This window comes from Spermophilus citellus, assembly GCF_964194105.1.
Source record: "Spermophilus citellus genome assembly, chromosome: 10".
NCBI lineage: Eukaryota > Metazoa > Chordata > Mammalia > Rodentia > Sciuridae > Spermophilus > Spermophilus citellus.
The window spans coordinates 112,691,980-112,764,068 of NC_138197.1; the positions used below are offsets into that span (position 1 = coordinate 112,691,980).

General features: G+C 39.9%; 3 protein-coding genes across 3 annotated transcripts in view; 2 read left to right on the top strand and 1 right to left on the bottom strand.

Moving 5' to 3' along the window:
- Positions 1-10,029: 10,029 nt before the first annotated feature.
- Positions 10,030-16,658, top strand: SNRPF (small nuclear ribonucleoprotein polypeptide F). Its single transcript, XM_081311598.1, has 4 exons — positions 10,030-10,188; positions 11,812-11,937; positions 15,904-15,968; positions 16,529-16,658. Exons 1-4 carry the CDS (start codon positions 10,186-10,188, stop codon positions 16,593-16,595), a joined length of 261 nt encoding a protein of 86 aa, XP_081167724.1. The 5' UTR covers positions 10,030-10,185; the 3' UTR covers positions 16,596-16,658.
- A 975-nt stretch (positions 16,659-17,633) lies between these two features.
- Positions 17,634-54,456, bottom strand: CCDC38 (coiled-coil domain containing 38; the record flags this gene model as incomplete). The annotated part of the gene is made up of 14 exons (XM_081310855.1): positions 17,634-17,747; positions 18,327-18,420; positions 20,484-20,689; positions 23,558-23,693; positions 24,762-24,913; positions 26,730-26,799; positions 32,190-32,310; positions 34,351-34,496; positions 37,227-37,307; positions 37,416-37,579; positions 41,214-41,278; positions 46,276-46,441; positions 47,881-47,981; positions 54,417-54,456. The coding sequence occupies 14 exons, from the start codon at positions 54,454-54,456 to the stop codon at positions 17,634-17,636; spliced, it is 1,656 nt and encodes a 551-aa protein (XP_081166981.1).
- A 7,535-nt stretch (positions 54,457-61,991) lies between these two features.
- AMDHD1 (amidohydrolase domain containing 1) overlaps positions 61,992-72,089 on the top strand; it is a gene marked incomplete at its 5' end in the record, with an annotated part of 19,971 nt that continues 9,873 nt past the window's right edge. The window contains 5 exons of the mRNA XM_081309377.1: positions 61,992-62,128; positions 66,473-66,579; positions 67,886-67,950; positions 70,551-70,828; positions 71,773-71,998. Coding sequence (XP_081165503.1) covers positions 61,992-62,128; positions 66,473-66,579; positions 67,886-67,950; positions 70,551-70,828; positions 71,773-71,998 — 813 coding nt within the window. The remainder of the gene's footprint in view (positions 62,129-66,472; positions 66,580-67,885; positions 67,951-70,550; positions 70,829-71,772; positions 71,999-72,089) is intronic.

Below are 72,089 nucleotides of genomic sequence, written 5' to 3' on the forward strand. Positions count from 1 at the left end.
GTCAACACACTTGTTCACTCACCGTTGATGAGGTTTTCGTTGTCCAAGAGCATCATGAACATCTGCATTGAGACTAGAAAGAGCAGGGGATATGTTATGCTCAACAAAGGTAGCATCTTCAATTAAGCTTCGGTTTAGAAGAGATTACTAAGCATTAAAACTGCAGTTTCAAACCTTTACTGGTTTCCTCACCTGTAATTCTATTGTATAGCATGCCTATATAACAGTCTAGATCAGAGCTGAGTCTGCTCATTTTCTTCAATTTGTTTATTCATCCATCCCATATTAGCAAGGTGAAACACTCGCTACCTGAGACACCACCCAACTGAGTGAAGGTCTACACAGGCAGGAATCTGCATTCAGAAGGGTCAGCAGCTGCATAGCATCCCAGGGACATGATTTCCTGGGCTTGGCATGGCTAGATACCTTCAGAGATTGTGCTCCAGAAGAGCAGCCTTACCCTCCTACCCCCTGGAGAAGAGCCTTGCATGTGAAGGAAAAAGTTCTCACTTGGGTGCCCAGTGCCCAGCAGAGCCCCATACCAGTGCTGGGGACACAGCTTCCCAGAACTGGTTCAATTGCTAAGTTGCTCAGGCACTTGGAACACTTGGAGAGGCAAGAGGGAGCCACCAAGCCCCGCTGGTTCATTGCCAAGCCACCCAGAGAAAGGCACAGGTCATCCAGCAGCCACCCTTGTGCATCTCACCACACTCTGCCAACATTTACCAGTAAACACGGAATGAACTTTTATGCATCTTACATTTTAGGACCTGAGTGTAGATATCAAATACATGTAGTCATGTATTGCCACAAAGGATAGTATGTAGAAAATACTGCATTAGTGGTGCAAGTATTGCCATTAAAGACATCTTTTATGTCTTCCCTTGTTTGTAGACTCAGATTAAACATCACTTCTTCAGGAATCCTTCTCTGACTTCTGGAGGGCACCGATTTACTAATCACACATTTGCTGAAGTTTGGATCTCCTTGGAAATTTTCATTACATGGCAACTTCACCACAGAAATTTTGCTACAGCTGTTTTCCTGCAAGGATTTATCAGTTCAGCTAAGCTGAATAGCAACTTGGAGAGTATTTCATATTAGGATACCTTACACTCTGCTGGTAGACTTTCCATTACAAGGCATTCATTATCCTCTCTGTCTGTGAAAATTAGAGCCGGCCTCTACCTTTGCGGCTGAGTGAACTCACTGTGGTAAACAGCCCCCAAACCTGCTTTAGATATTGGCAGTTTGGGGTCTATTTGACATTTGGCAAATTGGTGGCAAATTTAGGTAAATTAGATCTCCCTGACATGAGTTGGTTTTGATCTCCACCCCTCCATCTCTCCATACATTTTCCCAGTTCATTACCTTACAGCACATCATAGCTGAATATTTCTTTGTTTCCTGAGATTTTTTTCTACTAAATTATACCTTCCTTTTGGAAATGTTGTGTCCATGGCCCATAAAATCATGACTGACAGATAGGGTAAAGCCAAAATCAAGAGGAAGCAAAGTGTTCATAGGTTTTACTTGAAAGAGTAGAATAAACAAAGTATTGAAAATAGAATTATTTGCTTTTATGGGGCAGGGTGGTATAGCAAAGTCTATACTTTTATCTATAATAAATTTACTAAGTATCTTGTATTTTATTATGTGTCTTTTGAAACTTTTTTTTAAAAAAAGTTTTGTTTTGGTACCAGGGATTGAACCCAGGGGCCCTTAACCACTGAGCCACAACCCCAAGCCCTTTTTATTTTTTATTTTGAGACAGGGTCTTGCTAAGTTGCTTAGGTCCTCACTTGAGTTGCTGGGTCTGGCTCTGAACTTGCAATCCTCCTGCCTTAGCCTCCAGAGTCTCTGGGATTACAGGCATGTGCCACCTCACCCAGCCTGTGTCTTTTGAAATTTTACTAGCTCTAACCATGTATATTCACAGAAATTTGAAATGAAATTGATAATTTCCATTTTATCTCTCATCTAGCTAACCAACCCCCTTGTTATTGAATTGGCCACTTTATCTCAGTTTATTATTATTTTTTTCTTATGGCAAAGGGATTCTGATTGCTTAAGTAGTATTTATTGTCTGCACCATTAATTTAGTACTTATTATCTACAACTCTGAGGACTGATACCTTCATTGTGAATATAATACTCCTCCGAATTTACCATAAGAATTCTGAAGGTGGTGAACATTTTCAGATATATCTGTAGTAATCCAGCTATGGTCTTACACATTTGTTGCTTACTTATTTTGCTCTTTTACGTTCTATCAGAGACTGTGGTGTAATATAAAATCCCTATAGCTGTATACAAATAGACATTAATTGTTCACTTATAAAAGGTACAGAAAGAGTATTTCCATTCAGTTCGAAGCTCTCCTCCAAATGGTGACCCAAGGACCAAGTTTCTTTCTTCAGCACATAAGTTCTAGGCCATCTTGCTCATCTGCATCAAGTTAGGAGGGAAAAGGGCACAGAGGGTCATTCATGGAAGCTTTTGATGGTTCAAGTCTAATAGAGAACACATCATTTTTCACATTCTATTATCTGGACTACAGTAGCAGCTGGGAAATATAGTCCAGCTGGGCCCAGCAAGAAAAGCAAGTGTGACCAGGGGTCTCTGCCACACTTGGAAAAAAATACTCTAATAATTAGGTTACTTTTTATTATTTTACTTGCTCTCTTATATGCTATTTTTACTCATTCTATTTTCAGCTATATGTTGATACTGTCATCAATTTTTATTAATCATCTCTTTTCTTTATCATTTATAAGCCATACTATACTAATATAACCACTGTTAACATTTTTATCTCTACTTTTTGTGTGCACAAGTTTATATGCATTTTAATATTCTTGAAATAGTATATAATATTATTGTATATAATATTGCTTACTTAATATTATAGCATAGACATTTGCTCAATCTTTGGAATGTTTCAGCAGTAATATTTTTAAAGGCTGCATCATTTAGCTATCTATATCATATACTTAGATATTATACCACGATTGTTGGACATTTAAATAGTTTTTTGATGTTTCACTATTTTAAATATCCATTAGGAATATCATATATATTTATTCACTAAGAAATTCACTAATATATTCTAGGAGTTCTGTTATGTGCTAGGGAACGTCTAATAGTAGTAACACAGAAGTTAATGAGTTAAAACATGGTAGCTGGTGTAGTGCCTGTTGCCTGTGTAACAGAACAACTAATGACCTACAGAAGACCCTAAAGCTTCAGACAGAAAATGCCCATTTGAGCTGGACCATCGAAGTAAGATGAGGAGAAATTTTTCAGGGAAAGTAAATAGGGAAAGAGATTTCTCCATAGAGAATATCTTTTCTAAGTACATGGAATTGTGAAAAGACCATGGCCCATTGTTCAGGGCCAGGCTTTGTGATCTATGGGACAATGTTATGGTTTAGATATGAAGTGTCCCCCAAAAGCTCATGTGTGCAACAATTCAAGAAAGCTTAGAGGTGAAATGATTTGGTTATGAGAGCCTTAACCTAATCAGTGCATTAATGCTCTGATAGGAATCAACTCTATGCACATAGGGTGGCTGGAGGAGGTGGGTCACTGGGGGTGTGACTTGGGGTTTATATTTTATCCCTGATAAGCTCTGCTTCCTGATTGCCAGGTCCTGAGTGCTTTCCTCCTCCACACCCTTTTACTATGGTGTTCTGCCTCATCTCAGACCCAGAGCCAGAGAGTCAGTGGTCTATGAACTGAGACTTCGGAAGCACGAGTCCCCAAATAAACTTTTCCTGCTCTAAAAATGTTCTTGTCAGATCTTTTGGTTACAGTGATAGAAAAGCTGATTAAATAGGACCAAGAGTGGGTCTGCTGGTAATGGCAACCAACAACTGTTGGTGAGCACCCACTAATACATCCAGATCCCTATTTTGTTTTGCAGGAGGAGAAGTGGGAGATACCGCTGGCAACTGTAACATGAAGAAGTAGAATAATGAGTTTTATTTTATTTATTTATTTTTTTATATCTTTATTTATTTTTATGAGGTGCTGAGGATCGAACCCAGGGCCTCACACGTGCAAGGTAGGCGCTCCACCACTGAGCTACAGCCCCAGCACCATGAGTTTTATTTTTAAAAATCTGATTAATTGGATACATTTGAGGGATGAGGGAAGTGGAAGTTATACTGTGTAGGAGACTATGGGAAAAAATCCATGGGGTTTGTTTTGTGTGTTAGATCAGTGAAATCCTCAGTTATACCAATTAATTTTCAAGTGCTCATGTGTCAATCTGAAATTTTACTCAAAATTCACTACTGCCACCCTGTGGAAACATGGCAAAGAACTGAACCAAGTTTAAATTCAACAATGCTGGTCAGTAATGTTCATTTTTACCCCCAAAGGTTTCTTTTATTATCTACCCTGTCATGGAGCTGTCTGTGGGCTGTGTGTGGACTATGTGGCACATAGTAGGAACTCCCTGGGGCACTCCCCACAGGGACTGACTGCAATGAAAGTGAACTTCCCCCTCAAGCCCTGCCTAAGACCCCACATAGCATCTGAGATGGGTGTAACTTGCCAAGATATCAATCAACCTGCTGACTGCAAGACATCAGGACTCCACCCTTGAAACACTTGAAACCCATTTTCTTTTTGTCTAGTTCAAGAATCCTTGTGGATTAGATCTATCAGGTGCTTTGCTGTCTGTAAATATATTTCTGAGTGTTTGTGTTTTATTATTTGTTAATTATTTGAGATATTAAGATTTTAGGGTGCCTTGGACTCCTCTGGGCAGAAGAACCCTCAATGAGACGCTGGCCGTCTTCCATCCCAAAACTACCCTTTGAATTTATAATTTTAAAGAGTTAAATACAATTTATTAATAAATTAATCTCTTAATTTTATAAATCATATATAAATTCTAATCAGGGTTTCAGATCTAATTCATGATAATCAACCAGTATTTGTATTTTGAACTGATTTCATCTAATAAAAAGGAAAAAGCATGAAGTTTCAATTGAAGTTTTAATCAGTCTATACAATCTATATTAAAATAAATGTACAATTCGTTAGTTGTTTGTTTTTTAATAAAGTAACTTGCAAAGCCTCAATTCCTGCTAAGTGAACCAGGTCTGGGGGTTTATTTATAAACAATTGATCTTCAGTAGACAACTGTATCCCCTATGGGACATTTGTTATTTTGGGTTGTCATAACTTTGAGGGAAAGGGGTTGCAACTGATAGCTAGTAGGTATAGACCAGAGATGCTGCCAAGCAGGCTCCAATCCACATGACTACTCACATCATGAGTTATTTTTACCAAAAGTAGTACTGAAATTGAAAACTCTGATCTAGGCGAACCACAGCAAGTGAAATGACTTTTCTTTTTTAAAATGTTTAGTTTAATTTTTAATTAGGGAGTATATCCAAGTGTTCTAAAAATAGAATATATAAACATGTATGCAGGATTGGAATGGATATTTCTCCAAAGAAAATATAGTACTAATGGCCAACAAATACATGGAAAGATATTTAACATCATTACACCTTTGAGAAATGCAAATCAAACCACAAGATATCTAGCAGGTACACCTGCTAGGATGGCTCTAATTAATACTAATACACACTTACCCATATCTCTAAGTTTTTCTATACCAATACTTTGGGTTAATTCCAATATCTTCAATCCCCATCCAACATCACATCATTTTTCTAGTTTTCTCTTTTTCCATGTTTGCAATCCCTTCTCTGGTATTTAGATGCTTGGTTCTAATTCTCTCTCTCTCTCTATATATATATATATACACACACACACACACACACACACACACACACACACACACATATATATATATTTTTCCCTTTGATTAGTGTCCCTGTAACAAATTTCCCATCCTGCCACTGCCCTTCTCCTGCATGCCCTACTCACCCCAATTGGATGAGCCAGGTCATCCTTCTGCATAGGCATCCTCCTCACTTCCCGTAAGCACCACAGGGGCCACACCCTTCACCCTGCTGTGGACACCCTTTCTGCCCCACTCAGGCTCCAACAGTCTATGTCAGATCCCCGTCTGGGGGATGCTTCACCCTGCTTGGTCTCTAATGCTGGGAGTGAGGCTGCCCCTTGACCTGTTTGGATATGACGTGTCCCTCCAAAGCTTCTATGTTAAAGTAAGACTATTCAGAGGTGAAATGATTGGATTAGGAGAGGATGTGAGGAAAAAGGTACACTCATACATTCCTGGTGGGACTGCAAATTGGTGCAACCACTTTGAAAAGCAGTATGGGAGATTCCTCAGAAAACTTGTAATGGAACCACAATTTGACCCAGTTATCCCACTCCTCAGTATATACCCAAAGGACTTAAAATCAGCATACTGCAGTGATGCAGCCACATCAATATTTATAGCAGCTCAATTCACAATAGCTAAGCTAAGGAACCAACCTAGGTGCCCTTCAACAGATGAATGGATAAACAAAATGTGATATGTATACACAATGAAATATTACTCAGCCACAAAAAAGAATGGCTTTATGATTTTGCTGGTAAATGGATGGATCTGGAGAATATTATACTAAATGAAATAAGCCAATTCCCAATGGACAAATGTTATCTCTAATATGCAGATGCTAACACAAAATAAGTTGGGCCGGGGTGGGGTAGAATAGAAATTAGAAAAAGGGGAATGAAGGGAACGGGAGATGGGAATAGGAAAGACAGTAGAATGGATTGGGCACAGCTTTCTCATATTCATATATGAATACGTGACCAGTGAAACTCCACATTAGTTACCACCACAAGATTGGAATCCTAACTAGAGTAAGTTATGTATGGAGTCATGTATGCATAATATGTCAAAATGCACTCTACTATCGTGTGTATCTAAAAAGAAGAACAACAACAAAAGAAAAAACTGACTAAAACAAACATTCATTGCAGTTTTGCTTTGCTGATTAAATCCTATATGACAATGTTTTATAAAATACATGATGTAATTTTAAAAAAAGAAAAAGCTGATTAAAACAAAATCCTTTGTAGAATAAATTGGATGATAAAAAGGTAACTTGGTATAATGAGAAATGCATGAATTCTAGGACCTAGGAAGGTCCTAGGTCTAATTCACGCCATTTCATTATCTACAAAACCAGATGTTTAGACTAGGTGTCTCTAGGGTTCTAAGTTTAACATTCACTGATTGATCAATGCTGACTTAATCATTGGAGCACACTTAAAGGCCAGGACTGGCAATGGTTCTGTTTCCATGGAAAATTCTGGACTAAGGAGATTACTTTTTAATACTTTTCCTTTAGTTCCATTTTATAGAGATCTAAAATAAATAAATAAAAAAGGTGCTATTTTTATACAGGTTTCACATTACTTACATCAGAGTTTTGGGGGGATTGTGGTTAGATTCTGATTGAATATAAATGTAGGAGGGAACAAAGATTTATTAAGCACCAACTCCAACCAGATAGTGTACTAAATGCTTTGTATATATTATGTAATGTTTTTCATTTCATGTCAATCCTACGAAAAAGAGCCAGGAACTTTAAGTGGCAAGGAATAAACCCCTCTACAGGTGCCAAAAATAGATGCTGAGATTCATTGAGTCAGAGCAAGGCAGTTTGTAACATAGCACAACAAAGGACAGGGGCATTATCATTCTTATGTTGGTTCTCCTGCCCCCAAGTGCCCTGAGTAAAGTGATGAGCCCAGAAGGATGTTACCCAGATAGAGGTTCCACCAGAGCTGGGAACCAGAGCCAAGGACCCAGAACTTTTTGAACAACAAACAGAAAGTAAGCAGGTCCCTCTTCCCGTGGGAATGCAGCAGTCCCCCTGGTTACGCTGTGGTGGTCCATGGACCTGCTTGCTTGCCCATGCCTGAAACTGCTCAGCATCAGGAGACACAGCACTACAAATACTGCATGCTACCCAGCAGCCCTGTAAGATAGGTGCCACCATTATTATGTCTACTAATGAGGAAACTGGAGCAGAGACAACTCACACATGGCCAGGATTTAATTTCAGACAGTCTTGGCTTCTAACCATAACACCAGGTTTCCTTTAAGGCATGATTGTCTCTATACAGTGGTGCAGTGGGTTTTAAACAGCAAAAAGACTTGAATTCTAATCTAGGGCTAGTGGCTATATGATCTGCAGAAGAAAATGTATTTCTGAGTCTTAATTTTTTGAATAAAAAAATACTACCATCGTTCGGGTTTGACATAATATGCACAAAACTTCTACCAGACAGAAAACACTCAAATCTTGAGTTTTTCTCCCCTTAAGCCTACTCTGATTAATTCTGACCATAATCATAGAACAATAAGATGCTGAGATTATGAGAATAAATAAAAGGAAGATGATGAATTCAAAAAGAAAACTCTAAACTCTATCCTTACCATTCTATATTAACATTTGTATTTCTCTACATTTGTTCTCAAACATCTTTGGGGGTGAGACAACATTGGTGTAAGGAAAAGTTGTAGGTATTGGAGCTATTTTACCTTCTAGTTCTTTCAGCAAGAATATGTAACCTCTCTAAACCTGTCTCACCTACAAAATGGGGATAATAATACCTACCTTGAAATACTGTAAGCGTTTTTGTTGTTGTTTTGTTTTCTTTTTAGTGGTGCAGAATTGAACCCAGGGCCTCATACACACTAGGCAAACACTCTACCACTGAACCACGTCACTGGTCCTTTTTGTTTCATTTTGAGAAGGGGTCTTGCTAAGTAGTCCAGGTTGGCCTTGAACTCGACATCCTCCTACCACAGCCCTCAGCTTCCCAGATTGCTGGAATTATAGGCATGCATCACTGTGCCTGTCTACCATGAGGATTTAAATACGATAAATTACATGAAATATCCTAACAGAACATGGGAGGTACTCAATACGTTTTGGTTCCCTTTTCCTCAGAAAGGTTTCCAAACTGTTGGGAAAGAGTAGGCACTAAAATCCATAAAAAGGCTGAAGATTTATGAATGACTGACACTAAGAGAAAAATCCAATGAACCTTAGGGTAAACATTTTCAAAAACTGGTGTACACTAAAAATTACTGTGTCTTGTCAGTCTTCTCCAAAATTTATACGGACAATATTAAAATAACAACACCTACTGAGCCCTTAGCCGAGCAGTTTTAATCGCCTTTACATTATTTAATTTTCACAACACTTTGAGGATGGCGTTACTTTTTAGAGCCAGGATACAGCTGAGGAACAAAACCTCAGGGGGTTAGGACACTACCCAACACGTCGCCTCCAAACTCTTTCTGCTCTGTAATGCCTCCAGAAAAAAACACTGATGGCTCACTGCTCAATCTATCTCCTTAAAGGTGCAAAAAAGCGATATTCCCCCAAGGCAGCGTTCTCGAAGAATGGCACTGCATTTCAGATCAAGTGAGTCAATTGCCCGAAACCCTAAGATTATGGGAAAGACAAGCGTAATTGATACCTTACTCCTGGTAGTGCAATATTCCCAGGTCCTTAATTACAAACGCAGGTCCACAGACCGCGCCGGCTCTCAGCTGGCGAAGCAAAAGAACCACCCGGAGCCCGTCACACGGCGTTCTAGACTCGTCTGCAACCAAGTCTGTGCCCGACCCTCCTCGGCACGTCTCACCTCCCCTTGTCTAGTCTTGCTCCTCCCACCTTAAAAATGGCCAAGTGGGCATTCTAGTGTGGAGAACTTTCGGGGAGACGGAGGGCCGTGGTAGAGGCGCCCCCCAACACACGGATTCTGGGGGAGATAAGTAGGAACTCGCGAGCCCGGAACTAGCTCTCGGTTGTAAGAGGACAGAGTAAGCCGTCATTAGCTCAGCTGACGAGAGATCACGTCCGCTCCACGGGGAGCACAGCACCTCCCAGCCGCCCACGCCAGGCAGGGTCGCCAACGCGAACGCCCAGCGGTCTCCCGGACTCAGCCCTGCAGAATTCCACGCCGCCCTCCGCCGGCCACCCACGCCTCGCCGCAGGTTGCTAGGAGACACTGCCGCCACCTCCTCCAATCAGCACGCATTTCTTTTCGTCCAATCAGAGCAGCCGGAGGACCGTGGTGAGAGGTGAAAGGTTGCGATGCTATTTGGCGGCCATTTCTCCCGGAGCTCGGTGGTTCGGGCCCTCGGTTAGGTGCTCCAGTCACGAGGGACGGGTTACAGCTGGGTCGGCGGCGAGTAGCCAGCAGCATTCGCCGGTATTCGCGATGGTAAGGAGCAAGAGAACTGCCCGAGAGGGAGGGCGATCAGCCTCGCCGGGCCCGGTGGTGTTTCGCGCGCTTTCCATTCATCCGCGTGATGCTCCGCACACCGGGTTGCCCGCTTTTTCTCCCTGCTCTTGGGGTGCAGATGCACGCCCTCCTTCCTATGCCCTTCCCCAACGAGATCCCCTGCTTCCTCCTGCCCCTTTGCATCCCGGTGTGAGCTATTCTGGTTGGTTGGGATTACAGGGTCCTGGTAAAACGGAAGCGGGTGTTTACTTCTCACCTGCAGTACCCCGGAATCCGCTTTCATTCCTTGATACTGGGAATCCCAGTCTGTGCAGAAAAATATCGTTGCGATTAAAGTAAGCGCTAAGAAGGAAGCAGACAGAATGCTTTGAGTGGTTACATTGGCTGGTCAGGAGTGGCCTCCTTAGAAGGTGAAATTTAACCTGGGTAGCAAGAGGAAGAGTGTGCCAAGCACAGGGAAAAGGAGCATAGGCACTACGGCCTGAAAGCAAGCTTGACCAAGTAGAAGAACTGACAGAAAGCTACCATTGCCTACAAGAATAAGAGTTATGAGGACCTCTTGGATCATATTAAGAGGTTTGATTCCACTCCGAGAGCAAGTGGAAGTCATTGAAGCATTTAAAACAGAGATACATTATTTGATATATACTTTTAAAATACTGGCTTCATGAATATTAAATTGGAGACCCTTTAGTAGGTTACTGCGCAGGTCCTCTGAGATCACGCTGAACATGAGGGTTTAGTAGCTAGGTTTTATGGAGATGATGGATAAAATTATGAGAGGCTGTCTGAGTTCACTGGGAGTACTAGTGATTTGTAGAATAAGTGAACTTTAAAGCGATTGCATTAAGAAACACTACTAAAGATAGAAAGTCAAATTAGCTCCCAGAATTAAAGTGAAAGGCTATCAAGCACAATCTGCCCCCTCGCTTTCTTCTGAAGTCTTGTATTGGAAGCTTTCACTGACAATACCATATTCTTATGTCTTCTTGAGATTAGCTTGTTTGACTTCCCTACTTTTACAAAGGTGGCCTTCCTTGTCTGGAACAGGACTTTTCCCCCCTGGAAATAACCTCATAACTTATTCTGGGTACCCTTTACATTTCTTTTCATCCCTGGATTGGTACCCTTGTGCACAACATTGCAGTATTGCTATATATATATATATATATATATATATATATATATATATATATATATATATGTGATTTATGTATATGTACGGCACATTGCAATATGCAATATAACTGTTTATCTTTATCACCACCACCCCCCCAAGAGGGCAAGGACTCTGTCTTTGTGTGTGTTTAGTGCTGTTGCTTTGTTTCCTTAGAGCTTGGAACAGGAATATTGCAGGTATTCATTGTTTCTTAAGCACCTAATGAATATTTTTATTTGATGATTTGAAGGTGAAATTGGCTAACTGGATATTTAAATTTTCCTGATGCTTTTCAATAAATACAAATGAAAATAGGAATTCAAGAGTCTGCTTCATGTGGATATATGAAATACCGATAATTTGTAGAGTAGATGATGGAAGCTGAGCTAAGGGAAAAGAATCAGTTAAATCCTTTTTTTTTTTTTTTTTTGTTCTTTGCACAGAGTTTACCCCTCAATCCCAAACCTTTCCTCAATGGATTAACAGGAAAGCCAGTGATGGTGAAACTCAAGTGGGGAATGGAATACAAGGGCTACCTGGTATCTGTAGATGGCTATATGAACATGCAGGTAAGCTAAAGAGTTATAAAGTTCATAAAATTTTATTTATAATTTTCTTTGCCTTATTTCTCAAGAAGTTTCTAAATTTCTTTGCCTTATTTCTGATGTGACTAATAAGAGTACTTAGAATTAAATCGACAAACATAAGCAAAATTCAAGAATAAAGTAAAGGTTAGGGAGAATGTCTGTGATATACTAGGTGAAAGACATGGGATTAAATCAAAATTCAGCCACAGATTTTACTCTTATTAGTTACAAAGTGAGAAGCACTTTGACATTTGAATCAGTACTATTAGGGAAGCACACTAGTTTACTGGAGGAAGCAAAATTTCTCTTAGCTCTGAAATAAAATTTTAAAGTGAAATTCTTCAAACTTTTAATAAGGGCTAAAGGCACAACACCAAAGTAAACCAATAAAAGCACTTCTTCATGGAAAATATGGATCAGCCAGGGGAATTGATAACCTGAATACTTGTCTGTTAAATTATTTTCCATAAATGATTCAGCCAGGGTTTTTTTTTTTTTTTGTAATTTAATTTTTTTAAAATATTTTTTTAGATGATGGACCATTATTTTATTCATTTATTTGTACCTAGTGCTTCTCACATGCTAAGCAAGTACTCTACCACTGAGCCACAACCTCAATTAATTTTTTAATTGCAGTAAAATATATATTAAAAATTAGCCACTTTAAGCATTTTCAAATATATAATCAAGTGGCATTAAATACATTCATTGTTATATAGCTATCACCATCATCTATATCTAGGACTTTTTCATCTATACCCGTTAAAAAATAACCCTTCATTCCTCTGTCCCCCTACCCAGCCCCTGCTAACCACTGTCTTTATACAGTTTAGTCAGCCCTCTGTATCTCTGGGTTTCATTATCTATGTTTGCAGATTCAGTCAACTGCAGATTGAAAATATTTGGGGGGAAAATTGAGTCTGTACTGATTATGTACAAACATTTTTCCTTGTCATTATTCCACAAACAACAGAGTATAATAACTATTTACATAGCATTTACATTGTGTGAGGTGTTATAAGTAATCTAGAGGTGACTTAAGGTATATGTAAGATATGCAGAATATATGGAGGATATGCCTGTTATATGCAAATACTAAGCTTATGTATGGGACTTAGGCATCCTCAGATCTGTGGCAGGTGGATTCTGGAACCACCTCTGTAGATTCCAAGGGACAAATGTATGTGTCATTTTCTGTTTGGCTTGTTTCATTTAGCATAATACATTCAGGGTCCGTCCATTTTTTGTGACTAATAGTCCACTGTATGGATATATCACATTTTAATTCTCTGACCTATTGATGGATACCTCGGATATTTTCACCTTTGGCTGTTTTGAACTGTGAACTGGATGTATAAATATCTATTTAAGTCTTGTTTTTTTTGGGTACACATCCAGAAATGGAATTTATGTTTAATTTCTAGAGGAATTACCATATTGTTTGCCACAGCAGCTGCATGCATGGTTTTGCATTCTTATCAGCTCTCTATAGGGGTTTGAGTTTATCCATATCCTTGCCACCTATTAATTTTATGAGGTTTATTTTGTGTGTGTGTGTGTGTGTGTGTGTACACTGATATGCATATCTGTATAAGTACATTTATATGTATATATATATATATGTTCGTCTATAGCTATCTTAATGGATATAAAATGATTTCTCATTATGATTTGCATTTCTTTTGGGGCACTTTTTCATGTGTTTATTGGCCATTAGTTTATCTTTGGAGAAATGCCTAATTGTGTCTTTTTTATTTTTTGTCATATGTTATTTAGCTGTAGTTTCCAACCAGGTTTTTGAATGTGTCTTAGATGTGGTGAGTCTAAGTACTAAGCCACATCCCTAACCCTAAGTATTCTATTCTTGTAAATAGTCCTAGCAGGAGTACTTAGGTAGGCAGAGCTAAGGTTTTCCTTAAACGTATACCATCTGAATAGGTGATGGTAAGAGCCTCAGAGTTCTTATAGAGCATGATTTGGTCTGGAAAACTCTTGAAACGGGAGTCATTTACCAAAGCTATAAAAAAGTCCAAAAAGCATACCCATTATGATGAAACATTCTGGAATTAGTGATGTTTGTTGCACAACTTTGTGAATATACTGAAAACAACTGAGTTGTACAGTTTAAAAGAGTGTTTTATGTTACGGAAACTATACTCATTAGAAAAGAAGAATAAATAATATCATCATTTAATATTTGGTCTTGGACTTAATGTAGCTTCCTAGTGAGCCTGCTAGAAACATGAATTTGAACCATGTTGATATCAGCTTTTGGTTTATTCACTCACTAAAAATTTTATTGAATACCCATTATTTTTCTGATATTGTAAATGTACCAATAAATAAAACAAGTCCCTATTCTCAAAAGTTTGTTTTAGTGGTGAGAGATGATAATGTAATATGATATAATATCAGGTATTATAGACACTATAAAGAAAAAGCAGAAAAAGGGTGACAGAGCATGCAGTGTTAGATAGGATAGTGTCTCTGGGGAAGTGAAAGAAGCCAAGATCAGAATTGGCAACTCAAATAGCTAGGGAAAGAGCATCCCAGTTTGAGCCAAGAGCAAATCTCCTGTGGGCAAGGGTGTGTTTGTTGTATTCAAAGTACAGTAATAATGTCAGAGCAGAGAAAGAAAGTTAGGTTGGAATAGTAGCAGTGGATAGCCTTGTAAGCAGCGGTAAGGGCTTTGAATTTACTAAATGATGGAAAGCCTTTGGAGCATTGTTGTGTAATATAGAAACTAAATGTTGGAGAATACGCTAAAAATAATCATCTTTTTAAAAAATTGCTCTCAATATTTTTGGGGGAGGGTACCAGGGATTGAACTCAGGGGCACTCGACCACTGAACCACATCCCCAACCCTATTTTATAGTTTATTTAGAGACAGCATCTCACTAAGTTGCTTAGCACCGTGCTTTTGTTGAGGCTGGCTTTGAACTCACGATCCTCCTGCTTCCCCAGCCTCTGAGATTACAGGCAGGTGCCACCATACCCAGAGCTCTTAATTATTTCTGATAACTGTTATGTATAAATGAATTGTCTCAACAGCCATATGGTTCAAATGAAACCATATTCTCTGAGTACAGGGGGTTATTTGTTGCTTTTTGTTTCTACAAGAGAGGCAGTAATATCTAGCAATAGGATTAATTCATTAAAATGTCTTAAATCCCTTGCTACACATTCTCTTAAAACCCTATTTTTCTTTCCCTTGGCCACTTGTAGAGGAAACTTCTTCTCTCTGTTCTTATTCCTTTTGTGAGCTTTAGTTGGCCCTGGTGGTGATTTTTTTTCTTTTTTAATTACAAGTAAAGTATATAACCTATAAGTAGAAAAAAAAATCTAAAAATTTTGATTTAAAATTAGAAATAAGAGTTCCCCGAAATAACTGCAAAGGTCATTCCTAACTCAACTCTTTAATGTCAACAACTTGTTTTTCCCTGTTTACTAGTAAATAAAAATATTTTCAAAATTCTTACTCAATTCTTTGGTTGTATTAACCACAGCATTTGTATACCCATTTGAACATCTCAGTATGATTTATAATGTTATTACTCTGAGAAAAGTTAATGTCTGCTACTTTAGAACTAAATTTTCTGAAAACTTTTAAATTACAACTTATAAATTGGAGAGTGCCTTCTTTGATTATACTCTTGATATTTAATAGAAAGAAATACTACATAACTTGAAAGTTTTAACAACTTCTGTTGAAACAAGCTTTATTACATATTAGTTCCACATTCATGAATGTTAATTTTATTGACTGTTTATAGAGAAACCAAAAAGTACAGTAGTGATAAAAAAGGCCATCTTCTGATTATTAATTATAGGTAAATTTGAGTTGTTGGCATAGAAAGGTCTCAGTTAATAAGTTCTCTCACCAGTATTAGGTGTGTTACAGTTTTCCTCCTATGCAACTAAACTAATATATTTCTTTTTATTTAAAGCTTGCAAATACAGAAGAGTACATAGATGGAGCATTGTCTGGACATCTTGGTGAAGTTTTAATAAGGTAATAAACAGCAGTAGTATATGTAAGGAGTTAGTGGTGAGCATTAGAATTAGCACCTCAATTTGAATTACTTTGTTTTAATCACTTAATTTAACATAATATTCTACAACTAGACTTTGATATTGTTAAAATTTGTCAAAGGTAAGATTTAAATACTTCGGAGCTATTCATCCTTTTTTTCTAGTGTTAATTACATTTACTGGCTCATAGATGTAATCTTTTTCATTGACTTTAGTTGCAGGAACTTAGTTTTGAATTTTAGTTAAGTCTGGTTGCTAAAAGATTTTTGGTGTACTCATTTTCTAGTACTAGCAAGCCTCCAAATTCTAGTAATTATTTTATGAAAATGTCATTAAGACAAACACATGGTAAAAAATATAAGTACCATAATTAAGCAGGCTTTTTAACAAATCTAAGTGAATTTTTTTTTTTTTAAAGAGCAAGAATCATAGTAAGTAAATTTAGCATGTAGTATTTTCATAATGAAAAAATCTAGCAACAGTATTTCAGATCATACAATTTTGGGTTGAAACGACTAAATGAACTGTTTCTATTTACAGGTGTAATAATGTCCTTTATATCAGAGGTGTTGAAGAAGAGGAAGAAGATGGGGAGATGAGAGAATAGCAACTTTCATGGGGATTTCTTTATATATATTTCTAGACAATAAAGACTTGTTTTTGTTTTTCAGCTTGACTTGTGAACTATTTATATGCAGATATTTACATGCGAAGCTCAAATGTTGAAATAGTTGAAAGTTGATTCACAGAACTAATGCTTTAAAAAGCCACCAAACTTTCTATTCCAAGTTGATTTTCTTCTATAAGCCCAATACTATTTTTTTCTATAAGGGATAATTATTTATATACTTCAGAATTTTTTATGAAAGTGAATTTCCGCCCTTTTCTTGTTATATATTAATGGACCTTTTAAAGCAAAGTTTTTGATCCACTTAACGTGTAAAGTTAAACATTTTCTTAATATAGACTATTATTTAATAAAACAGTGTTAATTCTGTATCAATGTAAGCTAAATAATGCACGTATTACAGCTGAACTTGAAACATCATCTGAAAATTACAATGACTGGAGATAGGGCACAACAGAAATCGTGATCTGACATTTAGGTGGGAGGCATATGCTTTGTTCATTTAAGAGAATAAAGTTTTCTGAACAGAAATTCATATGAAACAAAAATCAGTCTCATGGTTATATTCTGAGACCATAATCTAGTAGATTTCGCTTAAGTTTTAAACCCCTCAAAACTTCTCATTTGTTTTAGTTTTACATTGTTAAATGTATATTCTGTAGTAATAACAGTATGCTATGTGCTTCCCTATAGATATGTTGAGAAAATACATCATTTAAATTCTCATTTTGTCAGAAACGAGCCATTATTATACTTTAAAAGTAATTCAACTAATTTGGGATATGTATCCTCAACTGAGACAACTCAAAATATAGATATGTTTAGCTATATAAAACAATATGAATAATAAAAAGCTACAAAAACTCTCATTCCTACTACCATATTCTACAGAATATGACCCTACCTTCCTTGAATTGATTAGGACATTATGTGGGACAAGATTTGCCATTAATGAAAGCCAAAATCTATAAAATTTATGTAAAACATTCTGGTAATAAAATGTCTTACTGCTCCTATTCAACCAAAAAAATATTCTTCCTCCAGTGATTTTGTTCTTGTATCTTTGATGAAAATTAGATCATGTTTGCTACCAGATGGAGGTTGTGAACGAAAGGTAAGTCGTCTTCCCATCTGAAACAAAAGAAAACTACTTAATGTTCTGTAGCATAACCATTTTCTGTTGAAAATGTAAAATGCTAATATAAACTAGATTTATATTGGAATACTGTGGTTTAAAATGCTAAATAATCATAGTTAAAAGGCATTCATAACAGTGGATGTTCAGCATGTTAGGCAAAGTCAGTAGCAGAATGCAGAAGTCAAAGTGATAAGGATTTATAGGGAAGTGGGGAGATTTGGGTAAAGCCATCAAACAGCATGTGGTTCCAATATGGCCATCCTAGAAAAAGTACCATGTTGGAGGCCAACATTCATTTTTAACTAAGTGCCATAGCACTTCATGCTTCCTCCGTGGTTAGACAAGATTGCTTTCTTGCCCATCATTTAGAAATCTTTTTGAACAAAAATTTCAGAAAACTGTATACTATCTTCTTAAACCACCAGAGTGAGATGAATTGAAACTGAGAGCAAGAAAGGTAATTTCACTGGAATTCAGCCTGGATAAATTAGAAGAGTAAGGTATTTTATTTTTGTACCACAGAGGCATTCACGTACTGATACAGCTGGACTTGTTAACATCAAAACACAAACCTTTTTCTTTGGTTGTGCTACAGCTCTTTCCAGAGCAGCTTTTAGCCTTTCTTCTTGGTACTTTTGTTTTTCTCTCATTTTCTCTTCTCGTAACCTGTCACAGGAAGGGAAGAACATTCTTGTATAAAGTACTCTAAAGTCCACAGAAAGTAAAGATATATACATAATTATTATTTGGCAATGAATTGTCTAAATATGAGATTCCCATAACAATGACTTTTGGCGGGCTAGGGTTGTGGCTCAGTGGTAGAGCCCTTTCCTTGCACTCGTGAGGCACTGGGTTCTGTTCTCAGCACCACATATAAATAAATGAATAAAATAAAGGTCCATCGACAACTATCAAAAAAAAAGGTGGCTTTTGAATGTTCAGGTAGATATGAAGAAGAAATCCTATTTACAAGTGGGAAGAAATTCCATTTTCTCATTATGGAACAAGTAAAATCTACCTAGACCTTGGTCTAAAAGCCAAGCATTCTCAGCATTCCACTATTATTGCAGCACTTTCTGAACCATAGCCACTTAAATTAACTTCCAGCTATCCCTTGTCTATCTTTTAAAACCTTTTTACTTAAGTATAACATCAGGAAGACTATATAGATCACAAGTGTATATAATTCGATGTACACCACAAAAGTGTGATATTCTTGAAATAAGACCAATAAGTGTTATTTATCTTACTCTCTTTTAGGGTTTTTGTGCGGAAAAAGATTCAAATAGAAATAGTCTAGTACACAGCTTGGTGCAGAATAGGCACCAAGTGCTAGTTGCTTTATGAACTTGTATGATTGTATCCAAAGTGTAAGACGATATACTGATATATCTGTATATAAACTTGATATACAAAACACTTTTTAATCCAGAATTGGGTGTTATCTAGGTACTTTGAAACCATGGAGAAAATCAAGTAAAATCATTGTTAATACAAATGAAAATAATTGGAATTTGATTTGTGTATCACTGCTGCAAATAAATTGTAATTGCACTTTAAAGAGAATACATTTGCTACTGTAGAGAACATGCATAGTGAGGTCACCTTACAGAAAGTGATCCTCCCTTTAGATTTTCATGTTTGCTTTATATTCAATAAGATCTCATTAGGTTCACCTTAATATATTCTAGACTTCACTTTTATATGGGAGAAACAATATTCCCCATACACCAGTAATGTAGTACATAGTAGAAAAAATCTAATATTAATGACTATATTAGAGAGCTTACTATGTGCCAAGCATGTTTGCTGCTTTTGTATGGATTGATTCTCACATCAACCCTATAAGTACCATTATTACTGCCATTTGACAGATAAACTAAACAGAATATACTGCCTGCCTAATATCGCAACATTGTAAACAGTTGGATCTGAACTGAACCCAACAGCCAGGCTTCATGGCCATGCTTGGAGTGATAGTACCATCCTGCCTCCTAGTGTGCTTTTTGCTACATGAACATTATCCCACTTATAAACATTCCTACATGCCACCTTACACAGGCAATAATGCTATAATAATCAATGCATCCACAGTATGTACTTAAAATTCTTATTTAACTTGGTGTAGAAATCTGTAAATAAGTGTGTTTTCCTGAAAGGGCCCAATTGGATAGGGGGCTGGGGATTTCAGGGACAGGCCTCATGAGGTTGTTTTGAGGAATAAATGAGTTACTGGGTAAGTGTTGGCAGTTATGCACTGAGGGAAACCCTACTTGTGTGGCTGGCTCTGACTTTTTCAAGCAATCTTTCTTAAATTATCTTCCTACAGTTTTCCAATGAAAGGCTCCTAATTCTGTGCCTTGTGTCCTTTACCACAAGTACAGTTCTTCCACATGACAGCTCTAAAGAAATGAGTACTTCCTGTGCAGATTTCTGTGAAGATTCGTGTTTCCATGCTGAAAGGACCCACTTGCTCATCCCAAACTGTTCCCCGGGCTTCTTTCCTTCATAGTGCTCATTACCATTGGTAATAAGAACATCTATTTCCTAAGAATATGTGATGTAAGTGTCTCCCACACCAAATAATAGTTCTGTGAGGCTGGTAAGGCTGGATTTGACCCCTCCAGTGCATCTCTGTGTGGCATCCTTGCCATCTGAGATTTGCTCAATGTGCAATCCAAGCAAAAGCAGTCTCTCATTAACAATATATTCATAAGCAGTGACTATACTTTTGTCGCCTCTCCTTCTGTTTTATCCTCTCGATTGCATCCACACTTTCTTTGGGGATGGATTCAATGAGGTCGCTCAGTTCCACCAGTCGAGACTCTACTTTGACCAGCTTTTGAACTGCATTCAGGCTGCCAACCTCAGCATCTCCAATGCAGACTTTATATACTTGATTAATTTTTTTACTAAGTGAATCTATCAGTTTTTCCTGAGATTGAAAAGTAAAGAAAGCAGGAAACATCACATCACTATTTGGTTGCTCATTTGATAAAATCAAATTCCGTTTTACTATGTTACAATGAAAAATCCTTCATATACCAGTATGTAGTTTTATCTTTCTATTCTTTATTGGTGTTGGGGATAAAAGGTATGTTCTACACACCCCAGTCCCTCAGTGTTTCCTTTTTATAAAGGAAAATGTTAATATGACCTAGATCAGTGAGAAAATGCAGCAAGGATATTTATATCACAATATATAGTCAGATCATCATAGCAACACTTTGGATTTTCTCAAAATACAGTTAGATATAAAAAGTAATCATTCATTTTGCCACATGCATTTTTATTCTATCATTCTATTTTAATTGCTAAAACTATAATCATTCTGACAGTTTATTTGTATATACCTTATCTCCCCCTTCTAGACTACAAGCAAAGGCAGGAGCAACTTCTTATACTTACGCTTGTATTTAAAACAGCACTGTGCACAGCACTATGCACAGCACTATACACTTAATGTTTGCTGAGTAAATGAATGCATTCTCTCTCGCAAGCAAAAACAGATTCCTAGGCTGCTGGCCTACCAGAGCTCTTTTAGGAGATTAATTTCTATGCTTGTCATTGGGAAGCCATTGCCATATTCCAGTCTAAATAAACTTAGGCCAAACCTTGCTGATCCCTGTACTTCACCACTGTGCCATTTTAACTGTTGGTAGAGATAGATGCTTGAGTTGGTTGGTAACTTGTTTTAGGACCATAAGATAATTGTGCTCCTCCTTCTCCACCATTAACCTGGGACCTCAAGAAACTGCTGGGCAAGGTAAACCACTCTCTAGGTAGCCTCCTGCCCCAAATCTCACTTCTGCTCAAGAAGATGAGAATCACCATAAAGCCAAAAACAAATGACACACTCAAGTCAGACGTGGCTCCTAGAGCCCTGAAAAACCCCTCCTGGAAATGCAAGTTCCCTGCACAGCCACCAGCATTGAGGCAAAGAACTGAACTAAACTGGACCTTAACAGCTTGTCTCTCCCACCTCCTAGTTCAGAGATCCCTTCCATGGTCCTGTTGACCATAAAGCTCCTTTTTCCCCCTCTCTAAATACTTATTTCTTATTTATATTAAAAATGATCTTTATAGAAAACTTGGAGAAATACAAAATGTAAAAGAAGCAAAGAAAAAAAAAGGTTCTGTTTTCCATAAAGTCCCCTTTTTCCCTCTCCCTAAAATAATGTTTCCTGTTTATATAACATCACATTCCATTAAAAAACTTTGGAGACATACAGAAAAATATAAAAGAAAAAAAATAGCGTATGGGGCTGAAATACTAACCACTGCACATGAACAAACATTCTTGCTGGGGCTGGGGTTGTGGCTCAGTGGCAGAGCACTTGCCTAGCACGTGTGAGGCACTAGGTTCAATCCTCAGCACCACATAAAAATAAATAAAATAAAAGTATTGTGCCTATCTACAACTAAAAATGATATTTTAAAAAATTCTTTGAATATAAATCATTAGAACAAAACAAAACATGGTATTTTAAAATATATATTGGATATTCGTTTTGAGAAAAAGCAACTTTAATAGGAGAATAATGGTTGATAGACATTTCTAAATGAGACCCCCTACAAATTTAAGAAACAGATGGACAGAGACATTTCAGGGTATCTTTTTCCTTTCACTTTTTTTTTTGTTAAGTTCCCTTATCAAACAGAAAAAGAAAAGACAAGAAAAAACTTCTTAAAAAAACAAGAACAGCATTAAGAAATAAAAGGGAATGAGATTAGGAAGATAAATTATATATGAAAAAGAGATTGAGGGTCTGGCCCAACAGAGTCAAAGGGCAAAAGAAAGAATACAAGGCAGAAATGCCAACGGGTGACAAAAATGACATGTAAGCCAGATTCCTGGAACTGCCACCAGATGGCAGGCCCAGCACAGAGTACCTTGGAGGAGGACATTGGGGATTGGGGGACAGGAGGTTCCTTGGAAAGCACACTAATGATTTATGCACTTTTAAATGTTATGTTGAATCAAGGAAAAAATGTTAGTGGCTTGAGCACAGTTAATTTGGCAGTTTTGAAAGAATAAAATATTCATTTTACAGTTATAGCTTCAAAGTAACTTTAACTTATGAATATCAAAATTAGGTGTGCTGCTTATACCTGTTTCAGCTGGAAAGAAACTTTGTTTATGTTTGTGGTACTGGGGATTGAACCCAGGGCTGCACATACTAGGCAAGCACTTTACCACAGAGCTACATCCTCAGCCCTTTTTATTTTTTATTTTGATACATGGTCTCATTAAGTTGCTTAGGGCCTTGAGATGGAATTTGCTGTGGGTCTCAAAACTGATGGAATCACTCATTCCACAGACATTTATTGAGCATTGACTTTATGGGGACACGGAACTGAGCTAAGGATAATAAGAGGACCCTTGAGGACTTGCAGCCAGTTAGGAGAGATGAACCTATCAATACATAAGTGTATATGAGTATGTGTCACAGGTGCTGTGATGATGTGCTGTGATGATGAGCTTTTCTATTCAACACCAGAGAGGCTGAATTCTGTTACAGGCTCAGTGTTGGGCCAATTTTCTATTCCTCTATTAGATACATTTGCTCCTTGAATTGCCACCAAAATGATCATGGGCAGTGAACTACTTTGTTACGTATATGCTCTGACATAAAGAAATGTTATCTATAGGGAAAACCTCGATGTCATATTTTGTAATAATTAGAGCAATGTTTTAAGGGAAATTCAATGCCAATTGGAATGATTCCTACCTAGTAAATTGGCTATCATATACTGGCAAGATAATTACAAAATAAAATTACCATAGTGTAAGAACGATTACCTGAGCTTCCGAATTAAATTCTCCAAAACTAAAGAGCCTGGACCTCAGTTCCAATTCTGCTGCTTTTTCCTCTTCTCTCACACAGTTAGCCTTAAGCATTTCCTTGTGCTCCACCAGGAAGTCAATGTTGCTATTTCTATTGCAAAAGAAGAAAGAGCCTGGTCTGTAACTTGCGGGTTGGTGAGATAACCAACAGGAGTTTTGACACTTATTCTGAATCGTGTCAATATCCTGTGCCTAGCAAGCAAACTGAAGACTTTGCTGAAGTACACACAGCAAGGTTCAAGGAGGAAAAGAAATGCTCATTTAAATGCTGCCTTCCAGAAAGGCATTTTCTCCCCCTCACCTACATTTGTGGTTTTCCTCTGGTCCTACAAATAGAGGGTGGCAGAGCCCAAGCTGCGGTGTCACCTGCTGTGCAAGTGTCTTCAAACCTGAGACCTTCAGCACAGCTGGGGAGACATGGGAAGAGCAACCCCTGGCTCACCTGTTCTTAGCTTCTTACTTCTGAACAAATGCATTTGTTCTGAAGCTAACTGCAGTGTGACCTGTCATTTAAAAAGATTATCATCTTAAGGCCCAGAAAACTGTTCCAAGAAGGTTCTACATAATTTTATAATAGGTAGATATAAAGGTCTATTCTCTCTGACCTGAAGCTCTTTTTCAAAACCATAATAATATAAAAATTTAGGGTAGGAAAGAATTTTGTGAGTTATTACATCTATCTCCCTCTTCTGACATAAATCCCTCTAGAACAGCCCTGACATATTGATCACATACTATGAAATGATACAATATTAAATATTAAATTATTATTAAATGATGTTGAATCTCAGCCAGAGAAAATGCATTGATTAGCATCCAAAACATGATTTGATTAAGGAAATGATGGCTCGTCAGATGATAAGGTGAAAACTATACTGGGCAAAAATAAGACAGCTGGTACCATTTTAATTGTTTTTGGTGTCCTAAACTATTTTTATTATTAGAAGGAAAAGTACTTTGACAAGTGAAAGGAAGTAGGGACAAAATTTTGCAAAAGCCAGTCTGCTCTGTGTAAACAGCTTCTGCTATTTATGCCCACAAGGTGAACTACTATGAATAATCCAGCCTAAATCCAAGGAGCCGTGAGGACCAGCCCGCATGAAGCCTCTGGTCAGAAATTTTAACAGAAATTTAAACCTACTTGTTTTGAATGACTTACACCTTATCATGTATGACTTTTTCTCTTTTTTTTACATCTTCAAGATTTTCATCTACATCTTGGGAATATTGGACCAAAGTAAGATTCTGCTCTTCCAGTTCTGTGAGGACTTGAAGTAACTCTTCCGGTTCCTTGAAATAAAGCTCTGGCTCCTGACCAAGCAGCAACAGATAATAGAATTCACTTACAAAAGTGGCCCCCTCTCCCCGGCCCCACCACACCCCACTACTCCACAGGCCGGGGACCAGTCCTCAACACAGGGCCTCTAGGGGACAGTTGGGAGCCAAACTGTGGCGACTGTTCTGATTGTGAGGGAGACACGGGTAGAGAATAGTAGGTGCCTCATGTTATCTCCAAGTGAGAGCTGGGTCTCAGGAAGAGGACATTTGGGTGTTGTGGGAGAGATGAGAGCCATTAGGGAAAGGGAGAGAGGAGGAGGGTCAAGGAAAAAAAGAAGGAGGGATGTAGTGGAAGAGGAGGCCAAGGCCAGGCAAGGGAGAAGGAATAGAAGAGAGCAAATAGGAGGCTAAGTGAAGGTCACTTTCTTCCCACATTATAATTGTTTTATATTTTCCAAAATTTTAGGATTAAGTATATATTACTTTAAGTAAATATTACTTTTTTAAAGAATAAGTATATATATATATATTACTTTTTTTACACAGATGACTTGGATATCTGCACATCCACGTTTAACATTATTTACAACAGCTAAGAGGTGGATATGCCCATGGATGGATGAATGGACAAGGGAAATGTATATATATACAAAGGAAAATTATTCATCCTTTAAAAAGAGGGAAAGCCTGTCCTACGCTACAACATGGATGAATGTTGGGGACATTATGCTAAGTGAAATAGGCCAGTCACAGAACAACAAACACTATGGAATTCCACTTATATGAGGTATCTAAAGCAGCCAATCTCTCAGAAAGAATGATGGTTGCCAGGGGTTGGGGGAGAGTGGAAAGGGAGGCGGTTCAATGGGTTTGGAGTTTAAGTTCTGCAAGATGAAAAAGTTCTAGAGGTTTGTTGTACAATGCACATGTAGCTAGCACGACAGGACTGTGCACTTTAAAGGGGTCCAGATGCTAAATTCCATGTCATGTGTTTTTAAACACAGTTTTTAAAACTGATGGAGGATTGCGGGTTCAAAGTCAGCCTCAGTAACTTAGTGAGGCCTGAGCAACTTAAGGAGAGCCTGTCTCAAAACAAAAAAATGAAAAGGGCTGGGGATGTGGTTCAGTGGTTAAGTGCACCCTTGGATTCAATCCCTGGTACCCACCTCCAACACAGAAAGGAGGACAGGGGGTGTGTGTTAGGTATAACAAAGAATGGTGATTTTTATTTTAATTCCTTTTGAGTTTCTGTGGTTCTATTTTTTTTTTTAATATTTATTTTTTTAGTTCTCCGCGGACACAACATCTTTGTTGGTATGTGGTGCTGGGGATCGAACCCGGGCCCGCACGCATGCCAGGCGAGCGCGCTACCTCTTGAGCCACATCCCCAGCCCCTGTGGTTCTATTTTTGATGAAGTAAGCTCAAAATCAATTTTGCAGAAGTATTTTGTTGAAAGCCTATTTGTTTTGTGGTTTAGCTACCCAATATAGCTGAAGCCCGAATAAAATGATAAATGATCAGAAAGAATCTGTTTCACAGAAAGGTTGTAAATTATATATCTCCCCCTAAATTATTACCTTCTTCTTCCTTTTTTTTTTTTTTTTTTTTTTTTTTTGTGGTGCTGGGGATTGAACCCAGGGCCTGGTGCATACCTTCTGATGCACATTTTATTTCTCATAGATGGTCTAATGTCAAGGATAGACCATATATTCAATTGAAGAATGGTTTCAACATTCTACTTCCTTCTGGAAAATGTATGGAATAGAAAATTCTAATTCCAAAAGAAGAAATGGGCGTCTATATGTTTTACAAGACATGACCCATAAATCAAGAAATGTCATCTGTTACCAGATCCAAGTCAATGTCTTCATCTAGAAAGAACTCCAGACTGTCTTCGGAGCTGATACTGTCAGGCCGGCTGCCAAAGATAAAAAGAAGACAATGTCTGATTTCTGAGCCATTTTTTTTTTTATCAACGGCTTTGCTTTCATTTCTCAATTGTCTTTGAAACCTAACTGTAACATAGTTCTTTTCAATAGCCTGTTTAGCCTTTTTTAAAAAAGTTGTACATAACACTATACCTTTATTTTATTTATTTATGTGGTGCTGAGGATCAAACCCAGTGCTTCACACATGCAAGGCAAGTGCCTACCGCAGAGCCACAACCCCAGCCCCCTCTTTAGCCTTCGAGGGAACTGATTATTGCAGGAATCAGTGGATTCTAGGAGTATGCAAAGAACATTAGACTCAGTCTCAGTCAGGCTCACAAATTCAGGGAGGCCCTGTACTATAGGGTACCAATTATTTGAGTTGCATCTATGAAGTAACTTCTAAAAAAGAAACACATGACCACCTACATTGCCAGATCTGTTCTGTTATATCCAATAGGACCAACAGAGGATTTTGAAATATAGTTTTGAAACGTGTGCTCTGGTACTCAAAACTTGTATCACAGTTATGTTGAGTAGCCCAAAGACAATATCTTTTTAAGAGCAGATTTTTTTTTAAAAAAATAGAGCTTTATAGTGATATGTAGTAGTTGGGTTCATCCCAATAAACTCCTACATGCATGGAATTCCATTTCATTTCATGATTTCCCCCTTTTCTTCCCCTGTCCTCTCTTCACTCCTCTGTCCTTCTTTCTCCACTAGATTTCTTTTTGCTCATCTATTTATTTATATTTGCTTCTTTTTATTTATGCATAAAGGTGAAATCCCCTGGGGTGTATTTGTTGATGAACATAACATGACTTTTAAAGAATTCATTCTGCATTGTCTTCTCTTACCCATCCCTTCACTCTGCTTGAAGAGCAGATTTTACTTTTTAAAATATTTTCTGATCACCAGGTATGGTGGCACTTGCCTATAATCTCAGGGACTCAGAAGGCTGAGCAATAGGATTGCAAGTTGTAGACCAGCTTCAGCAATTTAGCAAAGCCCTAAGCAAATTAGTGAGACACTGTCTCAAAAATAAAAAGTAAGTGGTACATATACACAATGAAATATTACTCAGCCATAAAGAAGATTGAAATTATGGCATTTGCCACTTAATAAATGGAATTGAAGACTATCATGCCAAGTGAAATAAGCCAATCCCCAAAAACCAAAGGCCGAATGTTCTCTTTGGTATGCGAATGAGGACTGAAAATAAACAGGGTGGGGTGTGGGGTGGGGAGGTGGATGTTCACCAGATTGGAGGGGGAGGGAATGAGAGAAAGAGAGAGAAGATGGGAATGGAAAAGACAGTAGAATGAATCAGACCTAACTTTCCTATATTCATATATAAATACATGACCAGGGTAGCTCCACATCGTGTACAACCATAAGAATGGGAAGTTATATGCCATGTATGTATGATAAGTCAAAATACATTCTGCTGTCATGTATAACAGAAAGCAATAAATAAAAACTTTTTAAAATGAAAAATAGAAAGGCCTGGGGATGTGGCTCAGTGGTTAAGCACCCCTGGGTTCAATCCCTAATAACCCCACCAAAATATATATTTCTTCTGATCAGGGTGAGAAGTACTGGTTAGGGGGATGGGCAGCGAGATACATCCTTAGAGAATAATTATGTGATTTGGAAAAGGGGAAAAAATCCTCCAAGAAAAATGAATTGAAAATGACAGGAATACCAACGCGACAGGATTGGGGAGGGGGTCAGGTGGCTGAGATCTAGGTAGCTCACATCTGGTGGAAGCTGTGGTGGTGGGAAAAGAACATAGATGAGTGCAGGGCAGCAGCTTAGGGAACGTGTAAGAATGAAATGAGTGAAGCAAGGGCAGAAAGAGCCGTGGGAGCCAACAGACACGAGAAGAGACCCCTGACATCTGTAGTGTGGGAGCCCAGAATCATGGAGGCAGCCCACAGAAAGAAAATGATTGAAGGATGGGATAGGAAAAAAATTAATAATGTGCTTTGCTCATGCTGCAAAGAAAATTGGGACAGCAAACCCACCTGGAACTGCCCCTCCTCCCGTCTTTTGGTAGTTGTAGATGGACAGCACACCTCTATTTTATTTGTTTATTTTCATGTGGCACTAAGGATTGAACCCAGCACCTCACACATGCTAGGCAAGTGCTCTGCCACTGAGCCGCAGCCCCAGCCCTGGAGCCGTCCTTTGAGAGGTGTGAGGAAACAGAGGATGGTCCATGGTAGTAAGATGACTATTTGGGAAATGTCCTTGGCAAAACCATTCCATAGACTGTCCACTTCTCCTTTTTTTTTTTTTTCCTGGAACACCACTTTCTAATCAATCTCTTCTCACTTCTCAGAAGCTTGTGGCCTTTCGGGGTTCCTCTCCTACATAAATAAACATCTGTTGCTCCTCAGCTTTCTTCCCCTCTTAGTGAACACATCAGGGGTGACCTCATTCTCTGTCATGGATCCAACTATTGCTAATGCTCTAACGACTCCCTCATCTCAATGTCTTTTTCTTGAGCTCCGTCTTCAATGTCTGTCCTCCAATTGGACATCAATATCCACCTGACTGTCCCCAAAGGAGCTAGAACCAACACATTCAAAAATCCCACCCTCCTCCCCCTCTCCAGGCCTGCGGCTCCTCCTGTGCTCCCAGTATCACTGAATGCAGGCCGTGTGTCCAGTGACCATGCTGGAAACCTGGAGTTATCCTTAGTCATTCTCTTCCACACACTTCTTCAATCTCTAGGCACCTCTCAGAGTCCTGCCAATGTCTGTCCCAGCCTGTCCTTCATTCCCACTGCCATGTCTGGCTTAGACAGCCCATCTTCTCTTATCTGAATTGTGACAACAGGCTTCCCACTGGCCCTGCTACCTCTATCTCTGCCCCCACCATTTCATTCTCCATGATACCACCACATCCATCTCTCTAAAACGCAAAGCTGGTTGAATCTGTGCCACACTCTTGCTTCAAACTCTCAGTGGCTCCCCTGGGCCCTTGGGACAAAGGCCGACTCCTTAGGATGGCATCCCCGCTGCTCATGGTGCGGTGCCCATCTACCCCTCCACTCTCTCTGCCTTTCACCCTGGGGCTCAGCCATTCTGTCACCTGGGCTGGAAAGGCCTGCCCTCCGGGAGCTTGACTTCATCAACTCCTCTTCCTCCTCTCAGGGACTCAGTTTAGCTGCTGCCATTCTGGAGGGCACTCACTCACTGCCCCTGCCCCTGCCCCAGCGTTTCACCTGTCCTCTGCTCCAGTGCTCCCTTGGCATGCCTGTGGCACTCTGCCTCCCTGTCCAGTGGCACTGTCACATGCCCCGTGAGTGACAATCAAGTTCTGGTCTGTTCTCCTCCCTAGATGGGAACTAGATTGTCTTTTATTTACTGTTGGGGCCCCAGGTCGCTCAATAAATATATCATACATGGTCTCTATGTTGAGGGAAGGCTAAAAGGTTATTTTCAAAAACAATGCCCCGTTTCCAAGAGAGTTCATCAAGTAGGTACTGTACTTTGTCCAGGGTGATTTCCTAGGTTCTGAGTTGAGGGTGGACTTCTTGCGTGGCTTTCCTGTCCAGAATGGTTAGGTGAAGTCCGTGCCGTTGGTGGTCGAGGGAAAAGAAATAACATGCAATTAGAAATGAGTTTTTTCACTTGGTGGAAGGTCTCCGTTTTCTGCACAGATATGCCTGTTACTTCTTTTTTTTAAAAAAAAAACACATGATTTTATTATCAGAATGATCATCATATAGAAAATGGAGCTCTTTTATTCTACTGAAATGGGGCTCCAAGCCTAAGTATTAAATCAAAGGCACAGGGGCTGGGATGGAGGGGGAGTGGGTTGCCAGAAGTAGGGTACAACTACAGAAAGCCACAGAAATTATGAAATGTTCATCATGCTTCTAGTTTTATATAAAAGTGATGTGTGCTTCGTAATATCCTGTGGAGGGACACCCTTCCCCACAGTCACAGACAAGGCACCTGTGCACACTTGTTCCCCCATATCAAGGTTTGGGCCCAACTCTGGTTTCAAATTAAGAAGTGGCCAAAATGTGTCTTGAGTCTCTTCATTCACTAGCCCCAAATCTCTCTGCCCCTTAGTCACTCTTCCTGCTATTCTCCCTTGAAGTCATGAAAGGCCTCTCTTTTCCCACCTGGCAAGCTCCTATTCATTCTTCAAAATCCAGTTCAAATGTGACCTTCCCTATAAAGACTCTCCTAAATGTCTTTAAAGTATGTCACACGTTGGGACTTTTGCCCCATTTTGTCACATTCATCTTCTTGTCAGGTCTTAAAAAGTTTTTGCCTCCATGGTGAGTAAAGGAAAGAATAAAAAAATGGTGGGTCGGGGGAGTGGCAGAAGGATCCTACCACCATTATAAATTAACGTCTTCGCTTTTAAGGTAATACCTGAACATATATTACTAAAAATATTAAAACTGTTAAGTGGTGTTATTTAAACTTAGTGACATTGATAGTCAAGATCTCAAAGGGCGGAGAACATTGATACCATCACCTACTTCTCCCCGACCCCAACGCCTTACTCCAGATTCCCCAACAGGCAAAGTAACATGTCTTAAATAATGTAGGTGCAAACTGGCCTCCTGAGCCAAAAGAATTGCCTTTTCCAATCAGCAGACTGAATGCACAAGGTATCCGGCTCAAACCAGGGTCATTTCTGGGCAGGCAAATCGACTTTACCCTGACCACTAAACATACCTGCTGGTTGGGACCAGTATAAAGGAGAAAAGGAGCCAGCAAGAGACAGTATTGAGGGATCACACAACCACAGGGGCGGGTACCGGAGGGAAGAGGGTCTGGTGGGGACTAGGGCCTCCCGAGTGGGAGAACCCCTGTCATGGGGAATTTCCCAACTTGACTCTGGACTTGTGGTTTTTGAGAGAATCTAGAAATCCAGATGTTTTCATTGTATCTGCTGATTCTCAAATGTTGGCCACCATGTTAAACAATCTTAAAACCTTGGAGCCAAATTTCTGGCCTGCAGCTATGGTGGAGTAAGGAGAGAGGACCCTTCCCCAGAAGGGGACTGAAAGAGTTCTTGGAGATAACTATGACATGGTAGCATTGAGTGACTTCCCCCAAGTCACTGGCCAAAGGAAGTCACTTGGTTGCAACCAGCTTGGTTTTCTGTGCCCCGGGAAGGGGCCTATTATTATCAAAAGGCAGACCTGCACCAGAGGAATGAGGGGGCCCACCTAGGAAGACCTCGCGTGGGGTTCAGGCAGGGGGTGAATGGTTCACTTGGGCACCTTTCTGAGTTTTGTGATAACCTCAGATATAACAGAACTCCTGAAGTAATGAAAGGATAAGGGGTGATGGAGACAACACCCTCCACTTTCCATTTCGAGGGGGACACATTCTCTGGTTTTTACTTTGGGGAGTGAAGTCGCACATCTTGACTTTTACCTAGGCTCCCTCTTCCCATAGAATAGTCATCTGAAGTCATCGTCTCCATATCAAAGCTGTCTCTTTTACTGGAACTGATGGAGGATTCTAGATATGCAAAGTAAAAAGGAGGAAGAAGGGGAGAGACATTTCCGTGAATGAGAGCTTTGTCTCAGTGTGAAGGTACAGTTATTGTCAAAATTTCCAGGGACAGAAATATTATATGGTGACACATATTCTGCAAATGGTAAGGGCTGGTCTCTGGAGTAGAAAAAGGGGTGAGAACAGACCTTTGGGACACTAGGAGATCGCCATTTCCAATGTCAGTCTATAAACCCTGAAATCCCAGGGTTAGCTAATAGACACCTCTGGACAGAGAGACCCACAGGGCTCTGAGCACCCTCTATTGAGATGACAAGTCTAAAGGGTTACATCTCAAGCTGTTGAACGCAAATAATTCTCCATTTTCTTTTCTGTTTGTCGTCTGTCTTGGTCAAAGCTTTAACTCCGCATCATCACCTGGCTCAGCACTACACAAACCATCTCACTTACTCACACTTGGCGCAGTGAGGGACTTGGGAACTGAGTAGAGCGGGCTCCAGTGCTGGGAGGTGTTTAACAATCAGTTCTCAGCACAAGGAGCTCTCCCTGGTGTGTAGTTTTGCTCCAGCTGACCCCCACCCCCTTCCTTGTGTGGCCACCTGGATGGCCACACAGGGAGCACCCTGCTTTGCTGCTTGATAGCCAGTGTCTGAAAACGCTGATTTCTATTGTTTTTCCAGTTTCTGAAACCTTTTTTCAGGTGGGAGGGTAAGTCTGGTCCTGGTTACTCTAATGTTGCTGGAAGTGCAAGTCTTCCATTGGGATTAGTGGTTCCACTTTGATCAGCTATTAAATTCCTCTATATTATGGGGTCTATTTCTGGGCCGTTGAAGCTGACCTCCTAATACTAACCGCATGCTATTCAATCACTGACTCTGTGGCTATGTTTTAAAGGATTGGTAAACCCCTCCCATCATGGTCCCCCCACCCCCACCCCACTGTGTACTGGGGGGACCCAGGGGCACTTTACCACTGAAATACATCCCTTTTTATTTGAGACAGGGTCTCGCTAAATTGCCCAGGTTAAACTTGAAATTGCCATCCTCCTGCCTCAGGCTCCCGAGTCACTGGGATTACAGGCATGCACCACTTCTTCTGGCTTCCTTATCTTCTTAACTCAAAACTTTTTTTTTTCTAGATGAACCTCAGAATTATTGTGCAAAGCTCTCCCCGCCCCCAAACCTAACTCCCTGAGTTAAATCTCTGGTAACATTTTAATTATAATTCCATGAAATGTATACATTTGTTTCAGGAAAATCTATGACTCTAGAATATTTGTCTTGCTGTCCAAAAATATGACATAGTTTTCTATTTATCAAATCTCCAGGTCACACACATTAAATTTATAGTTGCTTTCTTGGATACAATTTTCTTGTATAGTTTCTAATCATTCAAGTTAGTCTATTTAGAATAATATGTGTAATTGACTTTATATTCACCTACTTTATAGAATTCTTTAGTCATAAACAGTTTTTGAAAAATTTGGGGAGGTTTTCTATGTTATCATATCATCTGCAAATAATATATTTTCTCTTTTTTCCATGTATCTATTTTTATTGCTTTATATCTGAAATTAACCTGTTTCCTCTACAACTAAAAAAAAATATTTTTTAAAAAAAGGAAAAAAAAACCCAAGTTTTAGTGTTACTTGATTCTCAAACCATAGTGTCTCCTGGATAATAAATTAACAATATATAGTAACAAAGATAATGGGAATCCTTGTCCAGATTTTGTTTCTAAAATCCCAACTATTTAAACAAACACAAATATTGAAGCAGAATATTTTAGAATAAAAAATACTGACTTAATTAAAATAAGAATATGTGACAGGTGCGGTGGCACACACCTGTAATCCCAGTGGCTTGGGAGGCGGAAGCAAGAGGATTTGAAGTTCAGAGCCAGTCTCAACAACTTAGCAAGGCCTTAAGCAACTCAGCAAGACCTTGTCTCGAAATAAAATACAAAAAGGGCTGGGGATATGGCTCAGTGGTTAGGTGCCTCTGGGTTCAATCCCTGGTACCAAAAAAAAAAAAAAAAGTAACTTACTTTTTATTGATTTTGGAATGATGATATTATTTTTTGATGAACTTTTTAGGGCTTGCTGAATTTGCCACTGTTTTGGAGACAATTTCAGTAGAAAGAATCCGTATTTCATGTACTCTCTAAGGAGGAATTCTGTTTTTGCTATTTCACTAACTCAAAAGAAAACAAAGATATGGTTATGTGTATCTGGGTCAAAGCATATACATTAAAAATATTTCATAAAATTAATTATCTTGATTATGTAGCTAATAATGTACTTGTCAAAAACTGTACACATGGCCATAAAAATATAAACTTCAATAAGATACGAGAAGAAAGAAACTGGTGGGAATGTCACCTGAATGGAATGTGCCCAGAGATTCTCTCTAAGCTGATGACAATTTTTCTCTGTTGTGGGAAACAATTTTTCTCTGTTGTAAAACACTTGGGAAACACTCTACTTACTATATTAAGTTTTAGACAGAAGCTAACAACAACAACAACAACAAAATGGCACTTACATAAGGGAAAGAAAGTGTATTTACACTTTAAGAGGCAACTCATGGGATGCACTACAGACAAAAATTTCACCCTCCAGTAAGTTCTTAAGGGTAGGTATTATTATCACCAACTTTCTAAAGGAGAAATGGATGACTTGCAAAGTCATCTAGTGCTCAAACCTAGGTCTGTCTGACTCCAATGCCCAACAATACCTAGACACCTGAACTGCAAGCTCAAGCTTCACATTGCTTTACACCAACGTGGGACAAGCAGAAAATACTTAAAATAAGGAAGGACAGCCTGCGTGAAAAGAGAGAATCTTTTTGCATCTTCCTTATTCAGACCCCGAGGGGCACCCTTATTGATATTGCATCTTATCAATATCCTTAACTTCCATTCTTTATCTGTCAGAGAGAAACATCCTTCAACTCTGGTGTGAGAGTGGTATTCAAGGATGAGCAAATGTCTGGCTTATGTTTCAGCAGTTGGAAGATGATGGGATCCCTTTCCTTGACCACTCTTTGGATAGAAATCCTCCCAGATGTGCCAAAAAGAACACAGTGTGGAAACTGGCTGACACGTAAACAATTGTAAACATGTCCCAGCCCAGCTTGGTGGAAGACCTCCTCAGGCCATCTTGCCCAAAAAGAGAAGAGGACCTGCATCCCTGGCTCTGTCCCAAGCTTGTCTCCATGATCTTGTGCACCTTTCTAGAATGAAGAGACACAGAAGCAATAAGAAAGTGCTTTGGCAGAGTGTTTGGAGAGTGTCACTGGGTGGCCATTTACATAAATGCAAACATAGCGGCTGCTGCTCTGCTTCTACAAACATCCTTGAAATGTGCAGAATTTTCTAATTACTCTGCAGGGTGAAGGAGGGAAGGGAATTCTCCATCTTGGAGCACCTTCAACTTTAGGTTCCTAAAACAGAAGAGGCTGTTGCAACAAGAATGTGTTTGAAACACATATTTTGTTGTTCACTTGGTCTCAAAGAAGCTACCATCCATTTCATTTGAGGCACTTTAAATAGTTATTGCCCTCCTCCCAAGAACTTCTAGGATGTTACAAGTCTAGGATGAGGTCTCAGAGGAGATAGGAACATCCAGTTATGAAAAAGAAAAAAACAGGGGCCGGGGTTGTAGCTCAGGGGTAGAGCACTTGCCTGGCATGCATGAGACACTGGGTTCGATCCTCAGCACCACATAGAAATAACAAATAAAATAAAGGTATTGTGTCCATCTACAACTAAAAAAAATTGTTTAAAAAAGAAAAAGAAAAAAAAAACAAGTTTTAGTGTTACTTGATTCTCAAACCATAGTGTCTCCTGGATCGTGAAATTAGTGTCCCAGGATGGTGACAGAAATATTTTTTTGATGTTTAAAATTAGTTCAAGCAAGTTTCTTCTACTATACAAGGAAACATACAAAGAAAGAGTAGTAGATTCCAAGAAAGAGTAGTAGATGGGTAATCCCAGCAGTTTAGGAGGCTTAGGCAGGAGGATTACAAATTCAAAGTCAGCCTCAGTAATTTAGTGAGCCCCTGAGCAGCTTAGCAAGATCCTGTCTCAAAATAAAAAATAAAAATAAAATAGGCTGGGGATGTGGTTCAATAGTAAAGCATTGGTGGGTTCAATCCCTGATACCAAAAAAAAAAAAATATGTATAATATGTCAAAATACATTCTACAGTCATGTATAACTAAAAAGAAAAAAAATTAAAAAGTGGACTGTGCAATAATATTAATTAATCCCAACTCCTGCTCCTGTAGTTTTTTTTTTTCTTTATTACAGATCTTGATTTTTAACAGCAATACTAGATTCTACTAGGAATAAGTATACACAGTGGCCTGGGAGGCTGAGACAGGAGGATTGCAAGTTCAAAGCCAGCCTCAGCAACAGCAAGGTGCTAAGCAACTCAGTGAGACCCTGTCTCTAAATAAAACACTAAATAGGACTGAGGATGTGGCTCAGTGGCCAAGTGCCCTGAGTTTAATCCTCAGTACTCAAAAAAAAAGTACAAATATAAAAAAAATACTACCAATTATAATTGTAGGGCAATTGTAAAATGAATCCTAATTTTGGAGGTATTAAAATGTTGGGAAATATGTTCTAAGATGACTAAAAGAAAGGGCACTTAGAAGATGATTTATTGTTTACTTCTAACATCGGTTTACTTCTTTTCAACTAATTTCTTTATTTCTGTGTCTACAAGTTAGAGAACCTTTTCAGAGAGTGGCCAAGTACTGATGCCCAGGCAGAGACAGGTTACTGATTTTAAACATGTTCACACTTATAACATCATCAGCAGACAAGGGTTGCTCCCACTCAGGTCCTAGCCAGACATGAGCAGGTCCCAGTGGGAGGTGGGAATTGGATAATGAGAAGTTGGAGCCTGCCCTCACCTCTTCACGGCCTGTACCTCCATGCTGGCTTTCTTTAGCTCTGCTGTCATTTGAAGTTTGTTTATAGTTTCTTGTGCTGCACTGAAAAGTAACAGAGAGTTGTTGGTTTGTTTGGGGTCGTGCTGTATTTTTGAGAAACTAAGACAAACAAAGTGGGGAGAGGTATTTGGCCAGAGTGAAGACACTAACATTTTAAGAGCATCTACAGATCTCTGATCATTTTCTCGAAGGAACTCTTCAAAGGCCATTGCGTCATGCTCGAGCTTTATTTCTGCCGTTCTAAGTTGTCTTTCCCTCGTTGCTATGTGTTTTTCAAACTTATTAATTGTGCTTCTTTTGGCTGACAGAGAATACTAGGAATATGGAAAACAGAAAGTTTGTCAAGAACATTAGCACACATTTCAAATACATTTCGACAGTCTCACGATAAAGGGGGGGATAAGTTATACAGTAAGTGAGCATTTGTATTAGAAGTAATATTGTGCCCAAATCTTGGGACAAGAGCTTTTATCTCATGAAGGGTAATCCCAGCAGGTCAGGAAGCTTAGGCCGGAGGATTACAAATTCAAAGCCATGAACTTTGAGGAACTGTCACAGGGAGAGAAATTATTTTCACTTAAAAAAATTTTTTTTTAAATATTTATTTTTCAGTTTTCAGCGGACACAGCATCTTTATTTGTATGTGGTGCTGAGGATCGAACCTGGGCCGCACACATGCCAGGCGAGCGCGCTACCGCTTGAGCCACATCCCCAGCCCCCAAATTCTTTTCACTTTTATGAAAGGACTGTAATGTGCCAAAATAGCTATGCACCATAAATCAAAAATAGCTGCCTATCTCTCCAAAGAGCAGTGCCATCTATTATTCTTAGCATTTTATCCTCCAATTCTTACTGGACATCAGGAAACTGGTCTGTCTGAATCCACAAGGCTACCAGCTTCTCCACCAATAGGAAGGAACTTGGGGGGAAGCACTGTCAACCCCACCGTGCCAGACATGCCTTTCTCCATGCTGTTTAACCAGACCCAAGGGGCCTGCTTGGATTCCCCAAGTACGATTTGACATCTACTTTTTTTTTGGTACAGAATATAATAATACACTTGGGTTTCTAATCCATACATGAAAAATAGATTATAAAACAAAGCCACATATGTGATAATATACACGAACTTCAAATACAGAAATGAATTAATTTGTCAGGAACGGTGGCACACGCTTATAATCTCAGTGGCTCAGAAGGCTGAGGCAGGAGGATCTCGAGTTCAAAGCCAGACTTAGCAATCTAGTGAGGCACTTAGCAACTCAGTGAGACCCTGTCTCTAATAAAATATATAAAAAAGGGATGGGAATGTGGCTCAGTGTTAAGCACCCCTGGGTTCAATCCCCAGTACCAAAAAAAAAAAAAAAAAAAAAAAAGAAAAAAGAAAGAAATGAGTTAATTTTGGGAAGTCACAACCAATAATAAGACCCTCCAAGTTTATAACAAAAAGATTTCATCCATTAATTTACTCTTCAAGGATTTATAGAGTGCCTGCCTATTGTGTGCCAGAACTGTTTTATGTGGTACAATTGAGTGGTGAACAAAATAGATACAATGGCTTTAGTGGAATGTCTATTCTAAGAGGGACGAGTTGATATAGGAGAATGGAGTTGATATAGAGGGCAAGGGCATAGAAAGGGTATCTGAGGGAAAAATGGCCTCCCTAGAAGGAAGAGCCCCCAATGGAGAGGCCTTGAGGCAAGGTGCATCTCAGGAGCAGCAAGTAGACCACTGTGGCTGGAGGGTGCCAGCAAGAGGTCAGTGGTGGGAGCAAGCTCAGAGAGAGGCAGGAACCCATCAGGGCATTCCAGGTATGAGCCACAAGGGGCATGATCCTCCTACCAGGGAGAAGAGACTGTAGGAAGCAAAAGTAGGAGTGGGCCAGTGTTCAGAAGCTATAACAACAATCTATGCAGACTTAGTGGTGGCTGGGACTACAGTGGTGGTGGAAGAGTCTAATTGTGGTTAGATCTTGAACAAAGATGTGGTTTGTGAGAAGAGTCAAGGAGAACCACAGCGTTTGGGCCTGAGCAACTGGAAAAATGGAATGGATGTCTACTGAGTAGAGAACATGAGATGAGGTTGCCAGGGTGGGAAGATGATCGTAGGAGCAAAGCTTTGAAAATGTTGGGTTTGAAAAGCCTGTGGAAAATATCTTTACCTACAAATTCAGGTTCTTTAAAGGACATAAAAGAACTCAGTTTATTTCTTTCCTGTGGAGTAAGCTTTGGTAGTGTGCATCTTTTAAGGAATCTGTCTGTTTCATCCATGTTCTCAAATTTATTGCCATAAAGTTGCCCATCAGATTACATTCAAGATACGTTAACATTCACACGTCTTTTAGATGGGTATTTCAGCTCCCAATTCTGCCACAAACAGAAAAAGGAATAAAGAAAAGATGGAAGAAAGAAAGAAAGAAAGAAAGAAACCATGAAACCAATCTGGCTTTTGAAAATTATTATAAGTGACCCAGAGGTAGTCGGACTTCCAAATTTCAAGGGCATACCCCGAGATTGCCCCCACCAACTGCAAGTTCAAGGAGTTCCTCAAAACAACCTCTGTCCTGGAATTTTCCAGAGGAATTCACAAAACTCATGGGTTCTGTTTATAACAAGGAAATAACACAGATTAGAGTCAGCTACAGGTAGAGGCCCATCGGGTAGGGTCTGGGAGGTTCTAACTGCAAAGGTTCCTGGATTCCCTCTCCCTGGAAAGGATGTGTTACCCACTCGGCAGCTGCACAGAGACACAGTGTTGCTGGTGAGGGAAGCTCAACTGAGCTTCAGTGTCCAGAGTTTTCACTGGGGCTTCATGAGGTAGACGTGACTCATTGATAGACCACAGGGTTGATCAGTCTTTGGTCCCTAATCCTGAGTAGGAGCCAGCCAGAGTCCCGGCTCTAAGTCACATTGTTGGTTTTCCTGTCATAGTCATCTTAAGACTGTCAGATGTGGCCTGCGCATCACCCTTAAAATCACTGGAAGTCAAGAGCAAAGCCAGACTTTCTTTGGGCAAAGCCATTTTTTTTTTAACTACATGCAAGTCTTTTTGATAAGGGGACTCTACAAGTCACTTTGAGACTTTGGGACACTTCACCAAACTGGTTGGGAGGAAGGAAGGAGATGATAAAGAAATAGAACGAGGCACATTTAATACAAATGACTGTAATTCTAGCAAATCTATCAACCTTAAACTGCTTTGGATGTCAGTTATGTCACTAGGATTTTGGGATAAAGGTCCAAATGGCACCCAGAAAATAATATTTAACAAACAAAGGCATCAGGTTATATTTATAACTTTAAGGGAGACCTTCCATGTGGACTGCAGCTGGCAGCCAAGTGACTTCTGTTCCAGAATGTGTGGTGTGACATTATGAAAAGTTAAACATGTTTTCATTCACTCATCCACATCAAAGACTTTAGAAGAGGCAGATGATCTTCTCTAGATGATTAGACACTTGACAGCTGTATCGTAAACAACATTCAATGAATTTCTTTTGTAATTATTCTCCCTTTGTCAAGAGCTTAGTATCTCTGCTTCATTGATGGTAAATGAATATTCATAGGAAGATATTAAGTAATCATGTTTTCAGGTATCTACCTGCTAGCTAAGGGTTTTTGATGGTAGGATAAAAGCCTCTGACATTTTTATAGGAAATTCTTCAATGGGGACCTGGCGCTTTCTTCTGGCCAAAGTGGGTATAGTCAAAGCTGGAAGGGTTCTGAACTTTTCTGACAGCAGGGTCTTTGTGTTTTTCACTGCTTGGCACACAGTAGGCACTCAACAAACATTTTTCAGATGAATGAATATAGAAATAAACTGATCTCTTCAGCTAATAGATTTGTAACATGTAATGTCAAAATACAAGGTATATAAGGTGAATATTTAGTGATGCTATGCAAGAAGCCTTCTATTTGGCTACTGGGAGAAAGAAATTATTTTTACTACCTCAAGTAGAAACCTGTCTCTCTGGTCGTTAATAAATTCATGAACAGTCCTTTTCGCATCTGCACCTGTAAAGAAAATTGAAATAGACTTGAATTTAGTACTTTATCTGTCAGAGATGTTGTATGGAATGAAAGTGTTAAGTTGTGATATATAGTCTGTAGTTACTTTTTTTCCTTAAACTATAACTTCCAAAAAAACTTTTCCTAACCAAAAAAGAAAATTAATAATAGTAATTACCATTTATTTTATGCCCAATCATGGTCTGGGAACTTTATTAAACACTTTAAATATATCATTGAATCCTAACAATTATCCAAATGAGGTATTTATTGCTATTTCATCCTGTCTGTGTCCTAAGTCTGAAAGTTGTCAAAAGTCTTGTCCCAGATCACACAGCTAACCAGCAGCAGAGTCAGGGATGTGTCTCCCAGGATATATCTCCCAAGCCTGGGTTGTACTGAATAAGAGACTAAATTGGTTTAAATCTTAATGCATGGACAATTCAGAGATACAGAGTCCTCAGGCAAAATGTTTTTGGGGACCACAAACCAAATTTATATCAGGAAAGAACAGGATAACAACTAGTTTTACCATTCAGCAAACTAAAATAGAAAATACCCTTTATATACAAAGATATGAAAAATTGTGCTCTATAGGTGTAATAAGAATTGTAATGCATTCCACTGTTGTATATTTAAAAAAAATAAAATCAATTAAATACAAAATACAATAAAATAGAAAATACCAAAACTTTCCCTTCAAGTTTTCTTCATTTTGCAAATTTATACATATCCTGTATTTCAATAATGTTTGTTTCATAAAAAGAAACACACAACTAAACATGACACAGAATAAAGTCTCTCAATATAACATAAGTGGAAGTGGAAATAAAACATTTCCTGAATGACCACTGAGCCTGTGCAGCATCAGGAGGCCTAATCTCTTCCTGGGGTCCCATTCACCCATCTCTAACTAGCTGGGGGGAACATGAATAAAGTCCTCACCCTGTCTATTCCTCAGTTTCCTCATCTGTCCAACGAGGATACTAATTGTGGTAGATTCTATTACCCAAATATCAGCTGCTTCTCTATGAGGGATTATTCCCTGCCCTTTTGATGTCAGGTTCGTCCTTGACTCGATTTGGCCATGGAATGGGCATGGACATGTTCTATGTTGCTTCCAAGCAGAAGGTTCAGGAACCACCACCCATTTCTCTTTCCCCCTTTGCTGCAACCCCAGTAACGTCCTAGACAGGATGTTTGTTCCTACAGCAGAAGGACAACTGATCGATTGTTTCTATAGTGGAAGATTCAGGGGAAAAAAAAAAAATCAAACTTAAAAAGTGAATGAGAACTAAACCGCTGGGACTGGAAGTCACTGAAATTTAGAAGTGGCTTATTACCAAAGCATAACTTAAGTACAACTGTGACTATTTCATAATGGTGCTGGGAGAAGGAAATGAAGCAATGGATCATGAAACATACAGTAACATCCCAACAATTGTTAGCTGCTGTTAAAAACAATACAATTGGAATGGGGAATCATTTAACTTTTTAAGGTCAACACTGATGGCAATGATGATTATTTCAGTCATCAATTAGCATTAGTTGGGTGGTAACAAACAACAAACTTTGGAGCCACCCCTAAACTATTTAGTGTCTTCACTCGGCCTTAAGCCAAGGAGATTTTGGTTTGGAATTGCAAGTTATTTTGTGGCTCCTCCCACTTAGTGGATTATGCAATGTGTGTGACCTCAGTCTTCGCTTGGCTAGGGAGACTGCTCTCCTAGCTCTGGAATTGGGTGTAACCCATTGGGCCTGGACAGCCCACTTCCTACCTTATTTGGCAGAAGAACATTCTATGGAAAACCTTTGAAGTTTCCCCCATATATAATAAAGCAAATGTGGGGCTCTTGAGCTCTCTTCCCAGTGTGGAAGCTTGACCCCTAAGGTCAAAGAGCCATCCCATCCCCACTTTCTGAAATTACTTTCTGTGTAGTGTGTGTGTGTGTGTTTTCCCACCACCTTCTTTTCTTAGCTTTATGTTGCAGATAGCTCACTCCACGCAGAGGAAACCCAAATTCCATCGCCCAGTAGGACGTGGGCACCAGGCCTTGATTTGAATTCTGATTCACCTCCCTCACCTCAGGTGGAAAGGGGGATCCCCCTTCCCATCATTTTTTCCATACAATTCATTTGTTCAAGAAACCAGGTGGATTATCCTGTGGAATTTTCCACATAATGAATCTGGCATATTTCATCCTTGTAATGTTATGTTACATGGTACTCAGACCCTCATATTTATTCAATTAGACTCAGGTTCAATATATTCAGCATGACCCCTAAGGTCAAAGAGCCATCCCGTATCCACTTTCTGAAATTACTTTCTGTGTAGTGTGGTTTTTTTAATTATATTTTTAAGAGTCTTATCCACTCTTTTTTTTCTTTCTTTTTTTTTAGTTGTAGTTGAACACAGTACCTTTATTTTTACATAGTGCTGAGGATTGAAACCCAGGACCTCACACATGCTAGGCAAGTGCTCTACCACTGAGCCACAACCTCAGCCCATACTTGGACATTTTTAATGGGAAGAAAAAAAAAAATAGAATGAAAGTGCTCACTATCGCTTTCATTTGGTCACTTATGATGGGTCAGCCCGATTAAAAATAAATTTGAATATCCTATCAACTTATTAGAAATAAGCTCAGTCTACCTTAACGTGGTGACTGGCTGACTGAGCTGATGGAATTTTATCTTTCTAATCTAATAAGACTCATAATTGTAGGTTTCCCATTTTGGCTATTCTAGCTATCAGACAGATCTTCCAAGCAAGAGAACTTAGGTGATAAAGCCCTCCTCAAAGTGCAGTGTGTCTCTCGACCCCAGAGCACCTCCATCACTCACTGGGGATGTGAAGAGCAGTCTGAAAGCCCCTGAGACAAGCCATTCAGTACTGCTGTTTGATGGCAAAACCAAACTCAGGCTGCCAGTCGCACAGAGAGGAAATGGCACTTCTGCCATGTAGGCAGATGAGCTGTCCATGACACTGTGGACTTCCTTTGCTGGTGACTTAGCACTTTGCTCTTATTACTGAGTATGTGGAAATAAAATTAATGGGGTCGCTGGCTAATTTTCCTATCACGTAGGTTTGTTTTCAATCTGAATTCAGGCAGGGAATGTGAGGTTGAAGAATACATAGCAGTTTCATTCGAATCGACTCCTGACTGGAAATAGAGTCAGAGGGAGATTTAAGGGAAAATGTCCCAATGTTTTATCTGTATAACCAGAACAAATGGATAACCCTGCTTCCATGGCTGAGGGAGCCCAGATTGCCCTGGACGACACTAATTTCACTGTTTCCTTTTTTGAAGTGTCTACCCTGTGGCATTTACTTCCAAGAGACCAGCGACGTCTTTGTTAAACAATAATGGTGGGCACCCAGGTTGTCTCCTCAGCTATGCTTCCCTAGTTATCCCGAAACTTCCACAGTGGCAACAAGGATTCTTGAAATCCCTCACTCCATGCAGAATTCTTTCTATGCCACCTGTCATTTTAAATGCCCTTGATGACCTGGGTTCACCATTCTCCAGAGGCCAATTCTGAAACAGCAGGTGAGATCCAGACATGCCCTAGAACTTGTGGTGAAGTCTCTGGCACCACATGCCACCATGTCACACGATTACACGTGAACCTATCAAATTTTCTAAACCATTTCGCTTGGTTTTATGGTTTGGATATGAGGCGTCCCCCAAAGCTCCGGTGTTAATGCAGGAATATTCAGAGGTAAATGATTTGATGGTGAGAGCTGTCACCTAACCAGTCCATCCTGGTGATAACTGTAGGCAGGTGGGTACGGCTGGAGGAGGTGGGTCACTGGGGTATGCTCCTGAAGGTTGCATCTTCTCAGTAGGCCCTTCCCCTTGCTCTCTCTGCTCCCTGGCCACAATGACCCTGGGAAGCTTCCCTTTGCCACACCCATCTTCCATGATGTTCCGCCTCACCTTGGGCCCAGAGTAATGGAGTCAGCTCACCATGGCCTGGGTCTCTGAAACTCTGAGCCAAAATGAACTTTCCCTCCTCAGAAAGCTGTTCTTGTCTGGTATTTCAGCCACAGCCCTAGGAAGCTGACCAATGCACACGACTTCTGTTTTGATTACTGAATTCAGAGTCCTTTTCTAAATATTTTTCTTATTCTCTCAAGATTTTCTTTTCAGGGGCTGGGGTTGTAGCTCAGTGGTAGAGCGCTTGCTGGCACGTGTGAGGCACTGGGTTCGATCCTCATAAAAAAGTAAATGAATAAAATAAAGTTCTAAAAAATCTTCTTTTAAAAAAGATTTTCTTTTCATAATTTTGGAAACTGAAAAGACTTTGGGAGCCAGAGGAAAAACATTTTAAGTTACCACAGCAAATCCTGGGCACTTGATATGGGTCTGTCTGTCCATTCTTCCTTCCTTATTTTTTTTTAATTTAAAAAATTGGAAAAAAGATTCATTTATGGGAAAAGATTTTATGACTCAATCATAAATCATTAGGCACTTCTTGATCTGATAAGTAGGGAATATTCATGTCATTTTTTATACCCAGATTGCCTTCTTTCATAAAACAATTATTACCATATTTTGGAATATTTTAATATGTTACCTTCAAAGGCCATTAAACCCAGTTATGTTTTTGAAACAACAGGCATACTTATTAAATTCTATTAGCTTCCTGATTCTGAATATATGAATTCTACAGCTACTCCATTCTTAGAAAGTTTCTGTATTTCCACAAACAAAACTCAGTATGAATGGCTGGCACCTTTGCCAACTTTAATACTGTATTATTTTGGCAGTGACTATCTTCCTGAGAGCCATGAAAATGAGAATCAGTCTTCTTGGAAAAATATGCTTTCCTGTTTAAAATAGATTTTTCTCCCAATTGTCAACCCCCTTTTACAGAGACTTTCCCTTAATTATAAGCTAGCATACTTTCTGTTTTTTCTCACCTCCAGAAAAGCACCCAACTCTGAAATCAACAATATTCAAAACAATATTCGGAATCAAAGAGTAACTTAGACTTACCTTCTGTTAATCTGAGAATAAGAATTGGATCTAACCCAAATTTTTCAAATGAGCCATCACCTCCGTCAGAAAGAAGAGCTATTTGGCTCAGGTGTGAACGACTCTTCATTCGGGATGAAAAAGTAGACTTTTGGTAGACTTTCATGTTACGGTTCAAAATTTTTTCCTGCCCAAGTGCAAAGTTTAGAAGAATTTTTAATGTATCCAAGTAATCTTGTTTTCAAATAGAGATCATATATAAAAATGCCATTTGTAATAAATGATATTAACATTAAACCAGCAACCCTCAATTCTTTTCTTTGAAGGAATGCATAATTTCCTTCCTACAGAAAACTGAGTATAAATATATTTAAAAATTAATTTTTATTAAATTGTGTTTCACAAATATGAAGGACTGGGAAATATCCTTCTGCATTTATTTATATATTTTCACAATTTTATCTTGCCCAAAGTGTTGAGTCCATGAAATTGAAAACCTGAGAGAAAAATAGAAGTCCCAAGTGGACATTTAAAAAAAAAATTTTTAGGCTTCAGATTTCACCCATATTTTCTCAATTTAATTTTGGGAGAAGTTCAACACAACTATATAACACCTGCGGGAAACCATCACACACAGATGAACCAGTTGTCAAGCATTTCTAGATATTTTTTTCATTCTAACAAAGGTAAAGAAAGTCCTGTTGTCAACCTTTGCTCCAGGAGGAAGGAAAGTAAATCTGAAATGTTAGCTGTGACCACACACACAGTGAGAGCAACACTGCAAGGCACACACTGGCATAGCTCTACACCAGATCATTCTGAAATGGTAGCCCCTCCTCCACTTTTATCCCTTCTTCCTCCTCCCCACTCCCCAACACATATATTGTCTGTCCACATATCTTGTCAGCTCAGCCAATTTTGACTTCTTCTTGGAGACTCTGCTCCTGTTATTTCAGTGAAGTCTTTGCCTACACATCACCACCACCCTGTTCTCTCTTCTCACCGGTAAAGGTGGGCAGACCTTTGTCTGTGTTTCCTTTGACGCCTCTGTTACAGTAGCCCGTCAACTCTAAGATGCCACTTATTTTAAGAAAGCATTAGCTGGGTGCAGTGGCACACACCTGTAATCCCAGAGGCTTGGAAGACTGAGGCAGGAGGATCACGATTCAAAGCCAGCCTCAGCAATTTAGCAAGGCCCTAAGCAACTCATTGAGACACTGTCTCTAAATAAAATACAAAAAGGGCTAGGGGTGTGGCTCAGTGGTTAAGTGCCCCTGGGTTCAATGCCTAGTGCCAAAAGAGAAGCACTATTATTTTATGCATGGCCAATGACATCCTATTTATGGAAGCTGCATTCCAATTTTAGAAATGCAAAAATGTGAAAAACGTGGGTGTTGTTGGAGTAGGGTACTTTGTAGTTGCCATACTGGATTGTAACACCTGTCTTCTGCCATTGGGTGGCGATCTTTGCAGATCCCTGCCTTGTGCTGGGTGTCTCCCCAGGACAGTATGGGGCACACACCATGTGAGTCCTCATATCTGACACCATAAAAATTCATAAGAATGATGAATAAGAGGATATGATTATAACATTAATTGGGATTGTGATTTTTAATAAAAACTTACCCTTTTCTTTGCTGCCATTTCATTTTCTTTGAAAAGAAAGAGATCTTTGAAAAAGACCTTATATGGTCTGTCCTTTTTGACTGATTCATCTTTTGCTTTTTCTGAATGAAAGAAAGAAATAGAAATAAAGATTTATTATTTTTCCTCTGTTTACCAGAACTATAAGGCTCCTACCAAATGGGGTAGAGTGAGTGGGATGCAGGAGTCTCTAAGAAAGTGGAATGCAGACAGAAATTGCCTCTCTGAGCTGGAATTGGACATGAAGGGCCCAGATCTCTTGGGCAAGATCCCCAGATCCTCTGTTTCCCATGGCACCAAGCACAGGGGCTTGGGGAATGAATTGATAAAACAGAGAGACCTTGCTGGTACGGTGGTTGCGCAACTATGATCCCAAAGACTCTAGAGGATTGCAAGTTCAAAGCCAGCTTCAGCAATTTAGAGAGGTCCTAGTAAGACCCTTTCTCAAAAGAAACATAAAAAAGGTTAGGGACCTGGCTCAGGGATTAAGCACCCGTGGGTTCAATCCCCAGTTACAAAAAATAAAAACAGGCATTTAGCAGAATCATGAGATCATATTTTGAGATGAATATACTATTTCTTCCTATCCTACAGGCACAACTACTGTTACCATTGCCCCACCACTCCCATTAGGAAGACCCTCAGTCCAAATTAGATTGTCTTAGAAAAAAAGTCAGATGTTAACAAGTGCTGGTGAGGATGTGGAGAAACTGGACTCTCAAATGTAACATGGTGCAGCCATTTCTGGGTTAATTTTTTTTTGTGTGTGTGTGTGTGTAGGGGGTACTAGGGATTGAATCCGGGGGCACTTGACCACTGAGCCACATCCCCAGCCCTATTTTGAATTTTATTTAGAGACATGGTCTCCCTGAGTTACTTAGCACCTCACTGTTGCTGAGGCTGACTTTGAACTCATGATCCTCCTGTCTCAGCCTCTAGAGGAGCTGGGATTACAGGCATGCATCACTGTACCCAGCCAATGCAGTCATTCTGGAACATACTCTGGTAGTTCCTAAAAATGTCAAACAGTGTCCATACACCTCACTAATTCTAACATTAGGTATATACCCGAAAGACAGGAAAACATGTTGACACAAAAACTTGTATATGAAGCTGGGCACAGTGCTGCATGTCTCTGATTCAATCCCAGAGACTCCAGAGGCTGAGGCAGGAGTATTGCAAGTTCAAGGCCAACCTCAGCAATTTATCAAGGCCCTAAGCAACTTAGCAAGATCCTGTCTCAAAATTGGAAATTTTAAAAAGGGCTGGAGATGTAGCTGAGTGGTAAAATACCTCTGGGTTTAGTCCTCGGTACCAAAAACAAAACAAACAACAAAAAACTTGTACATAAATGTTTCAAGCAGTATTATTCATAAGAGCCAAAAGATGGAAACAACCCAAGCATCCAACACTGAAAAATGATAAACAAAATGTGGTATATCCATACATGGGAATATTATTTAGGCTTGAAAAGGGATGAAGTACAACATACACTACAACAGGGATAAACCTCGGAAACATATGTTAAACAAAAGAAGCAGGTACCAAAGAACCACATAGGGTATCTTTCCACTTATATGAAATGAACAGAAGAGGCACATCCATGGAGAAGAGATCAGTGTTGCTAGGGATGGTGCAGGGACAGGGGGTAGATTCTGGAGGTCAAAGGATGCAGGGTTTATTTTTAAGGTGATGAAACATTCTAAAATTGGCCATGGTGATGGCTGCACATATCTATGAAAACGCTAAAAACCATGAACTTATATACTTAATGAAAAAGAAGGCTGACCATTAAAAATAGAAAAATCAACTATATCTCTGAATGGAATTTTAGATTTTATTTATTGAATCTGAAAGAGCAAAATCCCTTCCTTCTCTGTCCTTATTTTTATTGCTTGGAGGTGTGATGCAGGGGACAGAAATCTTGGGGTTTTTAAAATATCTATTTATGTATTAATTTATTTATTGTGGTGCTGGGGATGGAACCCAGGGATGTTCTACAACCACTGTGCTACATCCCCAGCCCTTTTAAAAATTTTATTTTGAGACCAAGTCTTGCTAAGTTGCCCAGGCTGTCCTCCAACTTGAAATCCCCCTGCCTCAGCCTCCCTAGTAGCTGGAATGACATGCATAATCACACCTGGCTGAAATTCTGATCTTTAAAAACCAAAAACCAAGACCAGGAATGCTGGCAGCTTGGAGTTGATATCTTAAATCAGAGAGAAAAAGAGAGGGTGACCCACCCCTTACTCCATACCCCTTACCCTCTATCTCTACCTCACCAAAAAAAAAAAAAAAAATCTCCAAAACTTCCCAGCAGGCTAAGGACCTATGAAGAACCTCTGGTTCTGGCTCTGAATCACTCTGCTTCCCCAGGAATTCTGGCTTAATTGGTCCAGAACATCAGCTTTGGGATACACTGAGAGCCCCCAGGTGGCGGTAATGTGCTGTGAACGGGAGAGTCAAAGCTACCTGAGAAATGGCCATTGTCCAAGGTGGAGGTCATGGGAGTGCCTGGGACTGCAGAAGCCCCAACACGCTGGTTTTGTTTTGTTCTGTTTTTATCAGGGAGAGGGGAAAAATCACAGAGTGGAGGTCCTGGGTTCAACACAGAGTGTGGCCGGTTCTGGTCACCTGCCGTCCACCCCTCCAGGGAAGGAGAGATCTCGGAGCCTAGAAAACAGGACACCCTGCACTTGACAGGCAAAGACTGAAGGCGGCTGATTAGTCATCAGCACGGCCCTGGTCTACAATCCAAGGTCACGTAGGAAAGGAGTAAGTGAAACAGCAGGGCTTTGTAGTCACAAGAGTGGGGAGTGTCCCCCAGTTCCAGGCTGGATGTGGCCAACTTGTTTGAGTCATTCTGAGGGTTGGCAGAGAAGTGAAATTAGGTTGAAGACTCAGAGGAGTGTGGCTGGTCCAGCTGGTAGAGGAACTAGCTGGGTGGAGAGTCCTTCCCTCTGGGTGGGGTTCATACCTGGCAAGAGCAGAGGGGCTTGTGGTTTGGCCTTTGGAGGCGCAGGGAGGCTCAGAGATGTCACAGAAGCACGTGACATTCTAGGCCTTTGTAATCTGTGGAGTAGAGACAACTGAGGGAGGTCCAGCATCTGGGATTGAGGACAGCAGGAGGAGGAAGGAGAATGGCTAACAGGCTAGAGCCTAGCAGAGGGTGACGAGATTGAGGACCCAAGGGAACCTGGGGCTGGGTGGTTTTGATACCTAATTTTGTGGATTGACAGGACTCAGGAGTGCCTAGATCAAACTGTATTTCTGAGTGTGTCTGTGAGAGTATTTCCAGATGAGATCCAGCGTTTGAACCAGCAAGGTATCATCCCATCCACTGAGGGCCTGAGCAGAACGAGAGGCCAAGGAAGGCCCTTTCTTGTCCTCTCATGGTTTGAGTTGGCATCTCCTCTTGAACCCAGAATGGGACTGACACCATCAGTTCCCCTGGTTCTCAGGGATTCAGACTTGGATTGAATTACACCACCAACTCTCCTGGGTTTCCACCTTGCAGATGGCAGATCATGGGACTTAGCCTCCATAAGTACTGAGCCAATTTCACCCTAAGTCCATCCAAGACGATTTCATCTCAGGATCCCTGCCTCAATTACTTCTGCAAAGACTCATTTTCTAAATAAGTTCATATTGTCATAGACATATCTTTTGGGGACCACATTCAACCTTCTTCATCACCCTATACTCCCAATGGGCATCAGACTCCAACCTAAGCCACAGCCTCTTACCTTATGGAAAACTGAAAATGACTCAAATGCCCGCAGGGGAGTCAATAAAGGAACTATGGAATATTCACACGATGTGATTCACAGCTGTCAAAATGCATGAACTACAATGTACAATGTAATTTCCAAAAGACGATAGTCTGTAGGCTATCCTTTTAAACAGTTGAAGCCAAAGCAAAAAATATGTTCTTTAAGACTACAAACAGACAATAAGAAAACCCCAGTAATAATCTACACAGGAGTCAACATGGTGGATACTCAAATGACAGACAACAAGAGATCTGGTGTGTAGGTTTTGTCATGGTGTAATTTACCATTAAGAACCCAGTTTTCATGGATTCTGATGGGTTCAGAGGTCCATATTATATTATTAATATATAACTTACTTGATTTAAAAAGAGGGCCATGGGGAACAGGGAACTGGCACCAAACGTGTTAATGCTCATGCTTCCTATTGTGTTGTGAGTAATAAAGACCTTTGTGTCTGATCCAAGAGTTTTGTAACTCTTCTTGGCATCCATGAAACTAGATAGCTTAACAACTTGGAAATAGGAGAAACTTTTACACCCTTCACAGTTCTTGACACAGTAATCTAAATTCTTTTTAATAAAAAGGCATCATCCAGGGGCTGGGACTATGGCTCAGTGGTAGAGCACTCGCCTAGCACATGAAGGTGATGGGTTTGATCCTCAGCACCACATAAAAATAAATAAAGATTGTGTCCAACTACAACTAAAAAAAAAATTTTAAAAAAGGCATCATCCAATATATATACTACTCTAGTATTCTGCATCTTATTTTTTCAGTTACCAATACTTAGAAATTCTTTTTATATTAGCACATATATGATCATCTTATCCAAAAGACAGCTGACTAGCATCTCATTCCCTCATATTATGAACTAATCCCACACCAATGGACATGATAAAACAAAGTCAAAATGTTAAAGAGTGGTGAGATAAAACTTTGGGACTTTGCTAACATTCTGCACTGATGCTGTCAAGAACTGAAGATGAAACAACTTTCCAATCCTTGTGTTATGGTTTTGATACGTGATGTCTCCCCAAAGCTCACATGTAAGAAAATGCAAGAATTATTCAGAGGGTGGAATGGTTGGATTGTGGGAGTTGTAGGTAATCAATGAATTAATCCATTAATATGGATTAAGTGCATGGTAACTGTGATAAGGTGGGGAGTGGCTGGAGGAAGTAGGTCACTGGGGGCACGCCTTTGGGGTTTATTTGTCCCTGGTAAGTGGAGCTCTCTCTGCTTCCTGATGACCATGTCCTGAGCTGCTTTCCTCCACTGCACCCTTCCGCCATGATGTTCAGCCTCACTTGGAGCCCCAAAAATGGAACCTGCTGTCTGGACTGAGACCTCTGAAATTGTGAGGCCCCAAATAAACTTTCCCTCTTCTATATTGTTCTTGTGAGGTCTTTTGGGCACAGCAATGGAAAAAAAGCTGGCTAAAAGAGCATGGATATGTGAATGCAAACTTCATTGACTCCCTTCAGTTTCTGACACCTGACTTGCCCACACCTTGCCTTGTCTCCAGCAGTGCTGAGCTACGGCCCCACCCCATGACTTTATGCAATGAAACCTCATTCTGTCTAGTCTCCTTGGATAACACTTGCTTGGTTTCTAACCTGAACTTGTATCTGCTGATTTGCAGATCTATTCTGCACCTGAATAAAACTGCCTCTTCCTTCATTTTAACCTTATCTGTGATTTTTGTTTCATAAATATTATGACTGATCCTAGTCATTTGCTCTTACAAAAAAAAAAATACTGCATTGACTATTCTTGTACATACACCTTTAATTACGTGTGCAAATCTATCTGTAGAATTAACTCCCAAAATGGCCCTTCCTAATTTTTTTTTTAATTTGATAATGGAGCAGGGGCTATTAGTAGTGTCTCAATATCCACACTCTCTCCTTCTATACAAATATGGTCCTCAATTCTAGCATCCCATATGGGCACCCACAGTAGAGAGTACTTTTCTCAACCTCCTTTGGATCTAGGAATAACCATATGGCTAAGTTCTAGCCAAGGGGATGTCAGTGAAAGTGGTGAATGTATCTTCTAGGCATGCTCTTTCCTTCCTTATAGGTAGGCATATGGATGTAATGATTGGTGCAGAAGCAGTCAAACTGGGCCAAGAATAAAGCCCAGTCATGAGCTAGAAGGTGAGCTCCTGATGTGAACTTCCACATGGACCCAGACTCTGTTTACCTGAGAGAGTATGAAAAACCCCTATCATACATTTAAACCATTGGTTTATATACATGTTTTGTCATTCACAGTCACACCTATTAATTCTAAATACAGAGTGACAAATGGTCCTCTGTATAGGATGTGTATAGAGTAACAGTTCTCTATAGACATTCTTGGTGTTATCCCATCATTAAACTTGGCCAGAATTATAACAAAATTATTTCCTTTTATACTGCTAAATTCTACTTTCTTGTATATTTATAAAGAAGTAGGAGGATCAAGAGAGAAGGGTGGTAAAGGAGAGAAGAGGGCAGATTTGGTAAAGTTATTTGTGTCCTTTCGTATGACACAATTGAGTTAATGATGACAATTTGAGGAACCCCTGATTTGAAGAAATTTTAAAAATCGAAAAGTCAAGCAGAATGTCCTCAGCAGACAGTTTATAAATTCTTTCCGCCTTAGGCTCTCGTGCAGCACCCTCCTTTACTCTCCTAGTACCTTATGGAGCCTAACGGGACCAGGCACAAAGGAAGCATTCACTGATTGATTTCTTTTTACCTCCAGAATTCGGTGATGTTGGCAAAACATGTGATGACATTTCGTCTCCTGGACCTGTTCAAAGGAAAGGAAATACATTTTTAAAAATTCTGTGAACATTGTATAAAGGAACTTAATCCAACTGCCAAGACTCTCAAATGACCTTTCTGGCTTTTTAAAAGCAATGCACACACAAACTCTTTAACCCAGTGATTCCAACCATAGGCACTTACCCCAAGGAAATAATAAAATGACCAGGCAAAAACTATATGCAGTGTCATTCAATAAATAAGAAGTTGATTAGCTATGTCATGCCCCTTACATGTATATTATATACACACACAGAAACCCCTGAGAGTTGTTTGAAAAGCTGTGTGCCAGACATGAACAGACAAACCTCTGGTTTGGTACAATCTCTGCTTTCATCCTGACTATGTTGAAGTTAGAATTTGGTGATTGAGGAACTCACCTTAGCTGTAAAATTTAAGGCCTGTCAAAACAACAGCAACTTAGTTATCAAGATAAATGTCAACCCAGTATTCTTAAAATCTCAACTTACTGCAGGAAAAATCTATGATGGATGCCATAGTCTTGGCCTCCATAGTGGCCTCCATAGTTGGGAGATGGTGGAGCTTTAATATAGGTGGGGCCTAGTGGGTGGGCTTTAGGGCATTGAGAGCATGCCCCAGAAAGGAACTGTGGGACCCTGGTCTCCTCCTCTTACTCTCGACTTCCTGTTCCTGAGGTGAATTGTTGGGCTCTGCCACACACTGCGACCACAATGTGCTGCCTTGCTACAGGCTCAAAGCAATGGGTCCAATACATCAAAGAATGGAACCTCCAAAACTTGAGCCAAAATAAGACTTTAACTTTCATAAGTTGATTACCTCAGGTATTTTGTTGTAGTGATGGTAAGGTAACATATTGAATGAAATATCAAAATTGTAAAGCAGACATGATCTGACTGTGCACTTGTATGCATTGATCTCAACCTATAGGTCTTATCTTTATTTACATTCTTGTGATATTTTGTTCATCGTATATTTTTGTGCTAATTTTGTTTTTTTTTTAAATAGTAAATTAAAATATTGCTTATTTTGACTACTGAGTTTTTGTTTCTCTCTTAAAACTTGTGGCTAAGGCAGAGTGTTCCTTGCTTGGCCTTAATTCTTATTCTAATTTCTATACTTTTGAGGTATTATTCAGATTTCTCCGTGAGCTTATGTATCTTTCGACCATGAGAAAAGTTATAAAGATATGTTTATTTTTTGGGGGAAAGGATACTCAGGATACTGGGGTTGGGGGTGCGGCTGAGGCAGAAGGTTCACAAGTCCAAAGCCAGTATAGGCAACTTAGTGAGATCCTGACTTAAAACAAAATTTAAAAAGTCCTGGCTATGTAGCTCAATAACACAGCACCTGCCTAGCTCTGTGAGACCCTAGGTTCAATCCCCAGGACTGAAAAAAATAAGTGTTCCCATGACAGAACCCATGACAATACCATTTAAATTTATGCTTCAGTAATCACAGAGAGCCATATTTAAAAGCCAGCAGTTCCAGAAACACAGCAGCAAGTGATTAAAAACTCAGTCTTTCATGTGGAAAAGCCTGATTTCAAATCTCAGTTTGCATTTACAGATATGTGAGCAAGTACATTTAACATTCAGAATATATATATTTTTTTGAGTAACTACTCTTGTGTCAAGCACTGTTCTGGCTGTGGGAGACGGGGCAGTGTTTAAAAAGATAAGACAGAAGGACAAAATCGACTGTCCTTAGGCATGTCTTTATTGTTGTTTTTAATATCTCAGCATCTCTGAGTTCCTATACCAGAAAATGGGAATGAGAGTTCCAACTAATATCAATGAAGCAATGAATTTTAAGCAACCAAGCAGGAAGTCCAGCTTACGGAATAACACAGTAAGTGGCATTATGTGCTAATGTTTGCTAATTAGTATGTGATATCACTTCTAGGACTTATAAAGCAAAGAGAAAAGAATTATGTGAAAGCTTCAAAAAGGCAAAAAATTAAAAACCTACATCTTTGACAACAAACTTTTTCAAATCACTAAAGATTCCCCCACCCCCAGGTGTTGTGCTCATTTTAACAGGTGCAAAAGAAGGGTTGGTAAAAAACTGATGACAATTTGTTGGTTTGATAAGTATTTGGAATTTGGGCGGCTAATGCTAAAAAGATTTGTAGGTTTTTAAAATTCTATGCTGTGCACTCATCCCAAGATTCTGCTCGCCTCTTTATTGTCATGCTTTTCTTCCTTCCAGTCTTCTATCTATCCACCCTCTCTCCACTCTCATTCTTCTCATCCAAAAAGTCTATCTGCAATGAGCATCTTTATCTATGGTTTCTGGTACCTTTCTGCTCATAAATAAAATAAAATAAAATAAAATAAAATAAAATAAAATAAAATAAAATAAAATAACAAACAAAGATACCAAAGTTCCTATTCCTCTAAGTAAAATGCAAATAGCCCAGATCTGCTCTAATTCCATCTCCTCTGAAATTCATAGGACACATAAATGCAGCCATTTATGTACTTCTGTACTTCCAGATGAATTAATCTCTCTATTGATTCATGAAGGGTTGGTGGAGAACCAAAGGTAGGGAGAAGAAGATAACCAGCTCTTCTTAGGAAGAAACAATAAAGTTCCTTTTCCAACCACCAAAAAGTTGAAGACAGGCTTGCTGTGTAAAATAACAAAGCATGATGACTACATAAAGGCTCAGCACCCAAAGAGAACTGAATTACTCACAAAATGCCTGAAAACTCACATCTTAAATACATGTTCAAATCCAAAGAGCTCAGAAATATCAGCTGGAGTGAGCTGGTTGTGGTGATGCACACCTGTAATTCCAGTCACTCAGGAGGCTGAGAGAGGAGGATCGAGTTCAAGGCCAGCCTCAGCAAATTAGTGAGGTACTGTCTGAAAATTTAAAAATTTAGGGCTGGGGTTGTGGCTCTGTGGATGAGCACTTGCCTTGCATGTGTGATGCACTGGGTTCGATTCTCGGTACCACATGTAAATAAATGAATAAAATAAAGATCCATCAACAACTAAAAAAAATTAAATTTAAAAGAGCTGTGGAAGTAGCTCTGTGATAAAGCACCCATGGGTTCAATCCCCAGTGCCAATATGTACATATATACATGCATACATAGTGGTGGAGTATTATTGTAAGCCATTTTTAATTTTAATATTAATTTTTTTTCAGTACTTGGGATTGAACCCAGGGGTGATCAACCACAAAGCTACATCCATAGCCCCTTTTAAGACAGGCTGTTACTAATTTTCTGGCCTCAAATTTGTAATCTTCCTGCCTCAGCCTCCCCAGTAGCTAGGATTATAGGTGCGTGCCTCTGCGCCCAGCTAAAACATTGTTTTTAGACATGGCACAGATGTGTGGTAAGTACTCTGTAACTGTAAGAGAGTTTAAAGGGTGGAATATGCCTGGCATGATTCCAGAGCACAAAGGAGGCCACTGGCTTAAACACAGTGACCAGATACAGTGATTGATAAAGCCCAGAGAGAGAAGTTCCTAGAGGGTGTGGCAGGTCGCTTCTTGATGAAATGGAGAACCATCAGTGAATCTCTCTGACCACTGAGCTGAGAAGAGATGATATAAGGCGATGAGGGTAACACAAGGAGACCTATTTGGGGGCTCCTGCCTTTGGAAATCAAGAAATAATAGGGTCCCTTGGACAACAGCAGAGGTGGGGAGAAGTGGTCTGATAGATGTATTCTGAAAGGACAGTCTACAGGATTGGCTGAGGGTTTGGATGTGGGGTATGAAATAAAGGGATGAGGTAAGAAGCCTGGAGTTGCCATCAATGGTGACAGAGAACACCGTGGGGGAGGGGATGGTTGGGAAGATCAGAGGTTCAGTTTGGAGCACAGAAAATTTGAGCTATTTATTAGATAGACAAAGGGACATAGGAGTACAAAATAGTGTTTTTCCAAATGAACACCCTCCTGGTTAATTTAGCCAACCCTTAATTCCCCTGATAGTTATGAATCATATCTGTTCAGTGAGTTGAGTTTTTTGAAGAATGGTCTCACAGGGACAACAGAATGACAAGTGGAAAGTCCTCAGCCTTAGAGGGCGGGCAGGGTGACTCCTGCCCCCAGCTCTCACAGCACTTTCTCTCAGGCCTAGTGCATCTCTTCTGCCAAATGTAGATGACAATACGTTTCTTATAGGATCGTTGCAATTTTCAAATACTGTGGGCTAATGGGGAAATGATCACTTACACTTTTTTTGAGCTGGTCACTGTCTAAATCTGTTCTCTTTCTAGTCCACTCTGACTTGGGAATAGCCACCAGCATTTGACAAACACTCTTGAATCCAAATTCTTGAAACCTAGTCATTAGGGAGGACTCTACTGCAACATCAGTGCAAATTTGGGGGAGCTGGTCCACATGGGTGCAGATTCTTAACATTCCAAACTAGGGAAGTGAGGGAGAAGGGCTGGGGTTTTATAAGGTCCAATCCTAAAGTGGTAGGCCAGTCCTAAATATCATTAACAATAACACTGTCTCCCAGACACTACTGAAGGCAGTTTGTGTTTGGTTTTCGCAACCCTGCCTACAACCCAGTGTAAACGGATTTCCAGACTCAACTTGAGATGGAAGACTAGGGTGTATTTCCCACATCCCTATAAGGGATGACCGGTTCTCTCAGACCCAATACCTTTCACACTTTTTTCCCCACCTCCTCCCCGCCCACCTTGGACAAATACTGTGAACTGCGTCCTTGGATGGTGTGAGGACATCACAGCTAGCAGTTTTTTGTTTACCCCAAAGCCAGGAGCCACTAGGTCCTTGGCCTGCAGCCTGACCTGCCTCTTCTGATTAGGTCAGGGCAGAACATAAGGCTGAGGAAACGACTTTCAGCCTGACCTCTAAGTCTCAGCTGGCGTCAAGCTTACTGTTTTGTGCGGACTTTTCTGTTGACATTTTGGACTGCCCCTTTTGCAAACTGAAAAAAAAAAAAAAAACTAGAGGTCAATGAGGGAGGAGGAATAGGGGAAGGGAGTCCACCAATATGAACCAGGAGATGTGAAAAGTACATATAAACTAAGAGGTGCTATAGGGATGCAGGTTATTACTAAGGAAACTTCTGATCTCCTTGTCCTTTTATAACACTGAACAGTATGCTCTGATCCCTCCTGCTTCTGCAAACCTCTTGTTTGCAGGTGCTTCCCAGGTAATGTTTTCTATCTGAACTGTCAGTCAGATGCAGTCAGTTCACCCACAAGCACCAATGCTCATGAAAAAGAAGTATACATTCTTTAGACTTGCCTGGAACTTGTAAGCTTTCAATATAGTCCGTGGTTTGTTCTGTGCATCAGGAAAGGAACTAGAACTACTGGCTGAAATCTAGTCCTTAACTGACAAACAGCAGGACTGAGATAAACTACTACTGCTACTAACACCTGTTACTTGTTCAGAGTGAGGCACTAGGCTAAGTGATTTACATTTTATTTTACTTAAAGCTCAAACAAATCCATAAAGTGGAAATAATTATTCCTATGGTAAGGATGAAAAAAACCCCAGAAATTTAGGAAAATATTAAGGAATGTCCCTCAGATCAAGCAGATCATAAGTAACAGTAATGGGAATATGACAAGTTTATTGAACCCCAAATCCTTCTATTTTTTCTGTATTTTTACCCTTTATAATTGCATGAATCTGCAAATATGCCTGAAATTGCAAGATCAAATTAACAAATTAAGATATTAAATGAAAATTAAAGTCCTATGCAAAAATTAAATAATATAAAATTTTATAATACAAAAAAATTCTTTTAAATTTTTATAGTATTTTAATAAAATTTTTTCTATGACTTAGTGACTTTATTTCTATTCCCCACTGTTGTCTTTTTTGTATATTTATTTTTTATTTTTAGGTGGACACAATATCTTTATTTTATTTTTATGTGGTGTTGAGGATCGAACCAAGCACCCCATGCATGCCAGGCGAGCACACTACTGCTTGAGCCGCATCCCCAGCTCCCCACTGTTTGTCTTTTTAAAACTGTGTATACACACCCCACACACATCTCTGTTTGTGTATCTGAGCTGATTTGTGGGTAATCTTAGGATGTTTCCCCCTTTTAGAACCCTTTCACTCACATTGTCTATGTAACTCCAATTTCTTTCTTTCTCTTTCTTACCTGATCTCTGTCACTTATAGGTCCTAGCATAATGCTAAAGTATATTTTTATTGTGTTCATACAAAGGAGTTTTTGCTGTTTTTAATTTTAGAATGGCTTTAAAATGACACGAAATTAACTTCCTTTTATATTTTGCGTTTTACAGGTGTGGTCTGCTTTTTGGTGTGTTATTTGTGTTCACATTTGTCTTCTTTTTGATTGTAAATCTTTGCTGCACAGGGGAAGTGTCTTTCTTGTCTTCTTACATTCCACAAGACCTAACAAAGACTTTCTAATAAAAATGTGCTGCATGAATCAAATAAAGTAATTAAGAATCAAAACCTAGTGCCTGCCAATGTTTTCCTAGCAATTGATGTGCCGGAAGAGACAAGGGCGAGAATAACACACCATCTTACTGAAACTGACTTGATTCCGTCTCCAACCTTGACCGTGCAGACCCCACTAGATACCGTTGACCAGGGGCAGGGCGGACACGGAGCTCAAACTTGTTTTACCTCAGCGACTCTGAACCCAGGAACCGCTTCAATTTATCCTTCAGGAAGGCGTTGGGGACAAGGTGGCCAGAGGTGCCAGTCGATTGTCTAAATCTCGGCTCTATCCTGCCCCGCCCCGGTGTCCCTTCATCTTGGGAACCTAGAGCAGAACTGGCCAACCGAAAAGCGCGCTGCACCCGCCACCCTGCTTCGTGACCGCGCGGCCCCCTGAGCAGCTCCGCCACCGCATCCCCCTCCTCCCCACTCCCAGGCTCCCCTTTCCTTTGCCCGTGGCCCTCCGCGGCCCCAGCCCCCCCCCCCCCGTGCAGAGTTTTGTGCCCTCCTGGGGCTCCAGCCCCAGGTTCCCATCTTAGCCCCTTGGGCACAGCGTCCCACCATGCTGTCCCCTCTGGGGATCTAGCCCCGAGTTCCTGCACCTGCTCCTGGACAGAAGTGTCCCACGCACCCTAAACCCTTCCAGGGGCTCTATCCCCAGGTTCCTGCACCTGTCCCTGGGCCAGGTTTCCCCCACTGCGTACCCTCCGGGCACCTGCACCCTTGAGGGGACACCCTTAGTACCAGAGATCCATGCGTCCCGCCCCATCTGCAGGTGACAGAGCTTCAGTGTCCTTACGTGAAAAGTAGGGACATAAGATCTACCTTATTGACCCAAAACGTGAAAAGGCGACCTAAAAAGACTGAAGTTCGTGATAAAGTTTATTAGTAATCCTCAAGCTTGTTGGTATTATTATTGTCGTTGTTACTGAGCTATCGTCCGCAGCGACCCAAGGACAGCGTCTACTAGCGCCCGCCCCGCCCCGCCCCAACCTCCGGGCCTAGCGGCTCAGCTTGCGGACCCGCTGGGGACTCCGCCATCCCGCTCTCGGCTGGAGCCCGGTGGCCTACCCGAGCGAGACTTGAGACGCCCGGCGACATGGCAGGCGGCCACCGCCTCCTGCTGGAGAACGCGCGACAAGTGGTGCTGGTGTGCACCCGCGGCGAGCGCTTTCTGGTGGGCGATGCTCTGCGCAGCCTGGCGGTGCTGGAGGGCGCCAGCCTGGTGGTGGACACGTAAGTGGCCGGCGCCCAGGGGGAAGGCTGCTAGCGCCCAGCGCCAGGGCGCGATCATCATGGGCTGCGGCAGCTTGCTGTGTACTTTCAGGGGGAACCGGTTAAAAGCTTTCCTGCAACCTAAAGAGACAGTGGCAATCCTGTCCTTTAGACACCTGGTGTGATCATGTTGGACTGCTTTGGGTTGTCTTCCCTGAAAAAAAAGTGCTCAAACTGAGGGCTCCATTAGAATACATCAGGTCCCCGCCTGGGTTGCTAAAATACCACTGTCCCAACAATCAGAGGGGTTTCATGGCCTCTTCTTGGAGGTGTAGCCAGGGACCACCTTTGTCAGATGGACTGGGGTTCTTTCTTTCTCCTTTCTTTCTTCCTTCCTTCCTTCCTTCCTTCCTTCCTTCCTTCCTTCCTTCCTTCCTTCCTTCCTTCCTTCCTTCCTTCTTTCTTTCTTCTTTTCTTTTCTTTTTTCTTTTTTTTTTTTTTAAGATAGGTTTCTGACTCCACCCTCTATTCCCTGACTTTTTTTCCCCCACTTGTACCCGGGATTGAATCCAGGGGCCATATCCCCAGCTCTTTTTTTATATTTTGAGACAGGATCTAGCTGAGTTGCTCAGGACCTCGCTAACTTGCTGAAGCTGGCTTTGAATTCACAATCCTTCTGTCTCTGCCTCCCAAGTCTCTGGGGTTACAGGGGTATGCCACCACACTCAGCATATTCCCAGACCTTTAAATCAACACCTCTGGGGATGGAGTTCTGAGATCTGAACATTTTAAAAAGCACCTCTCTGATGCCGGTGAGCACACTGAAGTCCAATAACAGGAAGACCAATGACAGTGATTTTGGGTGATAGGGATCAGGATTTGGTCTGATTAAAAGAAGGTATTTTCGGTTATTTTCTCTTAACCTTCTGAATTCTGGGTCAAATGTGAATAAAAGAAAAAAGTTTGGGAGGGTGACCTGGAGTAGGATTGGGGGTTAGATGGGGGTTTGCATCCTATTCCCAAGGTGCTGGCTGTCGAACCAGATGTGGCAAACAGACCTCTGCTTATCTGAGACTGCTCACTATTGCATAAGAGCCCTGATTATAGGAACTTTAGTTTTGTTTTCAATTAATATAGGAATAAAAACAGTGTCATTCTCGAAAATTTGTTAAAATCAGAATTGTACCCTTGCTTGGAAAGTTAAGAAAATATCTACCCCAGGTTGGGAAATAGAGGATCCAATATGATGTCTTGGATTCCAAGACATTCTATATCATGTTCACATCAAAACCATATAAAACAAAAATGAAACAGGAGGCAGTTGGCTTTGGTTTGGGAGTTGGTTTTCTTGATTTGAATCTGCTTTATGGTTAGAATTTGTTGGATTTATTATATTAAAATGCAATTACAGGAATATTAAGAACTTTACTGCTCAAATATGACTGGTACTGGATTGAGTGAATCATTTAGGTAATTGTCTCAAATTTTCACATCATTTCCTTATGCAGAACCTGAGTGTTCAAAGACAACCTGCTTCTTTTTTTGGTGAAGAAAGCAAGCTGGGAGTGACAGTGTGAGGGGAAGAGGGGTATGGAGAGGACTGGAAGAAGTTCCATTTCAAACTCTGGAAATGAATGGGTTTTGATGGTGTGTTCTGATTAGAATGAATCCCACCCAGTGAGATCACCAGCAGTCAATTCCTTCTAGGCTCTAGACAGAGAAAACAAGTCCTGAAAAAAAGAAAACAGTTGGAGGAATTCCAGAAACTTCCCTTTCCTAAAATTATCTCAGTGATTATCTGCCACGAAGCCTAAATTCCACCAGTGGACTCTGTGTGTGTGTGTGTGTGTGTGTGTGTGTGTGTGTGTGTGTGTTGTGGCTAATCTTGAAGAAACTTCTGAAGATGTCAGAAGAGAAGCACCAACTGTCACTTCCTTTACAAATGTCTCCTCCAAAGGCTAAAACCAAGATGGAAATGTCATAATGAACAAAAGAAGTAGGAATGAGAATATAGATTCATCCACAAGGGCCATTTGTGATGGTTCTTCAGAGAGACAAAATAAATTTAAAAAGGAAAAAAGGAAATGTTGAAGCAAAAACCTGATGAGTGCTTTGTCTTCCCTCTTGGAAGCCAGTAAGAGTCAGGTAGATTATGAGTCTAAAAAAAAGCAGGACCTTTTCATTCATTCATCAGACATGTATTGAGTTGTCAGTGCTGAACCTTAGGGGTGCAAAATGGCTGAGACTGGTCCTGCCCTCAAAGAGCCACGTCTACTGAGGGACAAAGTGCAGGAAAAGATCATTGGAATACTGAATGGTAAGCGCAAAGGTAGAGAGGTTTGTGCAGGGTAGGGCTTTTAAGAACTGTGCAGAGGGCCACCTAACTGATGGGAAGGGTGTCATATTTATCTGTAAATTAAGAACAGTTTTTAGGTTTTAGTAATTGAGACAGTCTAAATGTCAATTCTAAAGTTTCACAAAACTCTTGGAGAGCCACTTGAAGCACTGAGCTGCCCCTGCCATCCTCATTATTGTTTTCATGTGAGGACGGTACTGCACGTAGCAGTAGGCTTGCTGATTTGCTTTGCTGCTTTCAGAAGATTCTGTAGAATTTTCCTTTCTAAACTTTGCAAAGTAAGAAGTAAATAAAACAACAGCAACATACCTATTCTATTTTTCCCTTAAAAAATGACCTGTAGGTATATTTATTGTGGAAAAGTGAGAAGTAACAAAGAATCCCAGCACTATGGAAAAAATATGGAAAAAAGTGAAAAAATACAGATGCATGAAAAGAAAAAATGAATCACTCAAATTCAACATTTAGTGAACCAGTATTGACATTTAGGTGCTTCTCCTTTCAGAAGTTTTTCTATTTAGATAGAATTGCATAAACATACATTTTTAATGAAAAGAAATGTACGTATACTGTTTTTTACCCTTGATTTTTTTTGTATGTCACTTAGTAATAAATAGTGAAAGTCTCACCAATAGTTAACACTAATAGGTATCTTTGTCATAGTTAATGTCTACTTAAAACATTTTTAGGAGAATACATTTTTTGTTTCCTTTGATAACTGTCCTTGGACACAGCCTTTGTTCAAACATATATTTTGGAATCTACTGATGAATGAGTAGCCATAGATGGTAGATAATCATGTGATTAGTGTGGTCAGGAAGAGGACCCAGTGCCCTCAAAAGTCTCCTTCCACACAGACTGAGCTGTTAGAGATTTACTTCTTAGGTTTGGCCCTGTTGAAACACAATCCCTCCTAAAGCAGTGTCAGTCATTAACTCTTTCTGCCGGTAGTTTATCAGGTCTTTTGTCCCATGGCTCCTGGTTAGTACAATTTCCTGCCAAATGGGACATGGTTCTGATAGAGAAGGAGAAAAATAGTCCTGAGAGCATTTTCTTTGACCTTTCCCATTCAAGGGTCAAATTCTAACCCTGCTGGTCTTTTCCACCACCAGGTTCACGGCACAGTAGGAAGACTATTGAATTGGGCTAGATGAAAGCTGTTAGTGACAAAGAGTTGTATAACTCAGGATATAAAACCAAATTTCAAATTTTAATTTCTTATTCTATCCTTAAATGTGTCCTCCTCATAACACCCACCATCTCCCCTCTCCCCAGCCCGTTTCATAATAGCTACCTTTTTATCCAGTTTCTGCTCCTCCTCTCTTATATTGTTAGGTTACCCAAACCTCTTCAGTCCCATTTCTGAATCTCTTATCTTCACCTGCTTTTCACGGCACTTTCCACCTCTCAGGATGATAGCCCTGAACATCTATTTTGGAAACACTAATTTGTAGTGAGTAACAAAAAACCAAATTAACAATGACTGAAACAGAATAGAGGTCTATTCTCTGCTACATAGAACTCCAGAAGTAAGACTCAGGGCTAGTTGATGGCAGCACTCTGTGGAGTTGTCAGGATCCATGGCCAGCTTTTTACAGAGACTCCATGATCCAAGATGGCTGCTCCATCTCTAGTTATGGATTTCATTCCAGCCAGTGAGAACAGGGGGTGAAAACAATCCTACTGGCTAGAATGTGGTCACATGGCCACACATGGCTGAAGGGAGCCTGGGAAATGTAGTTTTTATTCTGCGTGGTCCTGGCTTAAGGTTCTAGTACTGTGAGAAAAGGGGACATTGATTTGGAAACAAGCAGCAATCTCTGCTACACGTGGTTTGACTTTCTGTCTTCAGTATAGCTTGAGTCACTTTCCCAAAGACTCAGGTTCAAGAGGGAAGCAAAATAAATGTTAACTGACATCAAGGCATCCAAAAGCATAGTTTAAATAACTAGTCAAATTTATCACAGGATTTCCCCTAAATTTAGTAATATTTCTTGATTTTTCTTCAGTGATGGGTTTATAAAAGCTATTGGTCCTGCTGATGCTATCCAAAGACAGTTTTCTGAAGAAACCTTTGAAGAAAGAATTGACTGCTCTGGGAAATGTATCCTACCAGGTACTTGCCTGTTTTTCACAAAACTCTGAAAGCGTCTTTATCAGTTACTCTGAGAACATAAAGAGGAAGAATGGCAGCTTGTTTTAAACAGGGTCTTACAATAGTATGAAAAAATAATAATGGGTCCATGGACTGAGTTTTTCTTCTTGAATGCCTAGTTGCTTTATAAACATGAGTTCATGAGTTCATGTTGAATCCTTGTGACTACCGTGTGAGGTAGAAGTTATTATCTATGTGTTACAGATTAGAAAACTGGAGGTTAGGGGTGAAATATCTTACCCAAGATTGCAGAACAGGTAAAGGAAGAGCTGGGTATCAAGTCCACTTGTTTATTCCACTTCTTCCCACTCACATGCTGAAGAGAAATCAGCCATGTTGTGTTCAAGTTCCAGAGTAGTTGGAATAATTTTTTAATCCATTGCATAGAGGAGGCAAGCAGGGCTGTCTCTAATGTTATAAATACTCTAAATTTGTATGAAGACCTAGAGACACTGTAGATAATTCACCCCAGTTCACTTTTAACACAAAAAATCAGTTTATTAACTACCATCTATGTTCTCTCTCTAGTATGGTTTCAGGTGATCACCAGAGAGAAATCTCAAAAACTTTGAGTTTGATGCAAACATAGGGGCTTTATATTTAATTTATTTATTTATATAAAACTATATATACATTTTAATAAAATTAATTTATATAAAATTTTTATAGTTTAAAAATGTGTATTGACACATCTGACAGAACCTCTATGTTCTGATTTTTGGGGGCCAGGATACAAAGTCAGGGTGAAATGTCATAAGAAAAAGAAGACCATGATAGGAAACAATCTGGATAGGGACTTTGGATTTAGTCCAATCAGAACCATTTATGAGCTGCTTTAAATATTTGATAACAACACACTTTACTAAAATGAACGGGATGAACAAAAGTTCCAAGTGATTGCTTAAATGTTTTAAAGATAGATTCATCTTTCATATGTTTATTTCTCAAAGTTGCAGCGAGGGTTGAGGGTTGTATTATTGTTCCTTGGTGATACGGTCCTTGGTTTTGCTCAACTAATGATTTGGACAACCTGGTTTAAAATCCTGTTTGCTGAGCATGGACTTACTGAGTAAAGAAGCTGTAGCTCTATATGGTTGAGTTACTTTCTTCCATTAGAACATTCTAGATGAGCCATACAGAGGAAACCTCCCTTACCCCAAGCTGATGGCCACTACCATGTTTCCCTAAGAGCAGCATGGTGCACACTGCCTGCTGTTGAAGTGCCCTCCGCTTTTAACTCTAAGGTGACCTGATTTATTGATTGCAGGTTTGGTGGATGCCCACACACATCCCGTATGGGCTGGTGAAAGAGTCCATGAGTTCGCAATGAAGGTAACTGCAGTGAATAACCGCAAATCCAAATAAAGCACAAAGTCTTTTGTTCTAAAAAGTTCATAGGCTGTCCACCTTTGCTACATGTTATGTCTTTTTAATAGATATTTTTGCTTGGAAAATGGGAAACAAAAGACAACAAAATGTATTTACAGCTGCCCCAAGTCTTTCTATCATGTGTCGAACTGGCAAACACTTGAAGTAGAATAGCATTTGAAAATTTTTAGCCCTGCCATCCTTTTAGAACAAAGGTGAGCAACTTGCCCACTGATTTTTCCTTTCTTTCCCTCCCACCCCCCATTCCAAGTCACTACCTACAGGAGCATTTGAAAGAGCTCCAAGAAACAGTTTGAAAATTACCATTCATTGGGGTCAAATGTGGAAAAGTGCTTGACAAAATAATCACAAAAATAAAATGTACAAAGTTATTCTCTTTTTTTAATAAAAATGAGACTTATTAAGAATTATAAAAGTCTCTGTTAGTTGAATATTAGCCTTAGTCAATTCCAAAATTCTTGATTGGAGCCATTTTCACGTTGTTTGGCAGGGGTGGGCGGGGTGCAGCTAAATGGAATTATTTCAGAAAAAAAAGGAAAAACTTCTTCAGGTATATTCCTTCTTCAACAAACTAAAGCTGTTTTTAAGACCATTTTATTAAATCAAGAATTTCAGAGCCAAAGCAGCCTTGGAGATGCATAGTCCTGGGCTATCATTACATACATGGAGAAAGTTGGGTCCAGAGTAGGGAAGGTGTTTACTGAGGATGGCACAGTCAGATGAAAACTCTGGCCAGGAGATCCAGGCCCACATAGTCTGTGTCCCATGCTCTGTAGGACAGAGTAACTGGAGCCCATGAGACCCCAGGAAGAGCCTCTTTATTTGCTTGAGTGACAAAGGTCAGGCTTCCAAATCTGGTGCCCAAATATTGAGACACAAAAATGGCCCTGGGTCTCTTTAGTGGAGATTTGAAAAATTGTAGTGGGGCTCCCTGAACCCTTGTGCTTTGTTGTCTCAAACCCGCTCAAAGATGTAGAGAGGACTGAGACTTAGCTGGTACACAGTGGGGACCGACTGGATTGATAAAATATTGAAATAGTCCTGCAGCAAAGCATTAATTAATTGCTGCTTCCCTGAGATCCCAACTGCCTACACACCACATCTCCCATCTCTGTCTCTCCAGCACCTTCTTGGGAACCTCTCCCCAGCTCCCTTCAATCTGGCTACTGGCAGATGACAGGGCTTTAGGACAATGCGTGTTTTTTTTTTTTTTTTTTTTTTTTTTTTTTTTTTTTTTAATTTTGGTGCTGGGGATTGAACCCAGGGCCTTGTACATGCAAGGCAAGCATGCTACCAACTGAGCTATATTCCCACCCCAATATGTGTCCTTTCTGATCTGGTCAGTTAGTGCTTGTGCCCTATTACTGCTGTTTGTTTTTTCTTCTTAACTTTTATTTGCAAAAGTGTGACTAACAATAAATATTTTAAAAATTGTATTTATGCACACACACACACACACATAGACAACATAAATTGGCTTTTCTATTGAAATTTTCAAGTTATAAATTTATTTTGTAAGATGAGGAATTATGGTAAAAATACTAGCAACATCCATAGTTTTTTTTTCTTTTTAAAATTTATTTACTTGTTCTAATTAGGCATGCATGACAGCAGAATGCATTTCAATTCATTGTACACAAATGGAGCACAACTTTAGATTTCTCTGATTGTACACAATGCAGTGTCCCAACATATGTGTAGTCATACATGTACCTAGGGTAATGATGTCCATCTCATTCCACCATCTTTCCTGCCCCCCTGCATCCTCCCCACCCTCCCTTCCTTTTGCCCAGTCAAAGTTCCTCCATTTTCCCATGACTCCCCACTCCGCGTTTTGGATCAGCAGCCACTTGTCTGAGAGAACTTTTGAAGATTTTGTTTTTTGGGGATTGGCTTACTTCACTTAGCATGATATACTCCAACTCCATCCATCTACCTGAAAATGCCATAACTTTACTCTCTTTTAATGCTGATTAATATTCCATTGTGTATATATAACACAATTTCTTTATCTATTCACCTATTGAAGGGCATCTAGGTTGGTTCCACAGTTTAGCTATTGTGAATTGAGCTGCTACAAACATTGATGCGGCTGCATCACTAATAACATGCTGATTTTAGGTCCTTTGTGTAAAGACTGGAGGAGTGGGATAGTTGGGTCAAATGGTGGTTCCATTCCAAGTTTTCTAAGGAATCTCCATACTGCATTCCAGAGTGTTTGCACCAATTTGCAGTGCCACCAGCAACGTATGAGTGCACCTTTCCCCCCACATCCTCATCAACACTTATCATTGCTTGTATTCTTGATAATTGCCATTCTGTCTGGAGTGAGATGAAATCTTAGGATTAGTTTTGATTTACATTTCTCTAATTACTAGAGAAGTTGCACATTTTTCAAATATTTGTTCTTCAATGGTATATCTTCTTCTGAGAAAGTGACTGTTGGGTTCCTTAGCCCAGTTATTGATTGGGTTATAATATCCCCCATGGAGGTAGGTTCTATGCCTTGTCTGCAACCTCCTCTGACCGAGCGGTGTGTTCAGTTGGCAGGAGCCACATACATGGATATTCACCAGGCTGGAGGCGGGATCAACTTCACGGTGGAGCGCACTCGCGAAGCCTCGGAGGAGGAGCTATTCGGCTCTTTCCAGCAGCGGCTTCAGTGCATGATGAGGGCTGGCACCACGCTGGTGGAGTGCAAGAGTGGATACGGCCTCAACCTGGAGACCGAGCTCAAGATGCTGCGCGTGATCGAGCGCGCCCGGCGAGAGGGGCGCATCGGCATCTCCGCCACTTACTGCGGGGCTCACTCAGTGCCCAAGTAATCTCAGCGGGTGGGATCAGGGTGTAACTCAGATAGTGGGAATGAAGCGGAGACTGCGTTCCCCAAGGATGGAGGTGCATCAGTACTTTAGCTCTTGCAAGGAGATAAGGCTTTGGAAAGATGTTCTGCTTCTATGACCAGACATTTAGGACAGGTGGTTTGAGGATGGAGCTACATTCAGTTCTATCAGTTTCATCCGTGTTGGAATAACATGAGTCGTTTCAAGCTCTTTTGATATGCAAAAAGAAATGACCCTTTGTAGTCTTTTGAGACTATAGATGCTAATGTGAATAATTTTATCTGATAAACGAATTCACATAAAGCAGTAAAGTAGCATAAAAGTAGAGGTTAATAGTAAGATCTTATAGAGATCAAACCTTGTAGTCTAGATGACTCAGAGAACTGCCCCCCCCCACCATTAGAAGAATTTAAAAAAAAATTAACATTAAGTTATAAATATTCCAGGGATCTTTGTTGTAAGTTTTAGCATTTATATTTCTGAAATTGTTAAAACTTTAAACTTCACTGAGATATTTTTACACAGCCTGTCTATGGAAAACAGTAGATTTTTCCCCGCAAATGAAATAGAAAGTGTATGAGAGTCTGTCGTCCCTGCATACACACAGAAAAAGCCATGTGGTATGGCAAAGTCTCAGACTTTAGAGTGATAAAACTTGAGTTTAAATCTAGCTTATCTGAGTGACTTTGAGGATGTGACAGCTTTTGGAACGCGAATTACATGTCTGTACACAGAGCTCATAACACCCTATTCCTTAGGATTGTCTTGAGAAGTAGAAATTATTTATGTAAGCGCTCATCTCCTCATCATCGACCTCTATCCACCCTCTGTATGTATATATATTTTATTGTATTTTGTACAAAAATATATATACATACAGATACATATATTTGCCCATGGTAATCTCATTTTCTTCCATCAGAGGAAAAACTGCCAAGGAAGCTGCTGATGACATCATCAAGAACCATCTCCCGAAGCTGAAGGCACTTGGCAGAGATGGGGAAATGCGTGTTGACAATATAGACGTGTTCTGTGAGAAGGGCGTCTTTGATCTGGATTCTACCAGAAGGATTCTTCAAAGTGGAAAAGAGATGGGGTTACAGATTAACTTCCATGGGGATGAGCTGCACCCAGTGAAGGCTGCTGAGGTATGGCTGACCTTTGGCACATCCTTGTCAATATGCGTTCTTGCACATTCCTGCCATGGAAAACCTAATCCATCTGTTCAGAGTCGCCTTC

What these genes read in the sequence shown, in the direction of transcription:
- SNRPF (XM_081311598.1), top strand. An exon ending in ATGGCTATATGAACATGCAG is followed by an intron (nt 11,938 to 15,903) that starts GTAAGCTAAAGA and finishes TTTTATTTAAAG; the next exon opens with CTTGCAAATACAGAAGAGTA. An exon ending in CTTGGTGAAGTTTTAATAAG is followed by an intron (nt 15,969 to 16,528) that starts GTAATAAACAGC and finishes TTCTATTTACAG; the next exon opens with GTGTAATAATGTCCTTTATA.